The 72,089-nt window shown below is 38.1% G+C and overlaps 2 protein-coding genes across 4 annotated transcripts; one reads left to right on the top strand and one right to left on the bottom strand.

Moving 5' to 3' along the window:
- The first annotated feature begins 16,106 nt into the window (after positions 1-16,106).
- LOC140759877 (ras-related protein RHN1-like) lies at positions 16,107-22,004 on the top strand. Of its 2 annotated transcripts, none has more exons than XM_073096553.1 (7): positions 16,107-16,290; positions 18,247-18,324; positions 18,405-18,572; positions 19,243-19,291; positions 19,599-19,672; positions 21,546-21,639; positions 21,732-22,004. In XM_073096553.1, exons 1-7 carry the CDS (start codon positions 16,252-16,254, stop codon positions 21,830-21,832), a joined length of 603 nt encoding a protein of 200 aa, XP_072952654.1. In that variant the 5' UTR covers positions 16,107-16,251; the 3' UTR covers positions 21,833-22,004. The 2 variants fall into 2 exon arrangements, with proteins under 2 accessions (XP_072952654.1, XP_072952655.1); XM_073096554.1 differs by having other exon boundaries at positions 16,144-16,294.
- An 8,892-nt stretch (positions 22,005-30,896) lies between these two features.
- Positions 30,897-70,457, bottom strand: LOC140760446 (protein PECTIC ARABINOGALACTAN SYNTHESIS-RELATED). Of its 2 annotated transcripts, none has more exons than XM_073097383.1 (11): positions 70,015-70,457; positions 69,804-69,854; positions 69,613-69,703; positions 61,706-61,785; positions 42,435-42,523; positions 38,213-38,332; positions 32,812-32,928; positions 32,456-32,599; positions 32,231-32,354; positions 31,929-32,120; positions 30,897-31,460 (listed from the first exon to the last, which is right to left on the bottom strand). In XM_073097383.1, the coding sequence occupies exons 1-11, from the start codon at positions 70,357-70,359 to the stop codon at positions 31,101-31,103; spliced, it is 1,713 nt and encodes a 570-aa protein (XP_072953484.1). In that variant the 5' UTR covers positions 70,360-70,457; the 3' UTR covers positions 30,897-31,100. The 2 variants fall into 2 exon arrangements, with proteins under 2 accessions (XP_072953484.1, XP_072953485.1); XM_073097384.1 differs by having other exon boundaries at positions 61,706-61,782.
- Positions 70,458-72,089: the final 1,632 nt, after the last annotated feature.

Here is a 72,089-nt window from a genome sequence, read left to right as displayed (position 1 = left end):
AGAATAACTCTCTTTATTCTTATTTTGTAACTAACATTTTAAGATAATATTATATTTATCGTATCAGAATAATATCTATAGTATAGGTCTAGTTACTTAATGAAAATGAAAGAAGTAATTCTAAACTTAATAGATTATCATATTTATGCCAATAGAGTTTACTTGGATAAATGACTTAACTTTATATTAGTTAAATATTTTTAGATCCCAACCCCTTATCTGAGACCCCATGGATCTTGCTAGCGGTAAGTTGACACTTGGTTGATAAACGTGAAGCATACGTAGTTTGTGTCTTTTGATCAAACTGTGAGTAGTCTTACCTTCGAGAGAGCTTTCCAATATTAGAATATATTACATATAATGTATATGCAACATGATTATATGATTTTATATAGAGATTATTACAATTGAGCATGCTATGTCATTCATTTGATTAAACTAATCTTGGATATAAATATGTTGTTGATATCTAGAGAAGATTAAAGATGACTATAGTAGTATGACTTTATATCGAGATGATCTTAGCATAAGTATACATGTGACTAGATATATAATCAAAGATGCATCGCATCATATTTCTTTTGATCTCCTTACCACTTAAATTTCTAAGATGCACGACTTATTATAGTAATAAATAAGTGCATATGATCTGTTATTTAGAAGGAAAGCATGAGTTCTCATAGATAAATTAGTTGGTAGAAAACATAAAGATATCAGAGTGGGCGTGAGAGTTAGGGTGTTCTTGAAGTTGATTGATTGCTTGGTATATTCACGATCTAGTGGCCTTAAATGCGAAGTTAGTAATCTGTATGTGCAATAGACATTTGGACATAGGTAGTTCGCTAGGGCATATATGGTGAGTTATCCTCATATGATTTATATTGGCTAGTTGGATACTCAAGTCTAGATGATAATAATATCCTTAATGATTAGCAAGGTATGATTATATGATTGAGATACTCTTAGCGGTTAGTAGGGTATGCTCTAAGCCTTCGGGATGGATTATGAGACTGGGCATTAGATGTTGATTGTGCATAGTGGTCTAGTATGATAATGATATTTTTTAGAGTTGACATTGATGACTATGATATTGGAAAATGCATATGATTCTATTATCATCTAATATACCTAATTATTGAGTAGTCGTTGTGATATGTGGCTGCATTTGATATCATAGCATGGTTATGGTCTGTATGCATCATATGTGTTATATTTAAGAGATTTATGATGATAGTATGACTAGAGATTTATTTATACATTATTAAGAATTATATATTTGATTAGTCATGACATATCGAGTAGTCATTATGATATGTGGTTGCATTTGATATCATAGCATAGTTATGGTCTACATGCATCATATGTGTTATATTTAAGAGAGTTATGATGATAGTATAACTAAAGATTTATTTATACATTATTAAGAATTTGATACGATTCGGACTTCACCGACGTCGTCTCGAGCATGGATTCACTTTAGGAGTGTTTTTGTTTCATGTTTTAGTGTTTAATTTCCATTAAAATAAGTTTTCTGTAAGTCACGTTCGAACGCGGGTGGAGTGAGTTCGAACGCAGTTTGTGAACGGGGTTGTGAACGTGGGTGAAGAGAGTGCATTGTGCCGCGTTCGAACGCACTGTGAACGCCTGCATCACGTTTGCAAATACCGAGAGGGGCGTTCGATCGCGCGTTCGAACGCCTGCATCGCGTTCGCAAATCCAGAGGAGTGAACTCGGTGCGTTCGAACGCGGTCAGGCGAGTTCGAACGCGGTCGGCGAAAATTATATTTTTAGGGTTAATTTTGAGTTGTTGGTGAGCCTTTAAAAGGATGTGGATGGCAACCAAAGTCAGGAATTGATTATTGAATATTGAGATTGAGTTTTGCCTTGCCTCCTTCGTCTTCTTCGCTCCCGTTCTCTCAATCCCCGGCGACGCCGCTTCTAACCTCCCTCGACCGGCCAATCACCCTTGTCCCTTAGGGGTGGTCCTCTCCTCCCCCTTCTTCCAATCTATCCAACACTTGCCCTAACCCTTCCATCAACCATAACCCTTTCACCACCACTTTTTACCGGTGCCACCCCATTAACGACAGTCCACCTTCAACCACCATTACCTAGGATCACGTGCCTTCATCCACGGATCCAAAACAGACCACCTGACCTTCGTCCACTAATCGGATGATATCTCGAGATCCCCATATCCAATTTACCTAAAACTAGATTTGGTGGAAAGCTCTTTTCTAGGTCTACAACATATCAAAGTTTCATATTGATTTGACGGCGACATATTTCAGGATCTTATTTCAACATTCCGTGCCAGATCTAGTCCAGATCAGGAAATTAGAAGAGATTGAACCTTAGCCTAAGGGGAGATCGTATCAATTTGGTATCAGAGCTCCATAGCCCGAGGCGTGATCGTATCAGAATTATATATTTGATTAGTCATGACATGATACATATATTGTATTATATATATTATTAAGGATGCGTGCTTATATTCATTCATGGCATGATGCTCATTTCTGATTTATATTATATAGTATATGAGCTATTCTCTATTTGATATCCCTGATTCAGTATAAGGTCTATTCACTAAGCATTTTGCTCATAACATTTTTTATTTCTTTTCTAACCCCTCTCAAATATGAGGTATGTAATAGTAACTTGAGATATTCCGAAGAGACCTTCTATAGCGAAGATAAGATTGAGCTAGATGTGAGATAGTATATAAGTTAGTTTATATAGAAATTAATTTTGTACTCCATTATATTAGAGAATGATTTATATAATACAGGTCAGATTATATTGTACTCATGTATCAGTTGTTTTAATTGTATCTTGATAGTTTGTTATGGCTTATGTAGATTCCACCCAATTATGTAATTGTCTAGTATAAATTTAGGTATTAATATATTAACATGTTTAACTTGATGACGACATGATTTCTCTCTAAGATAGACTTATGTTGAGTATAGGCGTTTCTGTGCATGGTAAGTGGGTGGGGATGTTACAATTCCAATGTTCGAATGGCACCTGGTCTATGCAAATGACATTGCTAGACTCAGATATATGCTCCTCATGAGTTCATTGGTTTTCCTCCCTCCTCTATCCTATGATAGTTAATGGTTGCATGATTAATCTTCCTTATCAATTTGTGACAAAAAAGTAATTATATTTACTATCTCTAGCAAACATTTAAAGGGAGTAGTTTTCATATATGTGACTTTTATCACACACATGCATTTCACGAGGCTTTTCTAGTGTCTGTGATTTTGGAAGGGTTTACTGAAAATATTTAAATAAGAGAATGTGTCTTAACCTTAGGAAATTTTGTAAACTCTAGAAATTTAGGGGAGATTATAAGGCCAATATTTTTGTAATGGCAAATTCATGGACAAACCACATTTAATAAAATTGTACAATCTAGGCTCCATAACCCATTCTTCAGCTTCATTTTGTACTCCAAAAATGTGGTTCTGCCGATTTCATGCAATGGTTGAGAGGTGGAAGAACTTAGTGTTTCTATCCCCCTCTTGCACCCACTGCAAGCGAGATCGTTGCAGCCACCACAGGTTCACTTGCCGACTCAGAGCGCCTTTAAGGTTGTATAAGGATCAGACTTGGGTGACACGTGGCCCATCCAAGCCATGTTGAGTGTCCAAGCCCTCCAGGGACTTAGAGCCCTTTGCCGATGCTAGTCTTGCTCCATTCCTTATAGCCCTTTGCGAGGCAGCAACTTTGTGCCCAAATTATTCATGGCCTCCCATTGGATTTCTTACTCTAAACCCTCACCATGATGGATTTGCACTCCTCATACTTGAACCAAATCCTCTTGAATCTGAAAGGTCACGCCACTTGCTGTCCTCAGTCATCACAAAGTAGTAGAATAGGAGCGTGATCAGACGCTGGTTGGTCGAGGTGCACCACCCTACTGTTGCAGACTCTCGCACAAATGGGGATTGACTAGCACCCAGTTGAGGTGCACCCACATCCTCTCGACACCTGTCCTATTGTTACACCATGTGTAGGGGATAGCTTCAAACCCCATGTCTAACACCCCAGCTACATTCACAAAATCTTGGAACGCCCTAGCTTTGGGTCCAAGTGCCATGGGCACCATGCATTTTTTCCTCACCAACCGCTAGAAAAGCATTGAAGTCACCGGCTATCGCCCAAGGCGTGTCACTAGGATCCACGCTTCGCAGCTCCCTTCACAGCTCACGTTGCTCATTGAGTTCATTGCTAGCGTAAACCACTGACAGATGTCTAGTTAGGACCTCTAACGGGGAAATGATCAGGTGTGCCGCATACCGAGATGTTGCCACCATGTCCCCCAGCCAATGGATGGTTTTGATACATTTAGTTAGGGTCTTTTCTTATTATATTAGTTGTTTATTTTCATTAAAATAAAATTTCTGTAGGTCGCATTGGAATGTGGAAAGGGTCACGTTCGAATGCCCTTGCGAACGCCTGCATCAGGTTCGCAAAAACATATAACGCAAAATGTGCGTTCGAACGCCTACATTACATTCGCACATATAGAGAACGTCTTTTGTGCGTTTGAACACGATCGGGCGCGTTTGAACGTGATCAGCAGGAATTTTCTAGAATTAGGATTAATAATTATATTTTGACTTGTTGTCTAGCCTATATAAAGGTGTGGATGATAGTCAAATTCACAATGCTATTAGATTATTGATTGCTTTAGCCCTTTGATAAACTTCGCAAGCATAGACAAAACTCCTCATATCTCGCCTCAATCCTAGCCATGTGAAACTCTGAGATATCCTCTTATAAGTCCTCAAGACACTCTCATGACCAGCCTCTGGAGTTTGGTGGAAGTGCTCCAATAATTTCTTCCACAATCCATCATTTGCGGGCACCCGAATGCATCCGCGGTTCAGCACCAAACCACCTCGGTTCTCCAACTTTGGATGGTGCTCTGGATCATTCATCACCTCCTATGACAATCTCAAAACATCTGGGTCAGATGTATATGCATACCTCAGCTCACCAATAAAAGGAAAAGTGAGAGAAGAATAGGCTACAAGCTTAGCGGTATCAGGTTGGCGTGGCAATGCATCCGCCGCTCTATTTTTCGTTCCTTCAAGCATCCAAACCCTAGCCACCTCCTAATTCCAGCAGCCACCCTACTACATGGCAGTCCACCACCACCCTTGGCCGTCCACCACCTTCCGACGACCGCCACAATGTCAAAAATTACCGCTCTGCCCTCCCTGACCTATCTCCACTATTTTACTTTTATCTTTTCATCCCGACCTCCGATTTAGGAGAAACTAGAGCCATTAGAACCCTAACTCACGAGGCTCCACCTTAATTTTCATAATCATCCTATGGGCAGATCGTTCCAGATCTGGTCCGTAACATTGGTATCAAAGCCGACGTTCCTCGGAAGATGGTTAACACACATTCCAAGGCCAACGAGGAGGCATTGACCATGGAGGACCATGATCTCATCTCCGTTCCTATGGGAGTTGATCTAACACCCCCTCCAATCCCAACAATGGTCGACGATGAGCCACCGGCGTGGGCAAAAGTTTTTTTTAAAGCATTTTCGGTCGAGTTGAAGGAGAACATGCAGGAGATCCAAACCGCCCTCAAAGACTCGACCAAACCTTAATAGAGGCCTTACTAGCGAGTTGGTTGACTTGGTCCTGCCGTGGTCGCTCCAAGGGAATCGGCCTCATGATTAGGATCATCGTGCATTGAGTCCTCCCTGGTCGATGTGCTCTCCATAGGTCTCCTTGTTGATGTCATCTTCATTGTTTCAACCATTAATGGAGGTATGAGGTTCGCCTGCTCTGATACCAATTGATAGGCTCTGATACCAAAGTGATAGGCTCTGATACTAATTTGTTAAAGCTCGGATACCAAATTGATGGGATCTAGAACCAAAAGATCGGCTACAGAATAATTTCTTAAGATCTAAATTTATTGTAGGAAGTAGTCCGCGCAACCATGGAAAAATATTCGTCAGATATTCTTCGGTAATTATAAAATTACGAAACTAATTGTGTTGGATCTGTATCTTCCTAATATACAACTTTTGTATTTATGTCGTTTACATATTCGAACTGTAGAAAGGACAAAATTATGGAACAACGTGGGTGATGGTGGTGGTGACGGGTGGAGTGGATGTTAGGGTTATGGATGGGTATGGAGATGAGGGTAGATTATGGAAGTGACTAAGGGAAATGAACGAAGGGAACGAAGTGGTCAAGATCCCAAAGAAGAGGGGTGGCTCAACAATCGAGGGAGATTAGAAGCGAGGAGAAACCTCGCCAACAGTAGAGGTGGAAGGATGGTGAAGAAGGAGGAGAGAGGAGTCTAAAGAGAAGATAGGAGACAAGAAATTAAGAATCCAATAGCAATATAAAGTTAGGTGCTATCCACATATTTATAGAGGCTAGCCAACAAGTCTTAAAACAATATGAAACCCTAACAAACCAACTAAACCAGTATTCCTTATCTTTTCTGAATACCTTTTGGATTAAGCTTTCGTTTTGTCATAGATATATTCCACATCTGGAGAAGTCATGAATATCAAAGTTGTAGATCTAGAGGTTGTCGACCTTATCCAATTAGTTTGATATTATTTGGATATGTGTCGAATATTCTAAAAATATTTTTCCAAAACTGCACAGAGCTAGATTTAACTAATTAGATAAAATCCTAACTAAGTGTATCAGCCTGCATCGCGTTCGCACATACAGAGAACGTCTTTTGTGCGTTTGAACGTGATCGAGCACGTTCAAATGCGATCGACAAGATTGCTTTAGAATTAGGGTTATTTATTGTTATTTGGACTTGTTGGCTAGCATCTATAAGTATGTGGATGGCAGCCAAATTCATTATGCTATTAGATTATTGATTTTTTACCTCCTATCTTCTCTCTAGACTCTCTCCCTGCTCCCTCTTCATCAACCTTCCATCTCTACCGTTAACAAGGTCTCTTTTAACTTCTAATCTCCCTCGTTTGTCGAGTCACCCCTCTTATTTGGGATCTCGACCACTTCGTTCCCTTTGTCTACATCTCTTAACTACATTCACCATCCACCTTCATCTCCATACCCATCCATAACCCTAACATCCACTCCACCCATCACCACCACCATCACCCACATTATTTCATGTTTCCGTCCCAGTTGTAGCTCAAATCTGCAAAGAGCATAAATACGAAAGTTGTAGATCAAAGAGTTACGAATCTAATCCACTTAATTTCATAATTTTCTGACTCAAGAGAATATTTGACGAATATTTTTCCACAGTTATGTGGATTGCTTTTTGCAATAAATTCAGATCTTAAAGGAATTGTTCCGTAACCTATCTTTTAATACCGTAACCGATCAGCAGCCCCACCATCGGCTGCATCGCTGGAATCGGCGGAGATCAAATGCCATCAAGCCTCACATTTTTGTTTCCTTGCTTAAATTTCATCCATATGCTCCGAAAATCAAAAGTGATGGGTCTGAAGCTTTGTAACCACTGAATGTTTAGGACAATGTCTACTCCTCGCAACGCCAACAGATACAAGTCCACAATGATGTCGTGTCCTTACACCCCTATACCGACCTGACGATACAAGCTCTTCGCCTTAAGCTTCCTGTCCTTTCCAATAGCAATGTCTTATCCCGTGGTCGGTTCAGAGTCCAAGCCCAATCTTCTCACTAACCTCCCATCTAGAAGTTGTGTGTACTCCCAAAATCGATGAGGATGTGTACACAATACTTTCTAACGAGTCCATCCACTCGCAATGTTCTCGACGCGGAAGTACCCGAATATGCATGCATTAATATTTCAGCTTGGATATCTTCCTCTGCACCCTCCTCTACGGTCTCCTCATGGACCTCCACTGAACACTCTCCATTACCAACAACCTCATCATCCTTCTCGAGATCGTCGATGAGCATCACACTCCCCATCGGTTTGGAACACCGATGACCGAGGGTGAAACGTTCATCGCATCGAAAGCAAAAGCCCTTCGCTCTTCGCTCCTCCACCTAGGCAAGTGTGAGAGCTCGAACAGGGGTTCTTATGCCTCCTCTAATATCGAAAGAAGGTCTCAAAGGTGATCATACTCTAGTACTAGCAACCGCTATTTTTGAACCCGCAGAATTTCTAGCCGGTGTTCTAGGTGTAAACCGCCCATCTCCGTTGCCCCAACTTGTTTTCGCTGCCATCTTGAGATCCTTATGCTTTTGCTCCATCTTCATGACCTTCTCAAAGGCTTCCTCAAGAGTGGTAGGGCAAAGAGCACAAATATCTACTTGTATCTCCACCCGTAGCCTTGAAATGAATGTGCTCATCAATGCTGATTTGGGCCAAGGTGGCTCATAATGACTACTAACTCTTTCAAATTCTGCTTGGCACTCCAATACGGTCGTCCTTTGAACCATCTTGCTTAATGTAGCAGCAAAATCTTCATATGCCACTGTCCCAAATCTACGTGTAATCCTCCTATAAAAGTCAGCCCAACTAATAAATTCTCTACCATGAATAGTCGATCTATACCAATGCAATGCCGTTCCTTGGAGGTGAAAGCTTGCCATCTGGACCTTTGCGTCCTCTGTTGTACCTTGATAATCAAAGTATTATTCAACTTGAAACACTCAATCCGTCGGATCGTTGCCTTGAAATTTTGGAAAGTCCAAGCGTGCGGTTCTCCCTCAGATAGTATTGTCGGGTTCGTAAAAAACGTTTGGTTCAGGTTTGAACCTATGTGCTTGTTGATCTCCTTCTCTATATCCTTGAGCACGCACATCACTATCTCCAAAGGGATCAACATCATCCTCTAAGTTCCAATCCTCTTCATCGACGAAGTGCACTGGTGCCGGTCTTGGATTGTGTATTGGAGGTAGGGGATGATGTGTAGGAATAGGTAAAAGAGGATCATTGACATTAGCATGTCGCACCTAGACCTATGGGGTATCGGTTCGGTGTGGTCCCACCGCTGGTCCTTCTTGAGGCACCGATCTTTGTCGAGGAGATGACGAAGCCGATCGATTCATGATATATTCTTTAAAGTATTATGATCATTCTCCATTGCATCAACCCTATGTAGCAATGTTTGGAACATGCCCCTAAGTTTATTTGCCAAGCCCATGTTCACACCCATGGATGTTGGTTGACTCTATCCTTCTATAGTCGCTCTAAAGGAATCGGCCTCACGATTAGGGTTATCGTGGATTGAGTCTTCCCTTATCGGTGTGTTCCCCATTAATCTCCTTATTGATTCAATCTTTCTTGTTTCAACTATTAATGAAGGTCTGAGGTTCGCTTGGCTCTGATACCAATGATAAGGTCTATGACACCTAAAGATATGCTCTAATACTAATAATAAGGTACAGAATAATTCTTTCAAGATCTGAATTTATTGTAGAAAATAGTCCGCGCAACTAAGAAAAATATTCAGCAAATATTCTGTTGTAGTCAAAAAATTACAAAACTAAGTGGAACTGATTCGTAACTCCCTGATCTACGTTTTTCATATTTATGCCCTTCACAGATTCGAACTACAACTGGGACAAGAACATGATATATTGTGGATGATGGTGGTGGTGATGGGTGGAGTGAATGTTAGGGTTACGGATGATAATGGAGATGAGGGTGTATTGTCGATGTAGTTTAAGGGATAAAGACGAAGGGGAAGAAATGGTTGAGATCCCAAGGAAGAGGGAGAACTCGATAGATGAGGGAGATTAGAAGCTAGAGGAGACTTTGCCAATGGTAAAGGTGGTAGGTTGGTGAAGAGGGAGGAGGGAGATTTGGGTAGAGAGAAGATAGAGAGGCAAGAAACTAATATTCTAACAGCATTATGAGTTTGGCTGCTATCCACACATTTATAGAGGCTACTAGCCAAAAAGCCAAAATAACAATTATTAACCCTAATTCTAGTGGACTCCCGTTGATCGCGTTCAAATGCACCCGATCACGTTCGAACACACAAAAGGCATTCTCTATCGATGCGAACACGCCCTACCACGTTCGAACACGCAATTCACGTCCTTTGTTTTTACGAACCTAATGTAGGCATTCGCAAAGGCGTTCGAACACGCCCCCCAATCGCATTCAAACACGACCTACAGAAAATTTATTTTAATAAAAATAAATAACTAATGCAATAAGAAAATATTCTAATTAAGTGTATCACCCACACAACATCCATTGACCTTTGGCTTGCTCAATCATTCTATGTAGCCCATTAGCCATCAACAAAAAAAGATAGGGTGACATAAGATCCCTTTGTCACAGCCCTTTCCTACATTTGAAATACTTGTCAATCTCACCATTAATCATCATAGCAGAAAAACCCGTCGACACATACTGCATGACCCATTGGTCCACTTTTCAGGAAACACTCTCCATCGTAAATTGTCCTCTAAAAGATCCCATCTCACCTTATAATAGGCCTTTTCAAAGTCCAATTTCAAAAGAATCATTTCTTCTTCTTCTTTTATAAAAGCACTTTGGTAGTCATCTATAAGTTTTCCAATCACTAAACAAAGACAATCCATTAGCACTTCTTTATACAATCTTATAACTATAATTTAACTGGCTAATTGGTCTAAATTCATCAACTCTTTCAGCCCCCAGCTTCTTTGGAATTAGAGCTAACATAGCATAATTTAGCTTGTGAGCAGAGCCATTCCCAAGTCTCTCTCAATGAGATCCCAAAAATGGTGATAAAACTTCACACTCAACCCATCTAGACCAAGAGCTGAATTCTCATCCATCTCCTTAACAGCTTTATACAATTCCTCCTCAGAGAAAGGCATATACTCAATTGTTGGGCCTCCTCATTTCCCAACTTAAACTCCTCTCGGCTGTCCTTTTCCATCTAAAGCCTCCACTCTGCAATAGCTCCAAATAAGTTTCTATAGTATTCAGTGATATGATTACTGATAGTATTCATCTCCCTCACAGGAACACCATTAATCATGATAGAGTTGATACTAGTTCTCCTATTCCTACAATTAGCAAAAGAATGGAAATAAGCAGTATTCAAATCTCCCTATAATAACAATTCTGCCTAGATCTCTGCTGCCACAGCACCTCCTTCTCTTTATAGAGTTCGCTAAGTTTTGAACTTAACTCACCTCTACTATTCAACTCCTCCACAATTCAATTTATCTCTTCTTCTCGAAGATCCAGCTTGTTAATGCTCTCAAGCATCTCTTTTTTCTTTTCTTAGTCCACCTTATTATTCCTACGCCAACCTCTCATCCCTTATCTCACATTTTTAATTTTTTCAGTCCAAATATCCATAGCACATTTTCCTCCTAGAGGAGAAAGCCACCATTTTTTAACCAACCATCAAAATCAGGTTTTTCAAACCACATATGTTCTAATATTAATGTTTGTTTTAGTTCTAACCCCTGAATCCATCAGCAGAGGCACATGATTTGAGCACACTCTAAGTAAAGTCATGACCTTGGTTAGGGGGAATATCCTCCCCCATTCAATTGAGTCAAAAATTCTGTCCGACAAGGCTATAACTGGTTTTACTCTCATATTTGTCCAAGTAAATTTCCTTATCATTTTTATATCCACCAGCTACAAATAATTTAGCACCTTATTGAACACACTTCTCTCCTTAGTACCTTCAATCCTTTATTTTCTATTAGTAATATATCTAGTTGCATTGAAGTCTCCACCTACAATCCAATCAAAGTCTTTCTATTGTTTCATTCTCCACATTTCTTCCCATGACACCATTTTATCATCATCAGTCTGAAGCCCATAAACATTTGATATACCCAAAACTGAGTAGTATCTTTACTCTTTATATGAACAACCATTGAATGATGATTAATCATCTAATCATGGATTGTTACAAACTAGATCTGGAACAATTCGAATGTAAGAAAATTATAAAAATTTAGGTGATGATAGCCTCGTGAGTTAGGATTCTAATGGCTCTAGTTTCACCTAAATTGAAAGTATGGATAAAAAAATATAATTAAATGATACATCTTACTAGAGTTTTTTCTTATTGCATTAGTTATTTATTTTTAGAAAAATAAATTTTCTGTAGGTCGCGTTCGAACGTAGAATAAGGCACATTTGAACGCCTTTACAAACGCCTACATCAGTTCGCAAAAATAGAGAACGTGAAATATGCGTTCTAACGCAGTTAGGCGAGTTCGAACACATGCGTGCGAACGCTTATATCAATTTGCATCCATAGAGAATGTCTTTTCTACATTCGAACACGGTCAACCCTATTCGAACATGATCACTAAGAGTCCACTAAAATTAGGGTTAATAATTGTTATTTTGGCTTGTTGGCTAGTCTCTATAAAGATATGGATAGCAGCCAAAATTATTATGATGAATGAATAGTAGTTTCTACCCTCCTCTATCCTCTCTTTAGTCTCTCTACACTAATCTCTCTCCTCTCTCTTCACCAATCAGCCACCTTTACCGTTGGCAAGGTCTTATCTATTTTCTAATCTCCCTCGTTTGTTAAGTCCTCTCTCCTCCTTGGGATCTCGACCATTTCTTCCCCTTCGTTCTTATCCCTTAAACTGTATCAACCATCCACCCTCATCTCTATTATCATTTATAACCCTATCATCCACTCTACTTGTCATCACCACCATCACCCCACTATATCGTATTTTTGTCCCAATTTCAATTCGAATCTATGAAGGACATAAATACAAAAAAAGCGTAGATCAGGAAGTTACGGATCGATCAACTTTGGTTTCATAATTTTCTGACTATGGGAGAATATTTGGTGAATATTTTTACTTAGTTGCGCAAATTGTTTTCTACAATCAATCCAGATCTTGAAGGGATTATTCCATAACCTATCATTAAAATAGTGGAGCAAGATCAAAACAGGATAGAACAATAAATATTCAATGTTGCTGTGGTCGTCGAAAGGCGGTGGATGGTCGTACAGTAGAGTGGCTGCTAGAGATGATGGTGGATATGATTAACTTACTTCTATTCTTAGATTATCTTACTATTACTCCTAAGATAAACTCAAGACTAAATAATTTCTCAATGCTTGGATACTTGGATAAATAAACTAAGAAGCCCAACCTTTATATATAGAGATGTGATTTAATGAGTCCTACTCGAATTTAGCTCTAAAGGCTTATACGACTTAAACTAAAATTTGCCTTAGAGATTTACATGACTTAATTAAACTTGTCTTAGTAGCTTATATGACTTAATTGAACTTGTCTTAGTAACTTACATGACTTAACTAGACTTGCCTTAAGGGCTTATATAAGTATGAATCAATTAAAAGATAAATAAACTTAATCCATCAAGCTAAATGTCCTCATAATACAATCCGATCTGACCCAGTTCGCATCATGGACTTTCAACTTCTCCTCATTAATCACAATTAGCCAACCACTAGAGCTTCCTAAGGGAGGTAAGACCAACATCTTAATCCCCCACTCCCAAGGTTTTGCAGCATCCTCTCCTGCATAAACCTTTTTTTTATTTCTTGTAAATAGATAAAGTCTAGCGTCTCTTGCAAAATAATTTCCTGAATCCTCTTCTTCTTCTCACTGCCCACTAATTCTCTCATATTCCAAAAACTCCTTTCATCCCATAGAATTATTATCCTCTAACACCAATTATTTTCCTTTCATTATCACCAGGTATTTCTCTAGTCTTTCCCTCTCAAGATCTCTAAGAATCTCCAAATTCTCTTCCTTTTCCTCCATGGTATCCCCCAAATGTATACCACAAGTATTTGCAATTGAAACAAGTTCATTTGAAGAAAACTTTGAAAAAGATAGACATTACAAAAAAGGGTCATTACCTTCGTGTTGTTTTTTCTTTGTAGGTTGCTCGATAGCCATGTCTTTACTAACTTCCACTATCCTTTCTTGAATTCTCATGCTCTCTCAATATATTTCATTTGCTTCTTCTTGTCGGTTCTTGAGGTGATTTGCTAGTCCTCTTTCTTGTGTATTTTCTTACTCCTTTAGATTTAATCACTTGCGGTGGCTCAATATCTAGAATATCCTCTTCAAAAAACACTATTATCTAGCAATGCAAAGCGGCCTCACCCTTTTTTTTTTTTTCAAGTTTCCTTCTCTATCAAAATCATTTTTCCTTCCACATTTTCTCTAGAATCACCATAGTGCTATCTTCCTCGGTTTCTCTTCTATTATCTTATTATTGACTTCTTCATGCTCTGACTCTAAGGAATTTACTAATATATTCTCAGTTCCAAATCCTAATTCCATATTAACTTGTTTTTCTTTATTAGGTACCCTCTTTCTATTTTCCCTTATGGAAAGGTAAGCCTCCCTTCATGTGAAATATGATTTTTTTTTTCTTCAGGGACATTTATACAAACATCTTGTGTCCCTCCCATCTTCTCTTTTCCTTGTAATGACCTAATCTCGGTTACCCCATCAAGTTTGGGTGCAGAAAAGTAGTCAGTGCAGTTGGAGAAAAATATTCATCAAATATTCTTGCTTAGCCAGAAAATTATGAAACTAGATAGGTTTGTTCTGTGTCTTCATGATCTATACTTTTGGTATCTATACTCTTCACAAAGTATGACTATAGCTAGGAAGAAAATAGGCAAAGTTATGGTGGAGGTGAAGATGATGGGTGGTGGTGATGAAGGTGGTGATGGAGTGGACGTAGGTTATAGGTAGAGTTTACAGGAGGTGTTGTTGGGTAAAGGAAGAGGTGGTAAAAGGTGGTCAGTATCCCAAGAAGGAGAGAGGGTTTGATAGTCGATGGAAGCTAGGGGTAAACGACATTGAGGTAACACATGGCTAGGGTTTAAACAAGAAGGGGGAAGATTTAGAATAGAGGATGAAGAAAGGTTAACTCAATATTCATCGATAATTCCCTAATGAGGCTGTCTTTCATATATTTAGAGTCTAGTCTATCCACTAAACAATTGAAGAAACTAGGCCTAATATAAGCTTTCTCGTTGGGAGCGTTCGAACGGGGTCGAGCACATTCGAACAAGCTATTTACGTTTTCTGTATGTGCGAAGGTATGCAGGTGTTCGAATAAGTAAATCGTGTTCTCTATATTTGTGAACAAGTGTAGGCATTCGAATGGATTCAAAAAAATTAAGAAATCATAACCTACTAAGACTTGACTAAATTACATAAATATAATAATTAAGATAATTAGACTCGACCCATCGAACCCAATGTCTTTCAAGATGATCCTATCTAGTCTGACTAGCCCAATGGTCTCGTCCACTGCACCAAAAGCACCTAGACACTCACCGCTCTTTCATCACAAATGAAGAAACCTTAGATCTGGAAATTGTCTTTGATTCGTTCTTGAACCCTAACAAGATTTCTCTATACAACAGCTTACTACTCTCGCCCTCTTGCTCTCTTGATACTAGGGTATACCCCTAGAGATGCTTCAAGATGAACCTCCTAGATCAGTCGCTGGGCTGAATGATGGGCCGAACCTCCACCGAAAAGCATCCTTTCTTGATTACCAGAGCCCATCCCATTTGAATTAACACCCTTTTCTTATTACACTATCAAGTTGATTGAGCAGCTCTTTCCAGAAAATAAAGAGGACTGACTAAAACCTAATAAAATTTTGTAATTAGATAACTGCATGGTTAGCCTCTTTTTGTAAACATGGTTAGTGGGAAACACTAAAAACATTTAGATAGTCTTGCAATCTTCAATTAAGTTTGTAATTCTCTGATAGAATAATTCATGACCAGATGAATAACCAACTCTAAATCTATCTCAACTTCTAAATCTACGGTATGCAACAAGGAAAAAAGGTCTGAAATTTTCATCTGACATGATAACCAAGCAAACCCATATGCTTTAAATGGATTTAAAATTAGCATAATTAGGTTTGGATCATAAACATATTAACCCACTTAACCAGTAACCAAATTAGCAAATGAGTGAAGTTGGCGTTTCTTTTTTCGACCTATTTATGTCAAAAACAGTATATTGTTTTTTTAGCAAATAAAGAGTTCTATTTGTAAATAATGAGAAGAGAAAGGCTTTCACTAAGTACAGTCAAAATGTAGGGTATTTTTTATAATTTTCTCTTAAGCTAAATGCCACCGGTGACTATATCCCGCGTAACATATGAGCAAAGAAGAACACGAAAGAAACCTAACGGTCAGTCAGAGCGCCAGTCTGTATAGAGAAAACGAAACCTACCATTCCTCCTCCTCTTTGCCTCGATTTCACCTCGTTTTATTTCTCCGAGAACGATCTGAGAGTTCTGTACAACGCTTGGTTTGCTTTTATGTCGACGATGGGAAGCAGCAATTTGCAGGCGAAGCTGGTGGGTATGTCTTCCCTTTTTCCTTTCTTTTTGATGTCTTCCCTTACATTTGCATCCAGTAGTTGGGAATCTCAAGTAATATTGTGGATATTTTTGCAATTACAAATGTGGGTTGCTAAGTGATTTAGGAATAGGAGTCATTCGAGTACTATGATCTAGTTGATTTTTTTCTATGGGATATGCTTCAGGAGAAAATCTTCTATGTTTAGATGCTTAAAATGACTTCTTTGCTTGATAAGGCAAATAAGGATGTTAAAAGTGAACATGAGATATAAAAAATATGATTTAAAAGAAGTCTAGGAATCATCAATATTCGATCTATTGAGATGGCACATCTAATGAGATTGCCAAGGGTCACTTTGCTGATTTTTTTTTTAAACTCATCATCTTCTCTAAAAGCTTAAGCTGACATAATGGTTGTATAATCATTAATCTTCTACCACTTTTGCCTACGACTGGGCTCAAACATTTTGCCGTTTTGGCCTACCTTATCTCAGAGAAATACACTTCTGAGGGAAATGATCTGTTTCTGTTGTATTGGTAGATAACTAAATTTTAATCGTAAAAAATAATCAGATATTGGTTTCAACTTAATACTTTCATGACTGATGGTTTTTAATTATGATGCAAGGGAACAGGGTTTCTAATATTGTGCCAATCCTCCCCTTGGTAAGCTCCTATATTAGATATTCTTTGATGCTAGAGGATGCAATGCCATGTTAATCTCGGGAAATTGTGAAAGAAGTGAGATTATTTAATTGATAGGTTGCCTGCAAGACATCGCATTGTCTATCATCAGCAGTTATAACCTTGATGTGATATTGGCTAACTCCATTCTATAAAAAATTATTTATTCTTTGGGGATATTGGACTTTGTAATCATTAAATATGGTAACTAGTTGCCTTGTATTATGACTTCTAACAGATCTGTTGAATTCGATGGTAAAAATCAGTTTGATCGGAGTTAAGTTGACACTCATGAGCTCACAATCTAGAACCAAACAAATATTCACGTTGTTTTAATTTTTAATGGATTACAGTTTGGTGATGCAAGAGGGAAGTTTTACGAAAGAAATAGGAAGATTTGTCTAAAAGAGAGAGGAAGAACCACCCAAATACAAATAGGAGGGTTAATTAATGTTCTGTAATTGGTTTATGTAGGTGGCACTCCAAGGTAGCTGCATAGTTCATGATTTCTTATTCTTGAATTCATAGGTCCTGATAGTAAATGTCAGCACAGCATTTTGTGGGTTTAGAATATTTTACAGCTAATTCGATCCTAAACTTAATTCCAATCTGAAAAGGTTGATGGCATTGTTAAAAGATGATAAATTGCCAAACCATCTTAGTGCAAGCAGAAGGTTGCCAAGCAGATCTCATAGTGGCAACTAATTCAACTAAGAGTGGTCAACATTGTATTAGTAACTTCTGGATAGATACTATAAAGGATTCCAAAGCTGATTTTACTTGTAGAATATTTCAATGCTTCAGCAACTTTTTTCTTAGTAGAATTTGATTGCAGTCCTACTGTCCTTTTTACACAAGTGCATTGTTCAATCATTCAGTTATTATGTTTCTTTGGAGCTTCAGTAGCATATACTGGTTGTTGGAAAAGATGCTCAATAATTGGAAAACAATAATAAAAGAATAACCATGAACAAAACATTTCTTACCAGGGTAAAGGTATATGTATGGAAATGTGGGAAAAGCCTTTTTCCTAAGCAACTTTGATCATTTCAGTTTTTCCTTTTTTATCCAAAGTTTCAATAAAACTAGATTGCATTCAACTGTATCACAACAACAGAAAAATAGACATTTCGCTGCAGTAATTCATTGTTTCTTTTACATCATTCCTCTATCTGGATGTAAAATTAGCTGCTTCTAATATTGAAGTATATCCTTTCTGATATTTGGAATCAAACTGTACTCACCAAATGAGATATTTTGCTTTTCAAGGTACTTCTTGGAGATATGGGAACTGGGAAGACCAGTATAGTGCTAAGATTTGTGAAAGGACAATATTTTGATTGCCAGGTTTGTATTGATCCACTTTCAGACATATTTGTTTCTCTTTGAGAGATAGTCAGAGTATTCAGCATTCATCCTTTCTCCAGGAATCAACAATTGGTGCTGCATTTTTCTCTCAAATTCTGTCACTAAATGAAGCTACCATAAAATTTGATATATGGGACACAGCAGGACAAGAACGATATCATAGTTTGGCTCCAATGTATTATCGTGGTGCAGCTGCAGCTATTGTCGTGTATGATATCTCAAGTAGTGTAAGTCGTCTACATAACATCCTAATTAATGTCCACTTGGATCCATCTATCTTTGAAGTGAAAAGAAAAATATTATCATCAATTTCTAATCCATGGTTATTACTTGTGATTAAGTAGAAGTGTCATGGAATTGTAATTGTGTTAATTGTGATTCTCCTAGATTTGGAAAACTCTAGTGATATGTGAAAGAAAAAGTTACTCTCTGAAGTTATGAGAAAGCAGCTAATTAGCCTTGAGTTCATTGGGTAGCCAGAATATTCCAATTTTACTGATATATTTAGAAATTGCCTCCTATTTGGTAGTTTTACACATCATTGAAAAATAAAAATTGCTTTCAGAGACCAGTTGACCACATTCTCCTAGATGTAACTGTTGGTGGTTTGAATTCTATAATCTTATGTCTTGTATTAATTATTGGCTAGAATTCTATTATCTGCTATAAATTAGATATTTCTCCACTATTTTCTCAGGATCTTCTGTATGTAACAGATAATTCGTTCTTTATTATTTAGTTTCTTCAGATTTGGAACTCATTTCCCTTTTTCAACAGAAATAGGCATACCAATATATATTAACATTGTATGCTTGAACATTTTTCCTTTTTGTTATAGTCTTTGACATTTAGCTTTTGCCTGAATGTTTCTCATCAAAACTGTAACTGAGCTTACAGGATTCATTTACTCGAGCACAAAAGTGGGTTCAAGAACTTCAAAGACAAGGTGACATATTCTGTACTGATGCAATACTTTATTATACAATATCTATTGAGTTAAGAATATCTCTTGTAGGATTAGACTAGAGACCAATAGTGAACCACCTGGCATATTACTGCCAGATCAAAAGGAAGACTTACTAGTTGGTGTTTACTGTTACGTCTTTTGTAGTTCTATCATTATTATTACCTTATCCTGAAGTTTCATAATCTTATGGTTTCTCCTATTTTAATGGTTGTAATAAATACTTTCCCCACATTACCGTTATGTTTCCATGTTGATAGATTTATGACATTATTTGACTTTACAATAGGAAATCCATACTTGGTCATGGCATTGGTGGGTAACAAGGTTGACTTGGAAACAAAGAGGAAGGTGGAAGCCGAGGTACTAATAATTATTAAATACTTTTATGTTTGTGCCATCATTCTGACTTTTTGTCACCTTGGTTAGATCCTTCTTTTGATGCACTAGTTCTATAGGAAGAAATAGACATGGAAGATTACAAAGAAATACCTCATAAGTGCTCATAAACAGATGAGCTACTTCTTGGAATTTGAATTTATCTTGAGATATGAAGAGATTCCTTTTGTTGATTAAGTAGAGGATTTGAATAATCTAGTTACAAATTATACTAAAAATAATGTAGCGGATTATATGGTAACTCAAAATGTTTCCTAATCTGCATATTGATTCATCTTCTCTTAACAAAGGAGGTAGAAGTATTGTCTCACTATGAAAAATAACATTATTCTCAACTTCAAAATTTCTCTTCCTCTCAGATGAGCTCAACAACTAGTGGTCATTCTCCCAATTTATATTCCCCTTACTTGATCTTCTGGGCCAAACTGTCTATTTTGTACTCTAGTTCCTACCCATTTAATTTGTCCATAGCAGGGCTCTACTTAGTCCGTTCCTCTCATCATCTCCTATTTTCCATCTTTGTTATTAATCCTATCCTTCACCTTATTGCTTTACCATGCTGTGGACCTGACACCCGTTGGACGCAACTATGACAGATCCAGTACTCGATGGAAGTATCTATGTATCTAGTATTTTGAATTATAAAAATAATTTATGAGGATGCTCAAGGTAGAAATATTAGAATAAATTTGAAATGTGTGACAAAAAAATATGCACACGTTTGGAGCACTAGAGCACTTGTGTAGTTACAAGCATTATTAACTTTCCTCATGCATTGCAATGACCATGGTATGAATATATTTTGCAATTTATAAAGATAGAAACATTTGAGAATACATGTTAGTCATTTAGTCTCATTTTGCTACAAAATATTATTACATTCAATTGAATTGCAATGTGTAAATGACATATTTCAGAAAAATATTGCTTTAGATGTATCAATAAACAGTATATACATATATAGCCATGTCGAAAATATAATGTCCTAGATTTGGTAGATTTGCCATATCATTGTGTGGTAGTGTCATATCGGTATCCACTATCTGTGTTTGTACTCCTTATGAGATAATACATAACTACAGTAGGTGTTGGGAATCATTGTCAGTGAAAATATGCTATTTATACTATAAGAACTTTAATTAATTCTCTGCATACAATACTATAAGAACTTTAATTGTCCTATATTTGGTAGAACAAAATTTTGGCCAATGTGGGAAGGACAAATAAAGGATGAAGGACCACAAAGCCACAGAACTAAAGAAAATAAACTTGAGTCAGTCAAACAAATTATCTACCCCTTATAAATGTATAGTTTCCGAAAGTAATTATGTTTATCAACTACAAGCTTCTCTCTTGAATATATGTACTTGCAACATTTTCATTGGCCAACATAAAATGCCTCTAAAATGAATGAGAAGGGCAGTTTTTTATCTTCCTTTTTAGGGCTTTTTCTATTTATATAAAGTTTCTTTTGCATATTTGGGAATTAAGATCTGAACCTCATAGTTTTCTGAATATACATGAGGTATTGAGTGGAAGAACTGGCACAATGAGAGGAAAGAATGTTACACATTAAAAGAAAGAATGTTATACATTAAAAAGGAAGTGTTTGAGCTTGTGCAACAATATTTGTCAAGTCTTGAGGATACTTTAAAGAGCTGATCATCTGAAATTGGATAATCTTCACAGCCATTTCAGTCCTGCTTGTAGATTTTTACTATCATTTCCTTGTGTTTCTGAAATCTTGAACAAGCTAGTTTGGTAAATATTTTGTTACATGCATTTACTTTCAGTTACTGCACCATAGGATATAATCTACTTTTGGATGTTTTTCCAGAAAGGCATGCAATATGCTGAAGAAAATGGGCTGTTCTTTATAGAAACTTCAGCAAAGACTGCAGAAAACATCAACGAGCTATTTTACGAAATTGGTAAGCATATTAACATGTCTCTGAAGTCTGAATATTCTCAAACTTCTGAAGCACCTTAAATCTAATTGAAATTCCATTGCCATGCTTCCTAGCTAAGAGAGTTATCAAAGCACGACCTTCACAGCAAACCGGGGTGAATCTGCACAACAATGCACGAATCAGTGGCGTAAGACGCTTTTGTTGCTCAGTATGATCATCTGTTGAAGAATATTATCATGTCTTGCTGCAAGATGGCTTGAATTATGTTGTCGTGTTTTGATTATTGAAATTCTGCTATCATTTGTAAATCTATAGAAAACTATTCAACTCCACTTCTTTTACCATGGAATTTGCTGCAATCGCTAAAAGAGTGAATTTTCTGTCAACTATCAGATGTGTAACTTTAGGCTTAGCTAACACCAAAAAATGTATATTTTGATATTTGGAAAATAAAAGTTTAGTTTTGAAATGGCCATTGAAAAATCTAGGGAAAAATACCATATAAATACCATATAAAGGCTATACAAGATAGTGTTGCTTAGAAATAAAATCTAGGGAAAAATATACGTTGCAAAAGTCAAGGTGCTCGCTAAACTTTCATTCACACAGTCCCCTCATAGTCATGACATTTTTTGTTATTTCTAACAACAATTAGTTTTAATATATAAAGACCAAAATATTCTTTTTTATTTAGAATAATCAATTGAACTCTGAAATGATCATCTGCGCTTTCTTCCAATACTTATTAAAATAGTTTTTCTTTTTTTGCTGGATTGCTAGGTTGTTTTTGGATGCTTTAATGGAAATTACAAGGTTTGAATTCCATGGCCATGAAAACTTGAAAATAGATATACATTCCAAGAAATTTTTTTTATTTTTTTAAGAGGAAAGGGTGAAGTTTAATTTTATTAGATAAGAGAATGTACAGGAGGGAAGAGAGAGGAAAAGCTATAGGTTACATATGATTGAGAATTGCTCGAATTTTGTTGTTTCTTTCTCTCCAAATTTCCACCAAATCATGTCAAGCAACATCTCTAGCCTCTTTCTTAATGGCGAAGACACAGCTGAAGATCTCTAGCAATCCTAGTAGTCTAGCCATGATGAGGCCAAAGAGGAAATGGTGTTTTTTTGGCTCAAATTTGGAAAGTGCATTTGAACAGGCTTGAGGCTGTTTGAATGCCCAAGCCTGAGAAGAGTTGAATTTACTTGCTCACTGCACGCGTTAGAATGAGCTCTGAGCCATTAGAACAACTCGATGGTTTTCTTTTTTCGTAAGTCACACCTATAAATACTATTATAATGGTTTTTAGAGTATAGAAGAGAGGATTTTATAGCAAGTTCAGAAAGCTCACCTATATTGTATTATGGACGATTGGAGCCTTGAAAAAACCTTGTTTATGCATCTCTACTAATATATTGAAGTTTTGCATTATTTGTAAAATATCGTTGAACCATGTAAATCTCCTCTCTTATTCTTTCTTGTTTGTGGTATTTTTGCTTGTAACTAGTTGTCTTAGGTGATTATAATTCCCTACTTCTAACATCTTGATGGTAGATTTCTTATTTAGTATTGATGTTAGCTTTACTAATATTTAATTTATTATAATCTATTGCTATTCCATTTGTTTTTCTTTTCTGTGTTTGGGATTGCTTCTGCTTCCTCCACCCCCTTTGGTTAAAATGAGTGCTATCAGAGTCAAAGGTTCAAACCAATGCTTTTGGATTTGAGGATAATATTAGATTGGATTTGGTGTATTGATTTACAAAATGTCGGGTTCATCCAAATCAGGAAAAATTATTTTAAATGCAAAATTTGAAGTATAAAAGTTTAACGGCACTAAAAAATTTTTGGGATGTGGTAATGTGAAATCATGAGTATCTTGTTCAACAAAAATTAGATATTACATTGGAAGAAAAGTCTCAAGAACTCACTTGCAAGGATTGAGAAAAATGAACCAAAATACAATTCAGTTTTGTCCTAAGAAGGATTAAAAGTATTTTATGATGAAAGAGACCTCGATGAAAAGCTTGTGGAAGAAAATGAAGGACCAATCTATAACCAAGAGTATTGAGAATTAACTCTATTTGAAGAAGTTTTTCCATTGGCAGAGCACTTGAATGTCTTCAACAAATTACTTGTAGATTTATAAAATTTGGACATAGAACCAGATGAAGGCAGAGCTTTGGTAATATTGAATTCATTTCCTAATATTTATTATCATTTGACTACTACTTTACTATACAAAAAAAAATCAATTTGTTATGACAGTATTACAAATACATTAATAAATAATAAATATTGCATATGGATAAGCAGGTTCATATGGTCTCTCTATCTGAAGCTTTGATCGTGAGTGATAGATCAAACAATAGAAAATTTAGCAGGCGGGTGCATCGTTTGGCAAAAACATTCCTACAAAAGATGAATGTCGCAACAAAATATATCGGAAAAGAAATTATCCAACATTAAATAATAAGGATTAGCAAAAATAAAAAGGAAATGTAGCAAATCCTAAAACGAGGATATGGATTTGGATATTGCACTTACTAGTTTATTCAAGTTGCACTTATTTATTATAACCCAGCTTGGGAGGGGTCTAATTAGTTTAGTGGGTTTGGAGTTGAGTCTATTTCTATTTCTATATTACTGTTTCTGCCCTTGGTCTAGTTGAGTCATATATTCAGCTTTGCTTGTGTTTGAGTCACTAAGTTAAGGGCCCACCTAGCTAGAGGATCATCAGTAGTCAATATATAGAGTATAATGTGCACCCAAGTCAAGTTATAAAAAAGTTTGCCTAATTTCTTCTCATCTCCCTCACACTCTCTCAACCTCATCTCTCCCTCAAGCAGTTAGCGGCACCCAAGGAATCTAAGTGCCACCAGCTGCCCTTCTTCCTCCTCCTTGGCTAAACTCTCCCCTCCTGTACTACATCTTTCTCCCTACTCTCTAGCTCTCTCATCTCAACCCTTAGCACCTCAACTCAACTCTTAGCCCAACTCCTTCTCTAGCCTAGGCCACCACCTCCATTGGAGCTGCAGCCATCACCTCGCTCCTCCGTAGTTTTCCACCGTAGGCAACAACTTCCTTTGACTCCCACAGGCCTACAATTCCACCCATAGCGTCTCCAACTCTCCACAGCCGCAACTGCCATCGCTGTAACTGCAGCATCATCGACCCGAGCCCATAGCTGCCATTACTATAATTATAGCATCCTTCCATCGAGCTCACCCTTGAATCCAACTCTTCCACTCTCCAAGTTCCACTTCCTCAAGCCTCAGTCCACTATCACTACCAACCACTAGCTACAATATAACCCAACTCTACCCACTTTAGCTGCAAGCATCCTTACATGCCTAATCTAATCAACTCTACCATCAGCCACAACATTATCATGTGTCCTAACTGTGATTGGTTTGCACTTTTGAGTAACTAAACAAAGGCATGCTTTTATGAAAAATTAAAATACTTGTAAAGAAATTGCTACAGTTCTTTTGTAGTTGCTTGATGGATTGGGTTGATAGATTTTAGTATGTCATTAATTTGAAAAAGAAAATAGAAGACTCAAGTTTGCAAAAAAGGAGATCTCAACTTAGAAAATTTTGCAGAACAAAAAATATCAATTGTAGTTAGTACATCTAGAAGAAAGACTCAAAAGCTTACATGATGTACTGATTGGATAACATATGCACTTTCATTTGTTCACGATGACAGCTAAGTTGTGACTAAGGTCAAGGATCAACATTGTTTGGACTTACTCAATTTAATTTGCATATGATTATTTGAAATTAGCGTGGTGCACTTACTCACCTTGCATTAGTGGTAACAGTTTGTTTGACATCTTTGAAGTCTCATCATAATTGATTGTCTTCAGGTTTGGGGTGGTGCATTCACTTTTTAGTAGTGAAGATCATTTGAAATTCTTTGAAAGTCTTGTAATTTTTTATTGTTTTGATTTGGTGTCTTTGGATGCAAATTTTTAAGTGGTGCATTTGAGAATTTGTAGTCACTTTGAACTGGTGGAGATAAATTTGGTTGAAGTCTTGGAATTTTCACCAAGATATAGAATTATTATTTTTTGGCTCAAATTGGAAAAGGGCATTCAAACAGGCTTAAGGTTATTCAAACGCCTAAGCTCAAGAAGAGTTGAAGTTGCCTACTCATCGTAAGCATTCGGACGAATCCTAGGGCAGTCAAATGCCCGAGCCCGATGATTCATATCTTTGTTTCATCGTAGGGTTCAAAAGGTCTCTAAGCCGTTCAAATGCCCCAAGGGTTTTCTTCTCGCTAGATACATCTATAACATTATGATGGTTTAGTGTATAGAAGAGAGAAGATTCTAGAGCAAAATAAAAGGCCTTTTGAGAAAGCGCACATCTATTGTAGTGGTGAGAGATTGGAGACTCGAAAACACTTGTATTTGCATTTCTATTAGTAGATTGAAGTTTTGCTTTTGCATTGCCCATGAATGTAGGCATATCGACGAACCATGTAAATATCATCTATCATTCTTCCTATTTTTTTATTTGCAAATATTTAATATTCTTACTTGTGGTTGTCTTGAATAATTATAATACGATTTGGTTGGATTAGATCCACTCGTGGTATTGGATTCATTCGGATGAGCCTATAAAAATCAGTGTCTTTTGAAGCACTTTCACGTGTGCTATTTATCTAGTTTGAATTTCCTTAAGAAAATAAGGCTTTTTGCTAGGGGGGCGTTCGAATGCCAGTGACCCGCATTCGAACGCACAATTCAAATGTTTGCACACGTTCACAAAAACAGAGAACTGGAATTGCACGTTCGAACACGCCCATTCGAACGCCTACACGTGTTCGCAAAGACAGAAAATGGAATTTACGCGTTCTGTGACGAGAACGCTTGCTTTTTAGGTATTTATGTTTGTTGTTTGGGTCAAAAGAGTGAGCCTCTATAAATATATAGAAAAAATCTTAGTTAGGGTTAAATCTGAATTGCATTGGCATGTTGCCCCTATCTCCCTACTTCTTGTTCTAGCCGTTGACGCACTCTTTCACCTCCTTCTTTCCACCACCTAAGTCCTTGGATGGCATCCTCTAACTCCTAATCTCCCTCTTCTATAGTAAGTTTTTCCCCTTCACTCTAAAAAAAGAGTTCTCCTAGCACCTATCTAGCCATTGAAGGGCTAACAAATTAGGGTTCATTCGACCTTCAATCACTATTTGGTTGATATCTTGAGATCTAGCCATCCAAACCCTAAGATCTTGGATTCATCAGAAAGCTCTTTTCAAGAGCAACAACCTATCTAAATTTCAGTAAGATCTAACGGCTAAATCATTCAAAATATCTTTCAAAAGTTACATTCTCAAATCTGTCCAGAACCGCTATGAATTAGATCAAGCCGGTTTGTAACAAATTAGTAATCTCTATTTTTATCTTTTTAATTGTGAATTTCCTATTTTTTATTAATATTAGCTTGGCTAATATTTGGTTTACCATAATCTAGCACTATTCAAATTAGTTTGTTTGTGGGTTTAGGATTGCTTTGGCTACCTCCATCTCTTTGTGGCTAGCTCCACCTCTTTGGTTACAATAAATGGGGAGACAAGAAATAAAAAGAATAACACACTACCTAGGCAAAGTCACACTTGATTAGAATGACCGATTCAACATAGGCTTAGGGTTGTCAAAATAATCAAGCAGGCTCAAGCTCGACTCGATTAAGCTTGGCTCGAAAATGAGTTGAACCGAGCTTGATATTCAAAATAGGGTTGAAATTTTTTTTCAAGCGAAGCTTGATCATGAGCCAACTTGATAAGGCTCGAAATAATATATATATATATATACACTATATTATATTCTAAGATTTACTTATTGGATTGTTATGTAATCTGATCTTATATAGTTTAGTTTTAAAATTTGATTATATTAATTTATATTTTTTTATTAGGCTTTATTCTAACTTGATTCAAGCTTAAATTAAGTTTAATTTAATTTAAGCTTGATCGGGCTCAAAATTTGGCTTGAATTGATTAAGGCTTGAAATTATTTATTGATCAACTCATTTAGGCTCAAGCTCGAAATTAGCTTAAAATTGACTCGAATTGAAATGATTTCAATTCAAGCTTGGTCAAAAATATAGACTCTAAATTAATTTCAATTCAAGCTTGATTAGAGCTAAGTTCGATCAGACTTAACTCAATTACATGCCTTCGTAGACTTCATAGAGAGCATAGTCTAGCGAGCAAAACCGTTCTAAGATAGATTGACCTAGATATGCAACTAATCTAAGAAGACAAGCTAGAGGAAAATGTGAACCTGAGTGTGTAGAGGGATTTTTAGGATCAAAAGTATGATAGATAGGGGTGAAATGGGTTGGATTCGCTACCCTACCAAATTCAGACAAAATACGAGTGCAAAAACCTTACCCAATGCGGATATAGGTAGGGATTACTGTCTGGTAATATTTTACTAATACAAATAGCGAATATCTGTTTATCTGCATTATATATAAGTAATTAGTAAATAATAAATAGTAAATCCGTTTACCCACTTCCACTTCCTCCTTCAGCTGCAACATTTCCTAGCATGCTTTTACGTCACCCTCCTCATCACCTCCCTCGCTACCTGAAGTAATCAATGCTTTCTTCGCAGCTATAGCATTGCTGTAAGATCCCTTGCTTCTAGCACCGGCAAGGAGACCAACGCTGAGATCCAAAACTGGAGATCAGTAGGGGGATCCACCAAGGTCACCACCATTCAATCTCACCCATGTCCTTGCCTACCTGTTGCTTGCCCTCTTGACGAGGATTTGGCGACTTTGCTTCTCCTCGAATCGCGAGCTCAAGAAGGATCAAGAGATTTCTATGGTATGAGAGGTGAACTTAGGTCTTAGAGACAGGAAGATTTTGAAGTTGTTGCACAAGGAGTTTAACTCATGAGGATCTAGTAAAATTTCATTTACAATTTATTTATTTTTGCGAAATATTGCATTTATCGGAGTACTCAAAGTAATTTATATGATCTTTTCGTAATATCTTTGCTTTTGCTTTTTTTTTCTGAATTACTCCACTTGGTTTTTCTTGTCTAGCTGGAGAGCTCCTCGTGGGATTATGTAGCAAATCTTTCTTAGGTGTTCACACGTGGAATAGGAATAGCAATTCCTATTTATTATTATCCAAATGAAAGATTTATTCTAGGAAGGTGTTTGTTTGATATCAGATCTGTATACAAACTTTATATCTATATCTGTTTTATTAAGATATAGTTTTGAATTTTGACTATTCATCCAACAGCCGCATATGAATCGTATCTGGACCAAAAATATAAATACAAATATGAATCAAATACTATACAATTCGTACGCAATCCATTTTCACCCCTAGCAATAAAAGATCTTTGAGCTAAAAAATTAATTAAGTTATAGACAAATTTGATTGTGAAAGATATCATTCCATGTAAACTGCCAAACGAGTTGATCATAGGCGGAGATTCATTGCCCACCAGAAGATGGGCCAACTCGGTGATCTCTTGTAAAGATGAACTTTGAGGCAAGGGAAGGATGTCTAGTATCCAATCTAGCAAGTCCCTCCATGACCACAAGATTTGTCCTTTTAGTCTTGAAGATAGGGTCGTTAGAAATGCTCTAGCTCGTCCGAGATAGATTTTCTAGCTCGAAAAACTAATCAAGCCAAGTCGAGTTAAACAGCTCGCTCAAGCTTGCCCCGATGCATAATTTTACTGTAAGACAATATATTAGTCCCACATGGGGAAATAAAAATCTAGGAATCATCTTTATATATACCCAGTCCTCAAAAGTTTGTATTATTGTAGTTATAAAGTGAATATGAAATAATTTTTTTGAAAAACCAAGCAAACTTAGCTAGCTCGATAATCTTAGTAAGCCGAGCCAAGCTCATATTGTTAGGCTGTAGAGCCGATTCTACTCACTCACTTAGGCTCGGCTCATTTACACCCCTATTTGAAGGCCGCAGGGAAAAGGGTCTGAAGAGAGGTTTCAGAGGAAGTAAACCTTCTCCTTAAAAGGCACACATCTTTGATGAGGAGAATAAGATAAGACAAGGTCCCTCCAAAAGGGAAGAATCATTTGTCCCCAAGTAACTTCCACAACCATTTTTCTAAAAGCTCGAGTTTTGCTGCCTGAGATTAAGAACTCCAATACCGCCTTGACCTTTTGACTTACAAACCCACTCAGAGAACTTATATAGATGTTGATCGCTATAATCTTAGTTTGAAGCTAAGAAAAGTTGTGGATATGTAATGGGCCTGAAAGGTGTCCTACATAATGCTTTGTTCTATTAAAGAATCCTAAGTAATGTTGCCACCAACGCCATAGATTTTATTCCCAATCTTAGAATACTTTTCTCAGGGCATAAAGAGAAAGATATGACAACTAATGGGTAGTAGGTGACTTCGGGCTTCTCAAGTGAAGTGAACCATTCCATGGGAGACAAAGTAGAGTGAAAAGAGGGTGAAGAGAACTACATATTATAAAAGAATGGTGAGGGTACTCATTCCGTAGTAGATTGCATAACAAAAAAGAGGAACACTACTACGAGTGGTAAGAAAAGGCATCTGATGGGTACAATGGTGATCAAATCTTCCTTGCGTTTAGAGAACAAAGAGGAGAAGGATCAAAGTCATTCCCCGCCTGGAAGGGAGATGGTGGGTGGTTTCTCTGCTCACCGACTCTGCGTCAGGGCTTGTTCCTATGCCGCCTTCACCTATTGCTATCTTCAACGTGGATGTGTCACTCAAAATCTATTCCTGTTGGCACCAAGTATACTGTTTTAGCTATTTCCAAGCATTTTAAGGAATCTAGAATAGGGAAGCTCACCACTCAAAGCATACCTCTCTGTATGAAGGTGTAAGAGTATCTGCTTTAGCTCTGCTTCTCTATTTTCCATCCCTTGTGCTCATCTGTATCTTGCTTCCTCTCAGTACATTAAGTATGCTTTCAGGGTACAAATTGGTAGCAATAATTTCAGTTTAAAACATTGGGCAGCTGAGCAACAAATAAAAAATAAAAGGAAGCAAGGTAAATTTGGAACAAATATTTTGGACCACAACCTCCAATGAGTGGAGAACAAGAAATAGTACATCAACCCTACCAGACCAAATGCAGCTAAACAAGATGTACAATTTAGATCTATAGTTCACTTCCTGAATGGCTGAATCTTCCTACTGTTTCACAACTGATATGTAGGACTGTCAACCCCTCCAATGTAGATTCCTGAAGTAACTCATAAAAGAAATATTCAATCACCATAGGAGGAACTATTACAGATCATTCATCAAAAGCTAATTCCATTACCATAGCAGTAAAACTATTGCCTACCTAATATGAAACTAAATTCAAAGTTTGGTGTACACGATCAGCAAAAAGGCAATAAATCGAAGTGGAAGAAAATATGGGAAACCCCCTAACGATACACCATTAGAATATATGGACAAAAGGTAAAGAAAAGGATGAGCTAGTACTACTCAAGCTCTACACATGCATGGAGTGAGAGGGTTCTCCCAAAGATCATAGTTTGGGAATGTCTCTTCTGGAAGACCAGTCCTTGTCTGATGGCTAATTATCACATCCTCCACAAAGGCTGCCCATCCCATGTAGGGGTCCCCAAAAGATTTGGACATAAGCCCCTTATCAGGCTTGATGGACTTCAGCCGATGCCCCATGTAGCGACGAGCTCCTATAATCAGCTTTGCAAAATTGCCACCATGAGTCATGACAAACACATCCGATTTCAAGCAGACTAAGAAATCCAATGCAGCTAAGCTGGTTACATGCTTCCTAAAATGGTCAATTTCCTCTTTGCTTGCTAATTCTTCCTTAGTGACCTGCAATCACCAGAAAACAAGAGGAGAAATCATCCTTGTGATAAGAAAAGTGAAAGAAAAGGAAAAAGAATAAATAATTGTTTATGGAAGTCCATTATGGCATCCATCAGATCCTTCTGAATACTTACACAATATATGATTTTTCAAGCAGCCTAATCCAATCGTTTACTATTTTTATATATCTGAAGGCTTGAATTTGGAACAAAGCAGAATACTACAAGATAAGGGCCTGAATAGGATGTTTGGTTTGAGCTACAAAAACGGTTCAGTTAGAAGTGCTACACCAGACAAACAATCAGAACTCGAGAAATAGAGAAGGCCTCTCCAAACAAGAAGACCAAGAATTGGCTGGAATTCACTGTGAAAGGAAGTACAAAGCATAGTTGAAAATTTAATTTGACATGGTTTATTTGATCACAATTAACATAACATGACATGATGTGCTCGATGGGAAAGGAAAATATTTACCAGATTGGGAAACATATTCCTAAGAGGTGCCATTCTATTCTTTCCACCATACACCTGCCCAGAAGCAACATATATCTGTGTTTCTTTAGGGTATCCCATTGCCCGCAGAATAACAGCCACCTCTCCAGGCTCAAGAGGGCAGCGTCCTTCCTTTCTCTTCTGTAGGGCTAGCTGCCAAAGGTGAGATCCATTCTGCATGCAAGTGCATCAGAATAACAGCAAGTTAGACCCATGCCAATTGTCCTTGTTTCTTTAGGATGCAAGATTATCATGTCATCTCTGTATAATTCAGTTCTTAGCACCTTGTACCGTCTTGGCCATTCCTTCTGTCTGTAGGCAGCCATCATCGCTTTCTCCTCTCTTGTTCCAACAAAATCACAGAAAGAAAGGCCAACCATCCCCTTCTCAAATCTCAAATGAAGTGCCCTGTTAGAAAGAGGAGCATGACATAGGGAAGTGGTATGCAAGTTTCTCGATCAGTGATATGTCAACACAAGTTAAATGGAAGATAGCCTATTAAAGTTTACATGTATGGGTTCAAACTGCCAGTGCGGTTCCGCATCCTTGCTGCCAATTTATCTGACATCTCTTCAATCTCAGGTAGAAATTTTAAAGCATGATAATTGACCCTGCACCTAAGCCTGTTTATTTCAGTTGGAACATTATCATACCTGAAAAACAGTTACCATTGAGATCAGGTAATCAGGTCACTGGAACAACAGGAATACAGGTAGCTTACAATGATACTATTATGAGATGAAAGGCCCACAATGCAAAATGTATATCATTTGCACTGTAATTTAAGTTAGAACACATAAATCAATAGGTGATAAAAAGGCAGAAAAGATGGTAAAAAATTTACTTCCAGTTTTATTGGAATTACCCTAGTCTATCGACGAAGGGCTTTAGAGACATTATCTTCTTCTCTTTGATCCTTGGAAGTACATTGTCAATATAGAATTGTGCAGATGCATATTTTGGTATGTTTTTCACAGTTCGCCTGTCACAGAAACATCACAGATTTAATACAAAATCATAAACAATGCAGTTTGTCCGCCAATTTGGAACAGTCAACTTTAGCGAGCATAGAAAGTTAAAGTAATAACAGGAGAAAAAAGGAAAAAATAATAAACCGAGCTGAAAGATGGTTTCAGATCATCCACAACTAGTAATCACTTATCAAATGCTAGCCCAAATATGATGTTTGTCTTTTGAAGAGCAAGGAATAACAATTCAATAAAAAGGGGAGAAATAGTCAAATTGTGAGTAAATATACACGTATATGAGAGAACCCAACCTATCATTTTGCTGATAGAGACTAGCCAATATGGCAACTCCAGTCTCACCATATAACTATAGGTTCCTCATTAAACTCTTTGGAGCCTGCTTATCTCATTTACAATAATTTAAAATATAGCGGTACAAAATAAATAATGTAGTATTCTATAAGCCATGAGCTAACTCTAGGCACTCTTGACATCTCAGATACTGATGCATGAATCTGAAGTACTTGGTGGAATGCAGGGGGTAGAAGATGCAATCTCAATTTACAATCCTTCCATTAGGCAGGTACAACATTCTTGGCAGCCATGCACCAAGCAACAGCACATAATGTTTTACCTTGAATTTGTAAAAGCATATAGGAATGATAACTGGTGAACTTGATGGCATCATCTCTTCATATTAAGATATACCCAACCACTCCACACGGTGGTTGGAGGGACTAGCCTCAATCAGGAGGTGTTGAATTCAATACCACACAAATGTTGTGGAGGAATTAAGAATGGGTGAGCCAAGAATATAGCACTTGCAGGCAAAGGAATTGGCCATTTATGGTCATTGCTACAGGAATGGTTATCTCCATTTGTGCAATTCTTGTACAGGCCTAAGTGCCTTATACATCAAAAAGGCTTGGCCTCTTATCCAGCCTAAGTTTAGCCTATAGGATATTTAATGGTAATGGAAGTCTTGTGTAGTGAGACGGCACTTCAATACTTGCGTGCTGAAAACATTCTACAAGTTATAAATAGTATAATATCAATACGCAAGCAGTATCATATGACTAAAGACAACAGTACCATCTCTCTAGGTAGAGAAACAGAAGTTATCGAAGGCAGACGTTATATCAAACGACCTGCATAAAGGACAAGATAGGCAGCAGTAGAAGGATTTACAAAACCACAAGGACATTGTTGTCTGATTATCACAAGACTACCTAGTTACATGATTAAGGTCAAGATAATAAGTTAATAACAAAACTAAATAAAGATAAGGTGATAGCTTCTTTCATAACTTTTATCCAAGAATATTTGTATTTAATACCCCTTCTTTCATAACTTTTATCCAAGAATATTTGAATTTAATACCCTACCCTTTCACATATTTCAGGTTTACTCCAAGGGGTTACCTAGCACCTAGGTGCTAAACAGGTGCCTAGGCAGGCGCCTAAAATAAGGCAGTCATATGACACAAAAGCTATGAAATATTAAGATATTCATATGTATCCACAAGAAAACTTGTTGTTCCATGCATAGCAGAAATGATCATCATTGCCATTGCAAGAGTAGTAATGGTTGCCATTACTATTCCCTACAAGAATAGAAGAAAGAAGATGAGGAATAATAAAACTATGGCAAAAACAATCATTTAGTAGGAATCAGGAACCCTTTACAACTTGCGATAGACCAAGTAGGAATACTACTTTATTCTTAACACTTGTACTAGAATTGTAAACAAGTTCAAAAACTGCCTAATCATCTAATGCCTGACTTGATGCCTAGGCACCCATTTAACCGCCTATGTGAGCACCGAGACTCAACCCGCCTAACACATAGACGGGGGCGCCTTGGTGGTCACCCCACCAAATATAAGAACTGAAATAAATAAATAAATAAATAAGAATAACAATAAAAGAAGGGGGCACATGCACTGCATGTGCACCCCCTTTCGTTCTCCCTCACTGAGGAAAGACAGCAAAGTGCTCCCATTCCAAGGAGAAAGAAAGATACGTGATGAGGTGGCCGTGAGTTTTTTTGGCCGAATCCAAATCGAAATCAAAATTCAATCTCTCTCTATAAATAAAAAAAACCCTAATTTCACCTTCTTCCCTATCCTCTCTCTCCTCCCCCCCTTCTCTCATCTTCTTCTTTTATTTACTGTCAGAACCACTTGTGGGAGCGGACCAACGGAGCACCATCGGAGCACCACCAAAGTAATTAGAGTCCACCACTCTTCTCACTAGTTAGTCTTCTCCACCTCTCAAATTTAATTAAAATTTAATAGGTTATATTATAAATGCCTAAGTTGGTGTTTGCAACTTCATTGGCAAAATATGTTGACCAACAGCTTTGGTCATTGTAACTCCGTCACCGGAAGCTTCACATTATTGGCCTTGAGCTGTAGATGCCTTCTTTTGGAGCCCTCGTGGCTCAGATCGTTGTCGACCATGTTTGGGGTCCTTCCCACCATTGGCCACCATGGTGGATCCATCCTCTCCTTGTTCAAGTCCTTAAAGCCGTCAGAGAGACGTTGATCGGTCAACGAACTACTGAAACAACAGACTTCCTCTACCATCATCAAAGGACTCATCGTGGATAGTGAGCTCAAGTTCAACCAAGCTTTCCCCTTTTTTTTATTGTGGGTTTGGGTTTGGATGTCAAGTCCACCCCAACTTGAATTATTAGTTTAGGGGTTGTGGGTTAGCCCGCAACCTAGTCCATAAAAAATTGTGGGTTGGGTCCTAAGCCCAAACCACTATTTGGGGTTTGGGTGGGCTGCGGGCTAATCACAGTCCAACTCACGAATTTTGGGTCTTAGGCCTTGGACCTATTCCATGAATTGGCTTGAATGGACTACAAGACAATTGCAGCCCAGACCAAGCCTTAGGTTTGAAGTAACCCAGTTTAATAATTAGTTAGTTTAAATTTTAGAAATCAATGATACTGATAAAATTAAAATATGTTATTATTAAAGGTAGTGATTTACTATAACGCGTGAATAAGAGATTTTAGCCTTTTCACCAATACTCAAGTGAGTAAATCCACCCACATATTTATTCATCTTGTATTTCGTGTTATCTTAATCAGATCACATATTTCTTTGTGCGCAAATTAAATATCATATTTCTATGTGCAATTTTATTATGATATTCCTGTATGCAAAATATATGATTCAGTGCATTGCTATATTTCATGTAAAGTAGCAATTTTAATAATCAAGAAAATTAGTAGAAAAATATAACTGATATTTTGTATGGCTTAGAGAACAATCCCGGCATAGATCGTCTATGACTTTCCGTGGTGAGTCAAGTCTATCTAAAAGTTCAGGGAAAGTACTATCTTAGATCACTATGTTAACTTTCTTAGGTGACTCTAGCAAAGTTAAGAAATAGTCCCAAGTCAGATCGAAAAACTTTCTGAAGCAACTCTAATCTCTCTCAACGGTTAGTGAAAGAGATAGAATGTTCTATCACATAATGGCACCTCTTGGTGACCACAACCAGATAAGTTATGATGAAAAAACCCAAGCGCCATCTCAAAATAATTTATAGTTAATGTGGATCCACAGGGCATTGACCAAATTGAGACAAATGACATTATTAATATTGGGAGAAATTTTGTTATTAGTACCAAGCATGTATAAGATATAATTTTCATTGTTATTATTTGTGTCGTATTGTTATTGTTGATACAAGCATGCTTAGTGAAATTGTATTTTATATCATTGGACTTAGATTTAATCAAAATTATTCTTATGGATTTGTATTTATTTGGCTTTTAAGTGGATTCCATTCACTAAGGTATAGTTGTTGGCTCATGGATTTCCCTTTTCTAATATTTTAAATACTGGTCAACATAAAGACTAAGCAAGATGCACCAGAACTCTACCTCCACTTAGGATCTACCATTTTTATCTTTCAATTATATTGGTCTTTACTAAATGCTAATTCAGTTTGATTAGACATTAGTGGTAACATTGATCATTTTTAAATTCTAATTATTGTCAGATTATATTTATTGAAGTTAGATGTTCATATTAATTTTTGAGTTGTGGACTTAGATAATTAATTTAGGCTTCATATATTTCAAGCGTATTGAGGTATACGGCCGGTTATGATTCCAATTTCGAGTCGTGACACCTAAAGCTACCACCTTGACCGTCTTTTAAAAGATCTAACAATAAGGAAGTGTTCAGCAAAGTATTTTATAAAATGTATGGTCTGATTTACAAATATTAAAATGCATGAATACTCCATTTAGGAAATTTAGTTAAACAGTAACAACCTGATTGGACCTAGTATTGATGCCAAATAAAGCTTTTTTGGCCTATCCTACATAACTTTAGCCAATCAAGTGAATGAAAAGGGACAATAGTCTGTATTGCCAATATCACATGTTGAGGACATTGCAGATAGCATAGGACAGAAGAATAGGTGTAATCACAGTTGAATTTTGAGAAAACAAAACAAATAACATCAGCACATAAAGATAGCCCTAACAGAATTACTGGTGAGAAGATAAACAATTTTAACAGGGTAGTTTCTCTGTTCGAGCATACACAATTGAACTGATATTCTATCAATAGTACCAGAACCCCAATACTATCAACATAATATTGATTATAGAAATTTTTGTAACTGAATACATAAATTCTGGAGGACAACCAAGAAAAAGAATTATTGTGCACTGAAAATGTTCCAACTGATAAGTGATTACAACATCAGTATGCTGCCGTAGTACATAGTCAATACTCAATAGCCTGATGCAATCATCTGTATTTGGTAGATCTACACCAAGAATGTTTATCAATCTACAATCTACATCTTCTTCACATGTAAATTAAGGGAAGATAGAAATAAACAATCAACATAGAACTAGCAAGACAATATATTGAAGACTTCCAAAACAAAATATTTTGGTTTTCATTAATCTGAAGTTTGCCAAGGAACATATCAATTTCCCTTCAAAACTTGGTTACGAATTTGTTCACTAATAGATGATCCACCTAACTCTATGCATAGGAGTCCGGTTAAAACTAACTCAGCTACTAATGTATTTTCTCTTTATAGTTGTCCATAAAATACAAAATTCAAGAAGTACCAAATTTAAATAATTTCAACTGAAGCCAAGGACTTAATATCTAAAATTCTTTAGGATGTTATCGAGTAGCCATTATTTCTAGAAATCAACAGAAGCCATTTGATCAACAATACTTAAAAGCAGCTTGCCTAGAAAATGTAAATGCAGAAGAAAGTAGAGATTAAAAAATGATATAGGACCACTAACTTTATACTGGTGAAAAGTTCTGTTTTTTCAGTAAACCAGCTAGGAATGTCACGAACAATATGCACATCATCCTTCAAATAGTCAATAAAGTGATCTACATCAAATATATCTTCAAGCTTCCTGCACATGACAAAGATGAAGTAATAACCCTGTTAGCAGATATATAGGCATTAAACAAAAGAATGATAAGACAAAGGAAATCATAATGGAAAATCAGAACTGAATAGGAAAAGCCTAATGGCAGTTGACTGTCCTAGAGTTATATCATTTCTGCATAAACCTAAATATAAATTACTTAACCTACTCATGTGCTCCATTCCTAATTACTCATGGCAGTATCAGTCTTTTTCGACAGTAATATTTTATCTTAGCTTTTGTGGCATATTATGTTATAAAAACATTAAGTAGGTGCAAAACCAGATAAAGTGAAGCAAAGTAGCAAAATATTAGTAAAGTTGACACTATCTAACCGAGATTTACTAGCCTAGACTTGTATACTTGAAGTACATTTAAGTAAACCAACAATCTAGTGAATCCTTTTTCACTCCGTTTGCTTTCAATCTTACATGTTTTCATTTAATATTTATTTTCTCATCTTACTCTTTTCACCAAGTAAATGCCAAATGCATTTGCACGAGTGGATTTATTGCATTATTCACCCTCTTATTAGACTGATCATTGAGCAATATCAATTGCTTGCCTACCCTATTATCATTCTCCTCTTATGTATACAAACAACCTTACCGATCCACATCATCCCTCATGAATACAGAAAGTGATGTAGAAACCATCATTGATATGACCAAATTGATGTTCTTTGTCTGATGGGTTCCAATTTTGGCCCAATCAATGAACCTAGAAAGGAAGCAATCGTGCGATGTCATCTCCAAACATCAGAAGACTTTGAGTGCCTCGTACAGTTGCAGCCCCCTAATGAATAGAATGCTAGATTTGAGTGGTGATTGGCTAAACAGCGCAAGAACTAGCCCATGAGAATGCTCATTGACCTCAGAGCTTAATGATCAGCCTCTATTGATGAATATCTTTGAACTTTCCTTGTAACACCTGATACTATTGGAAATCAAATGAGCAGTGCACTTCCATGACAGCTTGGAGTAGTGGAAGCTAGAGGCCAACTATGAGCACTGTTAAGAAGCGTCCGAATGCCAGATGCTACAAATTCAACAACCATAATGATAGAGTCTGACTTGTAACGCCTCAATCCTTATACTTCCTATCATCTTTGGCATTGCCAGAGAACATCAAATCAAGGAGCAAAAATCATTTAAACTCCTTTTTATGTGATGCGAACCGGATCAGATCGGATCACATCAAGGAGAGATTGGACTCAATGGATTGAATCTAGTTATCTTATCTGCTTATTTGCTTTAATTAAAGTCTTATTAGGTTAGAATTTGTTAGTTAACTAATTCAGCTTTACGTAGTTTCAAAAAAATATTCAAAGGATATTCCACAGACGATCAAATATTATGAAACCACTTGGAGAAGATCGAAGACGTCCTAATCAACAACTTCCATATTCAAGGTTTCTCTAGATTCGGACTCTATCTATGATAGAACGAAGAATCATTCCAAGAAGGATAAGAAAGGCTGATTCAGCTAAGTCATGTTTATCTCTAGGTCATATTTATTTCTTATGGAAGCACTTAAGGCAAGTCTAGTTAAGTCATATAAGTCACTAAGACAAGTTTAATTAAGTCATGTAAGTCTCTAAGGCAAGTCTTAGTTCGAGTCGTATAAGCCTTTAGGGTTATTCTAAGACAAGTCTTAGCTCAAGTCAAATAAGCCTTTAGGGCTAGTCCGAGTAAGACTTATTATACCCGACCTCTATATATAAAGGGGCAAGGCTTCTTTGTTTAGGCATGGAATTGAATGGAAGGAATATTGAGTTAAGTTAAATTTATTTACATTGCATTACTTATCGTCCTTATCTTTTACCGTAGCTGTTAGGTCGTCGTTATCTTTCTAGAAGTAAATCTAAGTTAGAAACCCTAATTCTACCTCCAACCCATAGCCACCATCACCTCCAGCAGCCACCCTATCCTACGGCTGTCCACCACCACCCTTGGCCATCCGCCACCCTACGACGAGCGTCACAACGTCAAATATTTACTATTCTATCCCGTTCTGATCTTGTTCTACTATTTTAATTATATCTTTCCACCCAAACATCCATTGGCGTGAAACCAAAACCATTAGAACTCTATCTCGTGAGGTTACTACCACCTAAATTTTCATAATCATCCTACGAATGGATCGTTCCGGATTTGGTCCATAACACCATATAGAGAGGAGATGCAGAGACCATCATGATCATATGAAAAACTTTTACCTGCAACAATTGTTCTTGAACAAGCAGGCAAGGAACCTTGAACACTTTTGCCCACGAGTTTACCTGCAACAATTGTTCCTGAACAAGCAGATAATTCAAGCCTTGTCATGAATTATCTGCTTGTGAAGCAGCCAAAGCAATGAGTATGGAATGGCAGTCCATGCCAGAGACCCATTCAAGCACTAGGTGTGACAAGAGAGCATAATCATGGCATATTCTGAAGTTTGGAGATACAGGCCATAATCTTGTCCATAATTTCAAGCTTAATTGCTGATGTTGTTGATGGAAATCAATCTTTGATTGCTTAAGCAATGACCATTGTCATAGATTATCTGCGATCCAAAGAGCCACCACCATTGAGGTTCAAAGCTCAACTCGTCGAAGCCACCACCACGGGATCGAGTTATGACAGAATGAGATGGCCTAGAGACCATTGAAGAAAGCAGCTTTACAAGTGAGCATGGTGTCGTCCAGCATTTGGAGATGAAGCACCGTAGAGAGGAAGAGGTAACTTGGACAGGGAAGATTGTTTAGATATAATGAGGGAATAAAAGATACTAGTAGAGGTAATTGGTTGATGTTGGTTTCCTTCAATTGCTTTTTAAATCTGAATCAACTTGCGGTCTAGTAGAACAGGTAACTTGGATAGGCAAGATTGTTCAGATATTATGAGGGAATAAAAGATACTAGTAGAGGTAATTGGTTGATGCTGGTTTCCTTTTTAATTTGCTTTTTAAATCTGAATTAACTTGTGGTCTAGTAGAAGGGTGAGTAATGCATGAATGGACACGCACAAGTGCATTCATGGTTGCTATTATAGAAGCCTTCACGCAAGTTGGTTGACAAACAATACATATATCACTATGGACCTTCTCTTCTAAAATTGATATAAGTGGGCACCATATGAACCGGTTTTAAAGAGTGGCATGCTCCCAAAGCATGACATTGCCAAAGTCTCATAGGACCTGGCCAGCTGGTCCATCCCACACTCACAGTAAAAGCATGCCAACAAAAACATGGATAAATAGTTGAGGTGAGGACTTCTACCATTCATCACTAAGGATGTGGTAGAGACAACAATTTGATTGATTAAGGGGCAATAACTTGTAAGAAACTGAAGGAAAGGAGCTAATGGAGTTTGATGGTCCAAGAAAGAGGAGCTAATAGTTGAAGGGAAAGGAGTCAACAACTTAAACCATATTCCCTCAGTCTCAGGAAAAACTTCAGTGGGTCAGTAAGGTTATAAAGAAAGGAATAAGCTCGTAAACTGGAAGCAACTATAGAGTTTTAGCTTCAACTTGAAGACAGCCTAAACAAAAACTATTTAAAATAATAATGTCAGAAATTCATGATAGAGGATGTGTTCCAATGCCTCAATTACACAAATCAAGTGAAAGATGGTACTCAGAAAGAGAGTACCCTACTCAATTTCCCTAAACAACCTGTTGGGGTATGTAGAAGTATCAAAAATTCCTAAGGACAACTAAAGTACTTGCAAGTCGAATTGTGTAACGTGTGATAGCAAAACCTAAAATCAGGTATTGACTATTGGTCCACCATTAAAAACAACAGATCATGAGTTCCTGACCAAAAATGGGGCTCATGAAGCAAGCATCCTCAAAGAACCAATCACAACACACTTTTGCATCGACATTATCCAAAATAATAGGACTTGTAAAAAGAAAATGCACTAAGCATTCTGACGGAATTAACTCTCCTGATGTCATCTGCAATTCTGAGAAGAACATGTTCACTCCACATTAGTTTCCAAACTAAACAGGTAAACTTGTATTTCTAGATTGCACAGAAATATCAAACTGCAAAGAATCAGAATACTGAATGGTAACAGAAAAATATGACAAATCTTACGTTTGATCCTTCCATATTTGATCTTGCTTTAAAACTGGCAAAATCAGAACAGCATTCATAATTTTGGCCACTGCAACTGCATTACATATCTGAATACAGACGGCGTTAGATATTTGTCATCTAGACTATACTTAGAATCAGAAAATATGACAAAGAAAAGAGTATTGATAACAATACTTTGTACACTACCCTTTTAGTGCACAAGTATTAGGTACATGATCATAAGAACCGATAGGCAAGCCATTATTCAGGCAAATGTTTATTAGTCAACAGAATTTAAGGACCATGAATGAGAGTTTTAAGGTTCTCTTTGGCTTTTGCAAGCCTTAAGTTACAAAATTATGGTCTTATGACAACTTTAGTTTTATGTACATATTACATAAGAGTTCAATAGCAGTTATATGTTCAACATACAGCATTTGAGTACATGGAATTTTACAAAGTTTTCACTGATAGTCTTTAAGTCATATGATCTATGAGGTCATGAACTCATACAGGACTTTTAGGCCACATAAATATAAGGCTATATTGTGTGTCCATGACCTATGAGAAAAGGTTCGCAAACCAATAGAACCAAAAATAAAGTTTCCCTTGGGCTCAGATTTATATAAGACTCGAGAACCTTATGAGCTTATATTCCAAGGAGATTTGCGCCGTTGAGTCTGATTCTTGTTGCAGTAACAGTAACAGGGAGAGAGACAGAGAGTAGGAAGGGGGCTCGCCGGAAGAAAATGGAAGAAAGAGAGAAAGAGAGAGAGAGAGAAGAAAGAAAAAAAAAATCATTACTCACTTGAGGTCGTCGGAGGTCGAGATCGCCTTTTCTTGGTCGGAGGACATCACCAGACATCAAGGTCGCCAGGTATTTCCTTGGGTGTTGATTGGTTGGGTGGGAGCATAGAACAAAAGAGAAAAAGAGAGAGAAAGAAAGAGAAAACTGAGAAAGAGAGAGAGGCACCCGGAGGCATCATTATTGATATCCCTGAGTCGAATACGGGTTAGATCCGAACCGTATCTGGACAATCCCAGCCGTATCGAGCAGGATCGGTTAATCCTGGGCCGATACTATTGAGTATCAGCTGGACTGGTTTCAGCCCTGGATCGGGATCGGCCATAGCCGATCCCAATCCATTTCAGTCGATCCAACTTGGAATCGGCTGAAACTAGGTTCTATGATCAAAGCTCATAAAACCATGTATTAGTATATATATTAGTCCTAGAAGTATACAACTTTTATATCCGTAAAAGATGAAAGTCGCAGAAATCTGCTACAGTAATAGTGAAAATGTGAGATAGAGAGACGTAAGAGAGTGGAGAGTGAGCAGGAGGGAGGAAGAAAGAGGGAAAAAGAAGGGAGAGAGAAGAAATGGAAAAAAAGTGTCACACCGACAGTAAGAGGGAGAGGGAAGGGGAGAGAGAGAAGGAAAGAGAAGGGGGAGAGAAGAAAAAAAATCAGAAAACAATAGGGGAGGAAGATAAAAGGAAGTTTTTTATTGGATACGAGCCAACCCACCACTCTTGGGTCCAGGCGTTCGAACATATGGATAGGGCATAGAACGCCCCAGCCCAAGAGCAAAAAAAGCCCCCTGGCCCCGTTTGTATCCCCGATAATGAATCTTACTCGAACTTGATTTTTTTACATGTTTTTCTTACATTAGGACTCTTAAATTGTTTTAGGACATGGGTTAGCCTATAAATAAGTGTTGAGGCAATCCCTTTTGATTATGCATTAATTATTTGAGGATTATTGGTCTTTATCTTCATTTTTCTCGCTTTCTCTCTCGTTCAACTAACTCCAAGTTTTGGCCAATCTAGCTTTGATCTAGGAACACCATTAATTCCTTCCTCCTCGACTGATCGCCCTCCTTGTCCTTAAGCAATGATCCAACTTCTCCTTCTTCCCTTCTTTTGCTTTACCAAATTATCAACACCTACAAGTTACCTTCATAATCTGCCCAAGATTACCATGTAACCTTTACCCGGGGTTCTCATTTGTCAAACTATATCCTTTGCCCAAATCACTACCACTAGCACGTTCATCTTGTTCTTCTCATCAATTTAGCCTATTCACGTGCCCAATTTCCGCCACCGAATTCATATTCTACGCCTCGCCCTAGCCCAACCACCTATAATTTTCCAGAATTAAAGTCAAGATCAATTGAACCCCAATATGTTCTTAACCGGAACGTACCAATTGAACCTCGATATATTCAACGCCTCGCCCTAGCTAATTTTGACAGTTCCAACCCCACCACCTGCCCCTCAAGGCTCTCTAATACCTTCAAACCAGAATATGGAGCCTTTGCTGCCTCGCCAGGTATGGCCAAAGCAGCAAATATTGGCTTTCAAGAACCGATCAACGGCGGGTGCAAGAACTGGGTCAATTTCAAGAATTTCGACAAAGAGGACTATTGGCTAGAGGAACTAGACCTTGAACCACGTCGAGCTAAAGTAAAAGGAGAAATCACCATAAAATAGGGCCACGACCACCCCAAGTCAAACCTGGACGAGGATGCAATCTAGAAGGCAACAATGGGATCCAAGGCCAAACGGTGCGGCTAGATTTTCTAAAATTCAATGACGGAGATCCGGTTGATTGGCTATATCGTGTGGAGCAATTCTTTACCTTTCAAACGACGAAGAAGGATCAAAATGTTTTGCTCACAAGTTTTCATCTAGAAAGCTCAACCCTACATTAGTACCGAGCCGCCACTGCACACCAAAACTTGGATTCGTGGGAAATCTCCGACCTCACTAAATGATTTGGGACAGTGAGCTATGAAGATTTTGATTCTCTTCTCAGTAAGATAGTTCAGAGAACCATCATGCTTGCATATTAAGGAGAGTTCGATAAAATTAGTGCTCATTGCTTTCCACTATGGTCGGGTGCATTGTTAAAGAGTACTTTTATTTCAAGATTGCGGAGTGAAATCCAAGTGGACGTTCAAGAGCTTCGGCCACGAACCTTGGAAGAGGCCGATGAAAATGCCATACTCATGGGAAAAAGGCATCGAGGACTCTAAAGCCAAATATGGACTACAGGACCCAGCCGAGACATAGAGGTACCCGATACAGTTGAACTCATTGACAAGAAATTTTTCCATTGGACCAACGATTGCTGCTCGTACTCTAACATTTGCTGTCGATACACGAGGTGCCTCTTTAGACCTTAACGAATGTAAGGGAATGTGCAAGACCCGTTGTTCGTATTCTAACACTGGCCGAAGTAAAGGAGAGACGAGCAAAAGGTCTATATTTTCATTATGCAAGTGATTTACACTCAGTCACTGGTCGCGAAGCGACGAAGAGTGTGATGTTGATTGATGGGCAAGAGGAGGCTGAGAACATTGAAGTTGATGAAGGCGAGGAAGAGAATTTAGAGGAGGCATTGGAAGCGTATGTGGAAAAAGTCCACGCCGAACTCTCAATGGACGCATACTTGGGAGCCATCGCACCAAATACGCTTCGAGTAGATGGCCTGATCAAGAAGCATTGCGTACACATCCTCATCAATTTAGGGAGTACACATAACTAATTAGACTAGCGATTAATGAAGAAAATAAGATTAGAGGCGAAGCCAACTATTGGGTTTGAGATGGCAATTAGCGATGGCAACAAGTTTCAAGTGGACAACTTGTGCCGCTAGGTAGAGATACAAATCTAAGGCCATGAGTTGATCAGGATTTGTATCCTCTCGCCCTTCGAGGTGCTGATGTTGTCCTTAGTACTCAATGGCTTTCAAGCCTGATATGATTTGAACTTCACCGATATTGTCTCGAGCATGGATACACTTTAGGAGTGTCTTTGTTTCTTGTTTTAATGTTTAATTTTTAAGAAAATAAGTTTTCTGTAAGTCGTGTTTGAACGCGGGTGGAGTGCGTTTGAACGCGGTTGTGAACGTGGTTGTAAATATATATTGTGCGTTCGAACGCACTATGAACGCCTGCATCGCGTTCACAAATTCAGAGAAGTGGGAAACAGGCGCGTTCGATCGCGCGTTTGAATGTCTGCATCGCATTCGCAAATCCAGAGAAGAGCGAACTCGGTGCATTCGAACGCGATCGAGCACATTCGAACGCGGTCAGCAAAATTGTATTGTTTAGAGTTAATTTTGAATTATTTGGTTAGCCTCTAAAGAGATATGGATGGCAACCAGAGAATTATTATTGAAAAATTGAGTTTTGCCTTGCCTCCTTTGTCTTCTTCGCTCCCATTCTCTCAATCCCCGGCGACGCCGCTTCTAACCTCCTTCGACTGGCCAATCACCCTAAACCCTTAGGGGCAACCTTCTCCTCCCCCTTCTTCCAATCTATCCAACACTTGCCCTAACCCTTCCATCAACCATAACCCTTCCACCACCACTTTTCACCGGTGCCACCCCATTAACGTCGGTCCGCCTCCAACCACTATCATCTAGGATCTCGTGCCTCCATCCACTAATCAAGATCAGACCACCTTGACGTTCGTCCACTAATCGAACGATATCTCAAGATCCCCACATCCGATTCGTCTGAAACTTGATTTATTAGAAATCTTTTTTCTGGGGCTACAACATATCCAAATTCCACGTCGATCCGACGACGGCATCCTTCGAGATCTTATTACAAAGTTTCGTGCCAAATCTAGTCCAGATCAGAGAATTGGAAGAGATCGAACCTTAGCCTAAGGGAAGATCGTATCAAAGCCTAGGACCGATGACTTTTAATTTCAACCTTATATGGATGACGTTCTAACGAAACGGTAGAGTGGTGCGCCTTGATGGTGTTAAATCCCAGCTGAGCCCAACTTTGCGGGGCTGCCAAGAGCTAGAGGATGAACCTACTTGCTACAATTGGCTCAAGCTGAACCCATGACTTATCCAAGCCAAGGTAAAACACCGAAATTGATTAGATTGTTGACTGAATCTTTTGGTTTCTTTGATGAACCTAAAGGGCTACGGCCGAGAAGAAGTTCAGATCACTGCATAGGGATTGTGTTGGGGGCTGAGCCAGCCAACGTAATACCTTAGAGGTAGGCATGTTCAAAAGGAAGAAATTACAACAAGTGGTAGCGTAGATGTTAGACCAAGGGATCATCCGACGAGTGCCTACTAGTCGCTAGTCTTACTAGTGCGAAGAAAAAAACAAAGCTTGACAATTTTGCGTCAACTATCGGTTAAATACCATTACAATCAAGGACCGGTATCTAATATCAATAATAAAGGAGTTAATGGACGAGTTAAAAGGAGCATCTTCCTACAGTAAATTAGATCTATAAGCCAGCTATCACCCCATCCTGATTGATCCAACCAATGTGCACAAAATAGCCTTTCGAACCCATGATAGCCACTATGAGTTCTTGGTCATGCACTTCAGATTGACCAATACTCCATCAACCTTTCAAGGGTTAATGAATGAAGTTTACGGACCTCTCTTATGACCATACACATTAGTTTCTTTGACCATATTTTAGCATACAGCAAGAATTTCAAAGAGCACTTACGACATCTTTAAGAGGTGTTGAAGATTTTGGAGGCCAATTCGTTGAAGGTGAAGATGTCCAAATGCTTGTGGGCAAAGCAAAAAGTAGAATACCTTGGTTAGATAATCCCAATGGAAGGAGTAGCAACCAATCTGAACAAAGTTGCATGTATGATCGAATGGCCACAACCGAAGATCGTGCGCGAGCTTCAAGGATTCCTCGGTTTGACGAGCTATTATAGGAGGTTCGTAGCTGGTTAAGGGAAGAGCCTAGCATCCTAACAGCTTTCCTAAAGAAGGATGCACTCAAGTGGAGCGACAAAGCTACGATGACTTTCGAGGCACTAGGGCTGTCAAAATAATCAAGCCGGCTCGAGCTCAGCTCGATAATGCTCGATCAAGCTCGGCTTGAAAATAGGCTAAGTCGAGCTTGAACATTAAAGCTAGGTTCGAAATTAAATTCGAGCCAAGCTTGATCCCGAGCAAGCTCGATCGAGTCGGCTCGATAAGGCTCGAATATATATATATATAAAATATGAGTAGTATCGAACTAATATTAACCATCAGATCAAAACCCTTTCACCCATTTAAAATTTCAGCCATTATTTTCTGACACAATTATTTTTATTGTTTGTAATTTATATTTTGGTTGCTTGTAGTTTTATAACCCATTTATTTTTATTGATTGTAATTTATATTTTGGTAATATTTATATATTTATAGTTGAATTAGGTGTTATTTCAAGCTTGATTCAAGCCTAAATTAATTCAAGCTTGCTTAGGCTCGAAAATGGTTTGAAATTGATAATTGAGCAGCTCGTTTAAGCTCGAAATTGGCTCGAGTTCAAAATTGGCTCAGATTGAAATTATTTCAAATCAAGCTTGATCACAAAGATAAGCTCGAAATTAATTTCAATCCAAGCTTGATTAGAGCCAGGCTCGATCAAGCTCGGCTCGTTTACACCCCTACGAGGCACTGAAATCAATAGATATGTTGGCACCAATTTTGGTGCTACCGAACTCCACCAAAAGCTTCATCATTGAATGCGATACTTCAGGAGTGGGAATAGGTTCTCTTCTCATGCATGAGGGCAGATTTGTAGCCTATTTGAGCAAAGCATAATCCAAAAAATCGTAACAACTCTTGATATACAAGCAAAAGATGTTAGCAGTTCTGCATACAGTAACAAAATGGAGACTGTGTCTAATCAGGCACCGCTTCATCATCCGGACTAACAAGAAGAATCTTCCCTACTTCACGGAAGACATATACACATGCTAGCGCAACAACGATAGGTCACAAAATTACTACAATACGATTATGAGCTGCAACACAAGAAGAAAATGAAGAATCAAGCTAATACAGTCCATGATTAGCCAAACCCACCACCCTCCGATCCAAGCATTTGAACGCCTGGAAAGGGTATTCAAATGCCAAAGCCCGAGAGCAAAAAGCTTTGTTGGCATTCAAACAGCCCTAGCACCATTCGGACGCCCAACGATGAAACCTATTCGAACTTAATTTCTTTAGGTGTTTTTTTTGTATATGACTCTTTAATTGCTTTAAGACGTAGGTTAGCCTATAAATAGGTGTTGAGACAACCCCTTTTTATTATGCTTTTATTATTTGAAGAATATTGGTCTTTATCTTCATCTCTCTCGCCCTCTTTGTCTCTCATTGTTGTGCTTACTCATCATCTCATCTTCCGTTCTACCAAGTTATCAACACCCACACAATCTGTCCTAATTTACTAGGTAACCTTTACCTAAGGTTATCATTTGTTTACTACGTAACCTTTACCTAAGGTTATCATTTGTTAAATTACGTCATTTGCCAAAATAACCACCATCAGCACGTTCATCGATTTAGACTATTTGCACGCCCAATTCTACTATCGAAATCTTATTTTACGCCTTGCCTTAGCCTAACTACACATAAATTCCAAGTGGCATCGTTGGGCAAACCTTGGACAACCTCAAAGCTCCATCAATGGTGAACACAAGATCAAGAAAGAATACAGAAGAAACGATGCGCATGGAAAGCGATGCGCCTGTCGCAAATCAAGATCCAATCGATGGAAGATCGGAGGATACTCTGATAACCCCAAGCCACACTAAAACACCCTCTTCAGTGATAGAAACCATTATCCAATAGTTGCTGCTCATAACACAAAAGAAAGCAGAAATGGACAAAGAAATGTGGATGTGCTGGAATTAATCACAGCCCGACTATCCAATTCGGCTACCCCATAACCAAAGCCTTCAATGTCAATTTCAACGGTACCAGGCCCTCAAATAGCTCCAAACCAGAATATAGAACCTTTGCTACCCCGTCCAAGTATAGCTAGAGCAGCAAATATTGGTTTCCAAGAAACAATCAACGGCAGGCACGAGAACTGGCTCGAGATGAGGTAGAAAAGAGGAGAAACTACCATAGAATGGGGCCATAACCATCCCAGATCAAACTGGGTTGAGGATCCATATGGCAACCATGGGATCCAAGGGCAAACAGTGTGGCTAGATTTTTCAAAGTTTAGAGACGGAGATTCAATAGATTGACTATATCGTGCGGAGCAATTCTTTTAACTTTCTAAGAACACTAAAGGATCAAAAAGTCTTACTTGCAAGATTTCATCTTTAAAGCTCAGCCCTACATTGGTACCAAGCCGCCGCCGCGTGTGGAAACTTGAATCGGAGAAATCTTTAGTTTTGGGCTCACTAAACGGTTTAGGCAGCAAGCTATGAAGATTTCAATCATCTACTCACTAAGACGGTTCAACGAACCACTGTGCTTGTATATCAAGAAGAATTCGATAGGATTAATGCTCGTTGCATTCCACCATGGTCGGATTCATTGTTAAAAAGCACTTTATTTCAAGATTGCGGAGTAAAATCCAAGCGGATGTTCAAGTGCTTCGACCACAGACTTTAGAGGAGACCTATGAAGATGCTATACTCACGAAAAGAAGCATAGAGGACTCCAAAACCAGATACGGACTGTTGGAACCAAGGGCTGCTGCTGCAAATTCTAAACAACGACCACCCTTCGGATCTCAACAGATGTAAGAGGAGGTGCTAGACCCGTTGTTCACATGTTTGCTGTGACGAGCGATATACACCCGATCATCGGTGCGCGAAGACAACAGGGAGTGTGATGTTAATAAATGGTCAAGAGGAAGCTGAGGAGATCGTTGAAGTTGAAGAGGGCGAAGAAGAGAATCTAGAGGAGGCATTGGAGTATGTGGAAGAAGTGCAAGTTGAAATCTCATCGCACGCATACTCGGGAGCTATTGCACCAAAGACGCTTCGAATAGATGGCTTAGTCCAGAAGTACTGTATACACATCCTCATCAATTCAAGGAGTACACATAACTTATTCAACGAGCGATTAGTAAAAAAATAGGATTGGAGGAGCAAACCATTGGGTATGTGGTAGCGATCGGCAATGGCAACAAGCTCCGGGCAAACAACTTGTGCTATCGGGTAGAGATACAAGTCCAAGGCCACAATTTGATCGTCGACTTGTAGCCTCTCACCCTTCGAGTTGCTGCTGTTGTCCTAGATACTCAATGGCTTCAAAGCCTATGACTAGTGACTTCTAATTTCAGCCGTATGTGGATGACATTTGGACGAAACGAAATAGTGGTGCACCTTGATGGTATTAAACCCTAGCTGAGCCCGACTTTGCACCCAATGACAGGCCTGCCAAGAGCTAAGGGATAGACCTACTTGCTACAACTAGCCCCAGACTCCTAGCGAAGGTAAAATAACAGAATTGATCAAATTACTGACTGAATTTTCTGTTTGTTTGATGAACCTAAAGGGCTGCCACCAAGAAGAAGTTCAGATCACCCCATCGAGATTGTGCCAAAAGCTGAGCCGGCCAACATGAGACTCTATAGGTACTCATATGTCAAAAAGGAAGAAATTACAAAGTTGGTAGCCGAGATATTGGACCAAGATATCATCTAACTAAGCCGGAGTGCCTACTCATCGCCAATATTACTAGTGAGAAAGAAAGATGAAGCTTAGCAGTTTTGCATCTACTACCAAGCTTTAAATACCATTACCATTAAGGACCGGTATCCAATACCGATAATAGAGGAGATGCTGGACGAGTTAAAAGAAGCATCTTACTTCAGCAAATTAGATCTACGAGCCGGTTATTACCAAATCCGGATTGATCCAGCCAATGTACTCAAAACAGCCTTTTGAACCCATGATAACCACTATGAGTTCTTAATCATGCTCTTCGGATTGACCAATGCTCTAGCGACCTTTCAAGGGTTATTAAATGAAGTTTTTAGAATTCTCCTAAGACAGTTTTCTTTAACGATATTTTAGTGTATAGCAAAAATTTCCAAGAGCACTTGCGACATCTGAGAGAGATGTTGTAGATTTTGGAGGCCAATTCATTAAAGGTAAAGATGTCCAAGTGTTTGTGGGTGGAACAAAAAGTGGAGTACCTTGGTCATATAATCTCAGCGGAAAGAGTAGCGGCCGATCCAAACAAATTTGCATGTATGATTGATTGGCCACAACCGAAGATCGTGCATGAGCTTCGGGGATTCCTCAATTTGAGGGGCTATTATCGGAGGTTCGTGGCTGGATATGGAATGATACGAACCGGCTTGATCCGATTTGTAACGGTTCGGAACAAAGTTTACACGGAACTTTCTAGAGATATTCCGGAGGATCTAGCCATTAGATCAACATGAAATTTTTATAGGTAGCCCTGGGAGAGAACTTTCCAAAGAATCTAGTTTCACCTAAATCGGATGTGTAGATCGAAATATATCTTCGAAAAGGTAGACAAAAGTAGGAGGGTCGAACCTATGAGATTCAGATCTGCACGAGATTTAGGATCCGTGAGTGGAGGCACAAACTCCTAGGTACAAGATGGAGGTGATGACGGAGTGGAGTCCGAGTAGTTGATGGAGATAGCTCAGTAATAAATGATGGTGGTAATGACTTGCCGATGTGGATGTGATAGATAGTTGAAGGCTATGATTGGCCTACAATTGTGGTAGCGATAAAGATGAAAATCATACGGGAGGTAAAGACAATTAAGATAGAGAGACGAAAGGGGAGAAGTAGGCTTGCCCCACGAGATTATGGAGATTAACGGAAGAGTGAGATTAGAAGCTAGACAAGACCTTGCCAACGAAAGTGGTGGCCCTGATTGGTGAGGAGGGAAGAGGGAGATGTAAAGGCCGACAGCCTAGTTGAGAGTGATGCAAGGACAAAAGCCAATTTATCTTTCTTTCATGCATAACGTATAAGCCATAAGGCCCTATTTATAAAGAATAAAACATTAAAAGTCCTAAACAAACTTAACTAAACTAATCTTCCTTATCTTTTTCGAATTAGTCCTTCGTTTCGCCACAGATAGATTCTAAATCTCGAGAAACCTTGAATACATAAGTTATAGATCAAGACATCATCGATCTTATCCAAGTAGTTTCATAATATTCGGAGACCTAATGAATATCTTCTAAATATTTTCCCGAAAATGCGCAAATTTAGATTTAGCTAATTAAATAAAGTTCTAACCTACTAAGACTCCAACTAAACTATAAAAGCAAATAAGATTAATATACTCAACCCATTGAGCCCAATGTCCCCTTGATATGACCGAGCTAATCCGGTTCGCGTCATGGAAAGATCGCAGCACCCCTTACAGCTCTCCTAAGGAAGGATGCATTCGAGTGGAGCATCAAAACCACGGCAGCCTTTGAAGAATTATAATCAACGATGACAACGGCACTGATTTTGGCTCTACTCAACTTCACCAAAAGCTTCATCATTGAATCCGATGCTTTAGGAGTGAGAATAAGTGTTATTCTCATTAGCGATGCTTTAGGAGTGAGAATAAGTGTTATTCTCATGCAAGAGGGTAGATCAATAGCCTATTTGAACAAAATATTATCCGAAAAATTGCAGCAACTCTCGACATACAAACAAGAGATGTTAGCAACTCTACACGCAATGACAAAGCGAAGATCATATCTAATCAGGCGTCGCTTCTATCATCCGTACTGACAAGAAGAGCTTTGCATACTTCATTGGACAACATATTGATAGATACGAAACGTCATCTTCAATATCTGGATCGGTTGTAGGAAAGTAATCCGCGCAATCGAGGAAAAATATTCACTAGATATTCTCCCGTAGTCAGAAAATTACGAAACCAGGGGTGATCGATCCATAACTTCCTGATCTACGTTTTTGGTATTTATACCCTTCGCAGATTCGGACTGCAACTGAGACGAAAATACGCAAGAGTGGGGGTAAGGGTGGTGGTGACGGGTGGAGGTGATCATAGGGTTATGGATGATAATGAAGACGAAGGTGGATAGTTGATGTAGTTTAAGAGGATAAAAAGGGAGAGAAGTGGCCGAGATCCCAATGAGGAGAGAAGACTCGATAGACGAGGGAGATTAGAAGATAGATGAGACCATGCCGACGGTAGAAATGGCTAATTGGTGAAGAGGAAAGAGGGAGATTAGGGTAGGAACACTAGAGAGAGGATAGAGGAAGATAGAAATTAAGTTTTCGTCATAATGATTTGGTTGCCATCCACACCTTTTAGAGACTAACCAAACAAGCCAAAATGACAATTATTAATCTTAATAATAGTGGACTCTCGCCGATCACGGTCAACCGGGGTCGACCGCGTTCAAACCCACCAAATGCATTCTTTGTCGATGTGAACTGATGCAGGCATTTGCACGCGGGTATTCGAACGTGGCCGACCGCGTTCAAACGCACATTTTGCGTTCTCTATCGATGCGAACTGATGCAAGCATTCACAAGAGCGTTCGAACACACCCTCTCCCGCATTCGAACGCGACCTACAAAAACCTTTTTTTTTAAATAAACTAATACAATAAGAAAAGACTCCAACAAGGTGTATCACATATCCACATGCCGACGCAACAGCGATGTGTCACGAAATTGTTGGGATACGATTATGAGCTACAATAAAAGAAAGGAACGGAGAATCAAGCAGCGAATACTTTTTCACGTCAACTGAATAAAGCTGAACTTGTGGCCTATTCCACTCCATCTTTTCCCTTCCTCAATGACATAAAAGAGCAAGTATGATTGACCCATATGTGAGAGGTTTGTTGCAGAAAATTAGAGTTAATCCAGAGAACCACCCCGAATTGGAAGACAGAGATGAGCTTTTACTCGACCATAGGTGCATTCATGTGGCCGAGGATACGTTGTTGCGGACCAAATTGTTGAAGTGCTTTCAAAGATGGGACACTAAAGTGTCTTGACAACCCACAAGAGAATCTCCCAAAGTTGTACTTGGCTCGGATTGAAGAAAGACATTGGAGCACATGTGAAAGCATGCAAAACGTGCCAACGGGCGAAGACAGAGATGATGAAGACAAATGGACTTCTACAAGGGAGGACATATCCGTGGACTTTATTGAGGATTTATCACTGGTTCAAGGGTACTCGATGATATTCGTTGTGGTAGACCGTCTAAGCAAATATGCTCATTTTTCAGCCTTGGCGCATCCTTTCTTGGCTAAGACGGTGGCTGACAATTTTGTACAAAATGTGGCCAAACTCCATGGCATGTCACGTTCGATTATTTTAGATCGTGACCAAGTTTTCATAAGTGACTTTTGGACTAAATATTTCATATTGAAAGAGACTCGTCTAAATTTAAGCTCTAGATATCATCCACAAACTAACAAGCAAGCAGAGATCTTGAACCGAGGGATTAAGCAATACCTTAGGTGCTTTGTTGGAGACTGTCCTAAGCACTGGTTGGAGTACATATCATGGGCGGAGTGGTCCTATAACACTTCATATCATAGTAGCATAAAGATGACTCCATTTGAGGCGGTATACGAGTGCGCAGCATCCGTTTTGCATACTTTTGACCCGCTAGCCTCTTTTGATCGAACCGAAGCTAATTTAACTCTTATAGACCATGATGACATATTAAAGAAGTTAAAGAAGCACACGAGGACAGCCAAGAGCAGGATGAAGCAAATTTATGATCGAGGGCATCGAGAGCATGAATTGGAAGTTAGTGACATGGTTTTCATATAGGCGCAACCATATCATCAAGTGACGTGTCCGGTGCGAAACCAAGAAATATGAGAGATATTTTGATATGTTTCAGGTGCCGGAGAGGATCAGTCTAGTAGCGTACAAGTCAGATCTACCGGAAGGAACCCGAGTGCATGCCGTTTCATTCTAAATTTTTAAATTTCTTTCTCCATTTCTTCTCACTCCTTTCACTTCCTCCCCTCTTCTTCCCTCTCCCTCTTACTTCCGCATCCCTCTCTGTCTCTTCCTCCCTATATTCCTCTTTCCCTCTCTCTCTCCCTCTATTCCTCTTTCCCTCTCTCTGTAATTGCTGCAACAGAAATCTACTATTGCAGCGGCAGGAAGAGAGAGGGAGAGAGAAGAAAGAAAACAAAAAAATAAATAAATAACTCATCCGAGATCATTGGATCTTAGTTGGAGAACGTTGCCGAAGGTCAAGTCACCGAAGAGCTATTCAGTCACTGGTGGTGAAATCTTGGAAGAGGTGAGAAAGAAGAAACAACAAAGAAAAAGAGAGAAAAAAGAGAAAAAGAGAGTGACGGAGAGTGAAAGATAGAATAAGAAAGAAGAGAAATGGCTGGGAGAGTGAGGACAATCCCAGCCCGCTTCGAGCGGGATCGGTCATATACCCGACCGACATGGTCGATACCCCAACCGGCCAAGATCGGGATCGGCCGAAATTGGAATCCATAGTCTTGAGCTTAATTTGAAAATTCTCAGATCAATAAATTTGTATTAGCTTACGCTTTATTGAGACCTATGTGGATAAAGTTTATTTTAACCTAATGCAACTAGAAATTTAAATATGTTTAGGGTTTCTTATCCTGCTTATTAAAAAACACAATGGAGATCTTTTGTAACAATGGTTGTGATTTTGTTCCAAGGAAATTTAAAAAAAAAAAGATTTTCTTTCTTCCTCCTTACACAAAGTGTAGATTGGTGTAATGCAAAAGCTTTCGCTGTGATTCTGACAAGTCTGCGTGAATCTAGTAGTTATATTTTTCATCTAATCTATCGCTTTCTTCTTCTTTCTTCTTTTCTTCCCTAGTTATTCTCTTTATTCTCAACATATTCTTTTCTTCACTATTTTGTTACAAACCAAATCTGAACCGATTTGGACGTAAGAAAATTGTGATATTTTATGTAATGGTAGCCTCATGAGTTAAGGTTCTAATGGTTCTGATTTCACGAGAATCCGACGTCTAGATGAAAAAATATTAATAAAATAATGAAGCAAGGTCAAATAGGGTATAATGATAAATAACTGACGTTGCAACAATCGTCAGAGGGTAGTGGATGGCCAAAGGTGGTAGTGGACGGAAGATGGCTAGGATTTGAAAGATCGAAATGTTATTACAGCTATGATCTACAACTAGAAATATAAGAACGATCTAATGGCTACCGTTAAAAAATAAAGACAAGATAATAAAATAACCTAACTTAATCTTCATTCCACTAGCTCTCCGTAATCAATACATGACCACTCATATTTATAGGAGTAACAGTCCTAACAAATTGAATCAATGTATTGATTATTAGATTTATTTGAAATTCAAAACAATAAGATAAAACTAATTAACTAACTTGACTCGACTCGACTTAACTCATGTGGTCAGATTGTAACAATCCACCACACTTCCGACACCTTGTCCTCAAGGTGACTAATATGCGAACTGGATCTTCCGGTTTATGTCATGCTCGTAGGCGCACGGGTCTGCATGCAGATATGACAATCTGATAGCGCAGCCCACCGATTCGTTCTACCAGTCGTCCTCGAGCTTGTACTCAGACTCGAGGTCATGCACATCAGTCCTTAACTAGTTCACACGAGATGATCGAGTTGGATCACAAAAATTCAACACATCGAGATACGTGCACTTCATCTCTACCACTCAATAGCCAAAAACCTAATCCTAGGGCTAAAATTATATTTTAGCCTAAGGCGCCGCTATAGGCTGCATGGGCACCGACGATGGCTGGCAAAGGTCGTGGGCCGCCGACAGTCAACCTCCAGGTGGTCCTTGCATTGGCGAAGCGGCGGCAAGCGGCGATGGAAACCCATTATTGAGCTTAGGATCGACTTGAAGCAACGGCGATCATGGCGCGTCGCCATTAAGTCCCTCGGCCATGCAATGGTCTTTAGCTGCTATAGTGGCCACCATTGGGTGGCAGTCAACCCGAAGAAGCCGACCATGACCGTCGGTCGTCGCTAGAACGTCGAAGAGCAGCCACCTACTTTGATTTTGCTGCAGTGAAGAGGGTCGTCGATGGAGCTCCTCTGGCCTTCTACTACAGTTGCCGTCGGCCTAACTCAGGTGCAGGGGTCCCATGGAAGGGATCGGACTTTGCGACAAGGGCTGAGAGCGACTAGATGGCCACTAGTGGAAAACTAGGGGTTTCAACCCTAGCTTCCATCGCGCACGAGGAAGATGACCTCGACTCTTGCCCTAGGTGCTTCTCCGGCACAACAATGGCAATAGTGAGCATATGCGGCGGCGTAGACGCCTCCATCTCAGTTGGAGGAAAGGTCGAGGCCGCGGTTTGGGCCGGCTCATCTCCTCCCTCGTGGCTAGAGTTTTCTAGCCGCAGTTGATCGGATTCCGTCGTGTCCGGTGGTGCAGGCGGCACAAGGTGATCGTAACGAGCCAGGATAAATGTCGTCAAGGTTCGGAGAGCCTTCTTGATCCTTTTAGAGCTAACCTTTGATACAACCAAAAATTCTTTAAAAAATGCCTTCGTCGAAGCCAGCAGCTCGTTGTTGACGGTTGCTGGTGGTGGAGGGGGCGCCGAAGATACTCCCACGGGAACGGAGATGAGTTCCTGATCTTCCATGGTCACTCCTTATTCGTCTTGAATCGCGTGTTAACCATCGTCTGAGGGACGTTAGCTTTGATTTCAGTATCATGAACCAAATTTGGACCAATCTGTATGTAAGAAAATTGTGATATTTTATATGGTGGTAACCTCGTGAGTTAAGGTTCCAATGATTCAGGTTTCACAAGAATCCAATGTCTAGATGAAAAGATATTAATAAAATAATGAAGCAAGGTGATAGGCTCTGATACCAATTGATAGGCCCTGATACCAAATTGTTAAGCTCTGATACCAATTGATATGCTCTAATACTACTTGATGGGCTCTGATACTACTTGATGGGCTCTGATACCAAATTGTTAAGCTCGGATACCAATTTGATAGGCTCTGATATCAATGATAAGTTCTGATACCAAATTGATAGGATCTGAAACCAAAAGATCGGTTACGGAACGATTCCTTAAGATCTGAATTTATTGCAGGAAGCAGCCCGCACAACTGTGAGAAAATATTCGTCAGATAATTTTCCGATAGTCAAAAAATTACGAAACCAATTGGGATGGATCCGTAACTTCCTAATCTACAACTTTCCTATTTACGCCCTTCGCAGATTCGAACTGTAGCAGAGACGAAAACACAGAATAACGTGGGTGATGGTGGTGGTGACGGGTGGAGTGGATGTTAGGGTTATGGATAGGTATGGAGATGAGGATGGATTGTGGAAGTGATTAAGGGAAGTAGACGAAAGGAACAAAGTGGTCGGAATCCAAAGAAGAGGGGTGACTCGACAGACGAGGGAGATTAGAAGCGATGAGATACCTTGCCAACGGTAAAGGTGGAAGGATGGTGAAGAGGGAAGAGGAAGGAAGGAGGAGTCTAGAGAGAAGATAGGAAGCAAGAAATCAAGAATCCAATAGCATTATGAAATTGGTTGCCATCCACATATTTATAGAGGTTAGCCAACAAGTCCTAAAACTTTATAAAACGCTAATTCTAGAGAATTCCCGTCGATCGCGTTCGAACGCGCCTGATCGCGTTCAAACGCACTAAAAAAAGCCCCTTTTCTAGATTTGCAAACGTGACACAGGCGTTCGAACGCACTAAAAAAAGCCCATTTTCTGGATTTGCGAACGCGGGCGTTCACAAGGCGTTCGAATGCGGGCATTCACAAGGCGTTCACAAGGCGTTAACAAGAGCGTTCGAACGTAACCTACAGAAATTTTATTTTAATAAAAATAAACACCTAATGCAATAAGAAAAGATCCTAACTAAATGTATCACAAGGTCAAATAGGAGAGAACGGTAAATAACCAAGATTGCAATGGCTATCAGAAGGTGACGGACGGCCAAAGGTGGTGATAGACGGCCATAAGGTAAAGGGCTACTAAAGGAGAAAGATGGTTCGGGTTTGGAAGATCGGAATGTTTCTATGATTATGATATACTCCTAAAAATATAAGGACAATCTAATGTGTACGGTAAAAAATAAAGACGAGATAATGAAATGATTTAACTTAATCTTCATTCCAATTACTCCTCATAATCAACACATGACCACTCATATTTATAGGAATAATAATCCTAATGAATCAGATCCACATACGGATTATCCGATTTATTTAAAATTCAAAACAATAAGATAAAAATAACTAACTTGACTCGACTTAATCCATTTGGTCGGATCGTAACATATTTATCTTGGATTCTTCATTGCCGAATCAAAAGAATATTACAAATTTTCAGCACTATTCAAAGAGTCATCGAGTTAAGTGAAAACCTAATCAAGTTTACTCAACTCAATGTTGACTTAGTGAAAAACTTGGGCTACACAAAATCAAGCTAAGAATTAGTCAAATTTGTCGAGTACTCGAAACTCGAGCCAAGTTTTATGAAATTCAGCGAATCATGAACATTGATGTATTTACTAACCACATTAGACTTGCATCTTCAAAATTGCTTGTAAAATAAATAGATGTACTACAAGATAGTGCCTTTGTTATCTAGGTAAATAATTATTTTATGCTTTATATTTATTTTAGACTTTAGTTCTCTTAGATTTTCTTGAATATATATATTATAAAATTTTCATACTCAAGAATCAGTGAGTACATGGGCTGAGTCTTCAATTTGACTCCACTCATTTAACTTTAGAGTCAAGTCAAGATATCAAGGTTTGTACATTGGGAATCAGTATAGCAACCGTACCATCATTATTGTAGCAACTGTACCATTGCGTACTGTAATATATTGTACAAATTGTCTTTTCATTTTAGAAAACAGATGTGAGATCTAATAGTATCTTTCCCTTATATTATTTTCTCTTTTTTTTTCTAGTCTATTTACTATTGGAATCTATATATCTTTCTTTATCTTTGATCTTCTTCTCTGAATCCTTCGTTCTCCTATATCCATCCTACATATATTTACTTTAGTATCATAACTATATCATCCTACACCATAACCTGAGAGTGATATAATCATGGAACTGAAGGTTTTTTTAGCCTTACAAAAGCTTTACATATTTATATCATTTAGGTTATATACATTAAGGACTAATTTACAAATTGTGTAGGTTCAAGACCCCAAGCACACTACATTCCTAAATTTTGATATCCAAACACAAGAATTTAAGATCAAAACAATAGTTAAGATTTTAATTGCAATAGATGACACTATGGTCAGTGTGATTTTATAATCTCCAGAAGCAAATGAACACGGGAAGAATCATATACCTTTTTAAAGGCTGTTTACTAAAATGAGCTCTCTTTCAACAAAAGCAAAATAAGATAGATTACAGAACACCACATTGCATGACTTTCACTAAAAAGGTTGATGGCTGTGTATAAGTTAAACAAGAGAACCTATATTAACCAGTAAAGACAGCAAAACTTAAAAATAAATTTTTAAGTCTAGAAATACACACTTACAGCTATCCTCTGCTGATTTAGACCACCCTCTGCATGAATGAATATGTAGCCAGAAGTTTCATTCTCAGGTGGCAGATCTGCTAGTCAAAAGACATCAGGTGCTATTATAGCATATGAAAACTCAAAGAAGAACCACTAGAAGACATGCAAAAATTATTCTACAACCCCGTGTGGTTGTAGAATAAGCTTATTCTAAGTGAGGTCTATAATAGTATAGTAACTAAACAATTTATCTTAATACTAGTTTACTAATACCTACTTCTCTCTTCTCTCTTACCAACAAAATCTAAATAATATTTTCTCCTTGTAAAGACCATTCCAATCATTTTCTTCCTCTCTCCTTTCCTCTCATCGTCTATCCACTATAACGGGTATTTTGGTCATTTCTCATAATATCTCCTAAATTTATTACTTTCCATGTCACAATGTAATTATTATACCATTATAATTGAAAACCAAACACCATAATAGCATAAATTAGTATAAACTTTCTTGTGCAAGCTTAAGAAAGGAGCATAGTTAAATGTTTGGAAGTATTTTCACGACCAAACACAACCTAAGATAATTCTCTGATTGTACATCTGTGCTTGTAATATGAAAATGGCCTCTCTCCAATTATAATTGTCAGGATTAATGTTGGCAATGTTTTCTCAAGGTCTAGGTCTTTAGAGCACTCTTAAGATCTAATTATGTGTTCCCTTAGGTTCGGATATGTTTAGGAAAACACTAGCTTTTAGGTATTCCTGATTTTCAGATTTATGACCAATTCTGTGTGCTTTCTATGGCAGTAGAATTATTGACAAACATTATCAGATTTTGTGCACAAAGCTATGCTATAGAAACAATTAGGTCCACTTATAAGTTATATCTGATAGCCATATCGTAAGTGACCAGAAGAGTCAAGAAAATAATTCATTGATGCTAGTAGAAAAATAAGGATGAAAAAGGAATTATTTGAAGATACCGACAAGAGCAGCAAAAATGTGACCAAACTATTAGTTATGTTAAATAACATTTTCCCCAACGATAGTCATGCCAGTCAGCATTCCCTATGCAGACCAGCATTTGCCATGCCAATAGTGGCACGACATCTAGCACCGAGCCACGCCGGTCCGGCAGCACTGCGTGCCAATCCGTGCTGATGTGGAGCCCTTTTTTTAACTTTTTCTTATTACCATCGATTATTATCGATCGACTTTACAGAGAGAAAAATTTCACATGTCACCCAAGATCAAGACCACGAAGCCTAAACTAGAGAACCACAAAGCAAAATTTATTAAAGTTAGAAAAAAGGAAAGTACCATCTCAAGCTCAATGTGATTATAGTCAAATGAGAAAAGAACTTGAATTTATAGGTAGCAAATACGGGTGGCAATCGAGTCGAGTTAGCCGGGTTCAGGTCGAGTCATGATATTGCAAACACGAACACAATACAACCCGTTTAATAAACAGGTCATAATTTTTAAATACGACACTTTTATTAAACAAATTACACGATTATAAACGGGCTATCAGATGGCACAAGTTATTAAAATTTATATAAGTTATTTAGATTATAAACAAATTTTTTCAGATTATTAACAAATTTTTGGGGGTTATAAAGAGGTTTTTATGTGTTATAAATAGATTAGATGGGTCATAAACAAGTTATCGTGTCACAAATAGATAAACGAGTTGGATCATAAACAAGCTAAATGGATTAAGGTAATAAATACAAATAGGACCCATTTAATAATCGGTTAGGCAGATTAACCTATTTATGACCAGAACTTAATTAAATTAAACTCAAACCCATTTAAAAGTTAGGTTACGATATCAAATTATCAAATTGGGTCACTTTGTCATCCCTAGGTAGCAAAACATCAGAAGAGGTGCTCACAGATGATATAAGTTCATCATCATTACTATCATATCAATCACACATCAGAACCACAACGCCATTATTATACTCCATATCCACAATCTGTATATGTTTATGGTGTGTCTATACTAGTGCCAATCATTCCCGCGTATGCTCAATTTTATCATATCATAAGAGAATTGTAAATTTCATATTTATATAAAGATTATAAATTATGTGAGACATTACAACGAGCAATACTATTAGTGGATAAGTTTTAAAGATTATTTATAGTATTTAATGCAACATTCTCGTATTAATTTTGTGTGGTGAATAAAGTCTTTGATCCTCCTCTTCATCCTACATTCATCTAGATATTAGTTTTAATTATTAAACTATCATAAATTAATATTATATATTGAATATTATTATATATTCAATTACATTATGAAGCATTCAATCATTAATATTAGTTTTAATAATTGTATTCAATCATATTATGTGTTAAATAACATTTATATTTGACTATTATTATATATTTAATAAAATAGATTATTTATAAAAATAATCTAAAGATTAAAAACTATAATGTAGGTTTTAATACATATATTCAAACTAAAAACCAAGGTTCCCAATTTCGGCCAATCCCAATCCCAGCCGAAACTTGATTTGTTTCGATCGAGATCCGACCCAGAGGACATCAATAATTAATGTCCCCCCACCCACCCATCTGCCTCTCTTTCTCCCTTTTCTCTCTCTTTTCTTTCTCTCTTTCTCTCTTTTCTTTCTCTCTTTCTCTCTTTTCTTTCTTTCTCTCTTTTTCACAAGTCTCTTTCACACTGGCGGCTAAGTAGATCTCTGGTGACCTCAGCCTCCGGCGATGTTCTCCGACAAAAATCCGACAACCTCGAGTGAGTTTTTTTTTCAGTTTCTAATTCCTTTGTTTCTTTCTTTCTTTCTTTCTTTTTCATTATGCACAGGTAGGTGCTGCTGTGGTGAAGCAGGTAAAGAGGCTGAGAGAGGCTGAGAGGGGTGGAAACTGAAAATTAGAAAGAAGTAAAAAAAAAAAAAAATATTTGAGAGGGTTTTATTTTCATAAATTTTAAATTATTTTATACTTTGTTTTAATTTTTATTTATATTTTTTAGTTGCAGAGTCAAAATATCAATGGCTCCAAAAAAGAAATCATATGATACCGCAATTGAGTGGCAATATTGCAGCACTAATGAACAAGATGAAAGACGTGTTAAATGCAACTAGTGTGGAAAGAAAATGAGTAGTGGTGTCAGTCGTTTGAAAGAATATTTAACTGAAAGACAAAGAAATATAGCAGCTTGCACTAAGTATCCTTGGAAGTTAGAAAGCAGATGTTGACTCATTTAATTGGTAGAAACGATAAATAATCTACACAACAAAGAGAGTCAAATGGTTCATGAAGAATTGATGGATAATTCTGTACAGATTGATAATGATAACAGTGAGTAGAGTAAGAAGGATGAGGAGGAGAGACCGATGAGGAAGGTAATGAAAGAGAGCAGAAATATGTGATGGGTGGAGTACACAAAACAAAAGAAATATAATTAATTTCTTAACATACTTTGGCATGGAGACAATATTTTTAAAGTCTGTGGATGCTACTGCTCATTTCAAAAATGCAAATTATATTTGTCAGTTGATGGATGAGGTGGTACAAGAAATCGGTGAAAAAAAAATAGTCTAAGTGATTACTGATAATGGGGTCAATTATAAAGCTACTAGAAATTTACTTATGATAAAAAAACCTCATTTATATTGAACGTCATGTGCTGCACATTGTATTGATCTATATTAGAGTATATTGCAAAAGAGCCTAAAACTGATATGGTCATACACGAAGGTCAGAGATTGACAAATTTTATATATAACCATAGTTGGGTTCTTAATTTACTCAAGCAGATGACTTATAATAAGGAGATCATCAGACCAGGTGTCACTAGATTTGCCACTCATTTTTTAGCCTTGGAAAGCATCATTTGATATAAAAATGATATCATGCAGATATTTACATCACAGGAGTGGTCTATAAAAATTAAGAATATAAAACCTAATGATAAATCTTTAGGTGAAACTTTATAAAATATGGCTTTTGGAAATGCATTTTGAGATAATATTACAATTGTCACCGTAGTATTTGAGCCTCTTATCAAAGTATTAAGACTTATAAACAGTGATGACAAGTCTGAGATGGGTTTCTTATATGAGGCAATGGACATATCAAAAGAATTAATAAAAAAAATGTGGGCCAAAGTTATAGGAAATAGTGAAAGATGATTGATTCTAGATGAAACAAACAACTACATAGAGATATACTTAATCCAAGATTTCAATTCTGTACAAATGTCAATAATGATAGTAAAGTCTTGTTAGGAGTTAGGAAAGTAATCAGCAAGCTTGAGCCCGATATTCATAAACAAATCTTTTGCGATGAAGAAGTGAGTTATGATTCAATTAAATAATTTTATTATTTGTTTCAAGTTTTAACTTTCAATATAATCAGTATACAATAATATATTTCTAATTTCAGATGGAGAGATATAGATTAAGAGCTGGACAATTCAGTACTGCTAAAATTGCTGCAGCTATATCTTATAACACTCCTGCTGAATGGTGCTCTATCTATGGATGAGAGGAGACACCAAATTTGATACCGATAGTAAAGAAGATTTTAAGTCAAATTGTGTCTTCATCACAGTGTGAAATAAATTAGACTACTTTCTCCTTAATCCACACAAAAACACGAATGACAATGGAAAGATTGGAGAAGTTAATTTTTTGTCATTATAATATGAGATTGAAGGAGAAAAATTTTAAAAGAAAGGTAAAAAATGAACAACTGATTGATTTAAATCTTGTTTTTGATAAAGAAGATCCTTTAACTCCATGGATCAGAGAAATAGAGGACAAGTTATTAGATGACAGAGATAACCTATGATTAGATAAGATATTGGGAGAGACCACGACAAGGACAGAAGCTGGTACGAGTTGTTCAGCAACGAGAGATAGTCTACCTACTAATACTAATCATAGTCCTGATAATACATATAGTAGCAAGATCGTCCCATCTACATTTGTTGAGTAAAGTCAAGGAGGCATAAGGATTGAAAACAGAAAAACTGAAGATGTATATACATATCAGCGACGTCATCATGAGAATGTTGCTTCCTATGATTATGGTACATCGAATATTTATTATTTCGAGCCATCACAAGATCTATATGCAAGTTATTATCCTCAGTATTCTCAGACACAAGATCTAAATGCTAGTTATTATCCTCCTCAGACGCAAATCACACAACAAGATCCATACAATATAACTAGTACGATGGAATCACTTTTTGAAGCATCAGGTCCCAAACATCAATATTTATAAACTTATGGTGATTATGATGATGAAAACTAAAAATTTACGAGAACCAGCTCAGTATTCATCAAAGTTTTAAATTTTGAGTAAGTTAATACATTTTTAAGTTTTTAGACTTTATATGTGAGTAATTTTTGTTTTCTTATTTTTCTGTCATTTTTTCTAAATTTTTCTGCATTTTTCTATATTTTTAAATAATATTTAGAATTTTATATAATTAAAAAATAGTATCTGATATGAACAGCCAATATGGCCCATACGTATCGTTTTTCTGAACGACCGATACCGATCCCGATCCCGATACTGGGAACCTTGTTAAAAACTAAATATTAATGTGTTGAAGACCCAAAAATATCTCTAAATATCCTAAAATTTTTTATTTTCCCCACAAGTTATGTTGCCACCAAAAGCAGAACCCCGTATTTCTTCCAGAGAATCTCCTAATTGTTCCAAAGCAACTAAAAAAGATTCTTTAACCAGAAAGAATTCAGTTCAGATGTAGGATACCTATCCAGAAGTTTTCGCAACTCAATCATGTGTGATGGAATCATCAAAGATTTTATCTTTTCTAACTCTGTCTGTAACTCACTAGAGGTTCGGGATATAAAGAGAAAATGTATACGAACGAGATATCCAGCAACGAGAAGGAAAAGGATTGAATTGAGGAACTCCCGAGCATTTGTTGATCTCAGATGTGTCCATATCAATGGAACGGGTGACTCATTATTTCGATGAATCATTTCTTCGTACTGAAGAAGATTCTGTAAACATTTACTCGAAATCTCACTTATCAGAGTCCGTTGTAGAAGAATCATCTGAGGAATTGACCATGATATATCTGATCCATGCATAATATCATAAAAATAGATACAAATTTTGGACTGCTACTTAGTACTAGCAATGGGTCTGAAAAAGTATCTAATTTCTCTAACAACAATGTAAATTCCAGAACTTCCAACTAAAATTATGACCGCAAATCATATTACATGAATAGGAAATAAAACAACAAAATTCTGAATATCAGTATCCATCATCAGAAAAAATGAAACATATCAGTAGTATTGGTAGTATTGGTAGTATTGGCCGTTTATTTCAAACTATTTTTAATTACTTAAATTGTAAAAGATGATACAAAATGTAGGAAAATCCTAACAGTTTAAAAAAATAACACAAAAAATAGCACATAAAAAAAATAGATTCACACATAAAATAGTAACATACTACGAAGAGTGAAAATACAAAGAATAATATTGAAATCTGAATGGTTTGTCATCACCTCAAAACAAGGATTGTAGGAAACCACCTGAACATCAGGCTAAAAAGCACCTTTTGCAAAAGAGATGATTGTTGGGGGTGTTAAGAAAAGGTCAAAAAAGGTAGAGAAGAAAAAAATTAGAAACAAAAAAGGAAAAAAGAGAGAAAAAGGAAAGGAAAAGTAAAATGTGGCATCAAAGACATAGTATATCTGTATATCAATGACTGATATGTTTCAAGATGGATTCAAATTAGATCCAACTTATAATGCAATCCACATATAGTCCGCGTAAAAGGAAAATCAAAGTTTTGTCTTTACGGTTGATACCGGAGTCGCAACCAAGAGAAAACTAGTTTTGGCCTTAATTTTGAATTGGTAAAAGCCGATACCAATATGTATTAGTTGATACCTATCAATATTAGTCAATACTTCGAACCAGCAAAATAGATGTAGCAATCGCCACTTGATTAATGAACCAATGAATAGGATGAGGGAGGTTGGCTGAGCATAGACACAATCCTTCATTTGGATTTAACTTGGTACTTGAGAGAAGGAAACAATGCTCTTGCAAAGATATGACTAGGGAGGAAAAGCAAGTAATGGCAATATCAGTCCAAACATTTTGTTTTCCTTGCTTACAAGAGTAATTTTGTCCATGGAACAAAAGGTACAATCATATTGCCTCACAAGATTATTTTTCTTCAACAAAATCTTCATGACAAACTGATGGAAGGGGTACATTACTAGAATCAAGAAAATTGTGAAGGTTGAATTGTCCATTGTTATTTTTAGAGGATCGATGCGATATTGGATCATAATTCAGGGAAATTGTAATTTAACCTATTAGTTAGTAGGGCCACTTTTGTCAAGAAGAAATACAAGCATCTTTAAGACTGAAGAAATACAAGCAGAATACTTGCAATAACAAGCTAATTTTTAGTATCAGAACACATGGTGGGATCACAAAAACCTTGAACTAGGGTCTTCTAGTGCACAAGGCTTCCTGTGATGCAAGCCTAAGGCAAGATGTACACAGACTTACCCTTACTATTGAAAAAGTTGTTTCATGGCTTGAACGATGATTACTGGATCACGAAGGAAGGCTTTATAAAAATATCTATACTATTTAGTTCTAGATGGCTTGAGTAATAGATACTATGGCTGAAGCTAATCTATTAGACCAGCATGAATCATTCCCAAACAGGATGCTTTTGAGACCAACTCATTAAGTAGAGGAAGAACCAAAGGACAACCCAAGCACACGAAATTCCATAAAACATGTGGATCCAAATCATGCCTCTTGTCACTAGGCCATATCGAATGTGCATGTAATATATGCATTCCGGGAATCTATCTACTCTATATGAAAATGTCAATTTGTAAAGATTGAGTTGATAAAAAGCTAAACGTGCCTGAGATTCCGTTCTGGCGGCGCTCTGCACATGGCTTCCATGAGGTCGTGGCTGAGTAAGGATTCTCCCAAAGCGATGGAGTCTCTTTCACCTTCAGCAACAGAACCAAGAAGAACAACCAAATCAAGATTAAAGCAGGATCAGAAGAAAAGTAAAATTATTAGATTTTCCTATAGCACCACGGATCTTACAGTCGGACAGCGAAGAGTAATCCCATCCTTGCGGCACAAATAAGGCGCATTCTACAAAAAGGAGACAAAATAGCAAATCCGTAACCAAATACCCCAAGATTGCGCAAAAAAGTACAAAATTGGTGACCTAGCATCACTTCAATCACCCATTTCACTAATCTTATGGCGGGATTCGAGTGAATTAAGATTGATTTAAGCAAGGAAAACTAACCAGGCGGGTCCATAGAGAAGGAAGCGAGAGGAGTCCGGCGAAGAGGAGCAAGGCGAGGAAGACGAGCAAGATCCGGTAAGAAATGGAAGAGGAAGGAGACCTCGGGTCTTCCAACGAAAGAAGAGAACGAAAGGGAGGATGGAGATGGAGCAAGACGGCGGAGGGGGAGAAGGGGGAGGAGGAGCGGTGGGGCTCCTTGTCCCGATCCGCGTCTCGATCCCGATCTCGGCCACCGCCGGCGATGGAGGAGATGAAAGGTGTGGCAGCGTCGTCTCGCTTCACCGGAGACGACGCCGCTGAAGCGCCGCGGTTGCCAATCGAGGCGGAGTGACGCAGCTCCGCCATCTCTCGGGCGTCTCCTCCGTCTCCTTAGCTACTTTGGTAGTCTCGTGTGAATGCCGGAGACTAGGGAGAGAGTCGAAGCGATTTTTTTTTTCTTTTCTGAACTTTACACGTATATAGAGAGATATTTCTTCCACCGAAAAAAATTTTAGTATACATAATTTTCTAAACAGTTCAAAACCTCTTCTCCTTCCCCTAGGGTGAAAACAGGTGAGACTAAATTCGACTCAATTATCCGACCACATGAAAGTGAATCTATTTGATGTCGTCCTCAGAGAACTCTCCTGCTCTGATCCTTCCCACGTCTCCTCCAATGCTCAAATAGTAGGATCCTTCCGACCCACCTACTAAGGTGGACTTCGCCACTATTGTTGCTTCTGAAGTAAGAGATTCTACTAAGGAGGCAGAGCCTTCGATGCAAAAAGACAAAAGAACTACCTTTAATGTGGGGATAGCTCAAGAAATTAATGACTCGCTCACAGATCAAGTTGAAAGCAAGAGTCCACCGTCGCTTTCATAGGCCTAGCTATCTAAGGCCACTTATAACTCCTCCGCGCCTTAGGCCTTTAATGCTAAATATGAGAGTATCGTTCAAAGGATACACAACTCATTTTCATCCAAGATAACCCTGGACCCGAAAAAGATTAAGGAAAGTAGAGCGGAATGACGCGACAACCTGATCGATAAGTTTTTAGGTCGCCCTCCGCCACTCTCTTACTTGAGTAAGGAGGCGGCTAGGAGATGGAAACTAGTTAGCACTCTTTAGGTAATAGATATGGCAAGTGGCTTTTTTTACTTTTAAATTTTCCTTTGAAGGGGATATGATTAATGTCCTCACTAGGGGACCTTAGACCTTTTTGTTATCGTGTCTACCCCGGTTTGGGTCCACCTAATCAACCTTCCCGACGAATATTGGAGGGAAGACCTCTTTATTGCTATAGCTTGGATCTCGGTAGGCTTATTAAAATTGATGGCACTTTGGCTCATACTCAGGGTAGGTTCTCAAGGGTTTGCGTGGAGATTGATCTAACCAAACATTTGAAACAAAGCACCCTAATTGGTATTCCTAGGGAGCAAGTTCCTCAAGCTATTGCTTATGAGAATCTCCTTACGGTTTGTTTTAGGTATGGTTGTTTTGGTTACCGTCTCATAGTTTGCCTCCTAACCACTAATGTTGTGAATAAAGTCCTCGCTCCTAATGGCAACGGTAAAGTTGTTGCTCCTGGTTCTAGTGCAGGTGAGGTGCAATCGTCATCGCCGACAATAACCCCAAACTCGCTACCAGAGTCGGAGTGGGCAGCTGAACCGTATGGACCGTGGATATGTGTTTAGAGGAAAGGTAGCAGGGGCAAAACAGCGGGAGACTAACACAGCAATTGCCGACGGTGGAGCCCAGCTAGTTGCTTCTAAGCCTCCACCTCAAGCGACAAGTAAGCTTACCATTAAGGCTGATGTGGTGGCTCAAACAGTTACTCCTACAAGTAAGCTCACTGATCTAGGTAGTGGTAGTGAGCATGTCCATCACCAACGTGACCCTCGAACACGTGGAGCCCTGATAGCTCGGTGGGCTCCACCTCTTGCACCTAAATCGGCCTCACTCGTGACCACACCTATTGCCACGAGCCCAACCCCTTCATTGATCACTTCATCTGACCCACCTCGTGCTATCCTTTTGGCTGACTAGCCTTGTGCAGGCTATAGTAAATCGTCAACCCTAGCTAAGGGGCACCTTC

This window comes from Typha angustifolia, chromosome 5, assembly GCF_048772165.1.
Source record: "Typha angustifolia cultivar Huaian chromosome 5, ASM4877216v1, whole genome shotgun sequence".
Classification (NCBI taxonomy): Eukaryota; Viridiplantae; Streptophyta; class Magnoliopsida; order Poales; family Typhaceae; genus Typha; species Typha angustifolia.
Note: the sequence above shows the minus strand (reverse complement) of the source record. Positions and strands in the feature narration are given on the sequence as shown.

What these genes read in the sequence shown, in the direction of transcription:
- LOC140760446 (XM_073097383.1), bottom strand. Translation starts at nt 70,359, where the DNA reads ATGGCGGAGCTGCGTCACTCCGCCTCGATTGGCAACCGCGGCGCTTCA. An exon ending in CCCTTCGTCGATAGACTAGG is followed by an intron (nt 32,600 to 32,811) that starts GTAATTCCAATA and finishes ACTGTTTTTCAG; the next exon opens with GTATGATAATGTTCCAACTG. An exon ending in GGAATATGTTTCCCAATCTG is followed by an intron (nt 31,461 to 31,928) that starts GTAAATATTTTC and finishes TGGTGATTGCAG; the next exon opens with GTCACTAAGGAAGAATTAGC.
- LOC140759877 (XM_073096553.1), top strand. Translation starts at nt 16,252, where the DNA reads ATGTCGACGATGGGAAGCAGCAATTTGCAGGCGAAGCTG. An exon ending in GACAATATTTTGATTGCCAG is followed by an intron (nt 18,325 to 18,404) that starts GTTTGTATTGAT and finishes TCCTTTCTCCAG; the next exon opens with GAATCAACAATTGGTGCTGC. An exon ending in TGTATGATATCTCAAGTAGT is followed by an intron (nt 18,573 to 19,242) that starts GTAAGTCGTCTA and finishes CTGAGCTTACAG; the next exon opens with GATTCATTTACTCGAGCACA.